The following is a 58,708-nucleotide window of genomic DNA, read 5'->3' on the forward strand; positions in this document are numbered from 1 at the left end:
TGAAAAGTGTGAGTAATGTGCCAAATGCAGACGAAAAGGGAAATATGGTAGAAGAACATAAGAAGTGCTGAACCTATATATATATATAGTCACATCCTCAGCCCTCTGGACTGCCTGTTGGAGCATTCTTCATGCTTTTAGTTATTTTTTTTAACCTTTCTGTTATCTTCTAGAACATACTCTCAATAAAGTATGGGTTATGTACCAAATTACATGAGAAACTATTTTAAGGAGCATGTACCCACTGCTCCTGTCAGTCTTAGTTGGTGTACATACGGTTCTCACTCCATGCTTCCAACCATGAGCAGCTGAGATGCTGCGCGAATGTACAGGTATATAGGACAAGTAAGTTCAGAGATCTGTACTGTACAACGGGGAAACTCTATAGCCAATGTGGAATCTGCTAGAAGCAAGGGGATGGCTTATCCTTCACCACCAAAATCGATGCAGGCAGACCTCTGCAAACAAAAGAGGATTGTTTACACAGGGTTAATAAATTACCCTCTGCTGATAGTTCTGCTCTAGGCTTTTAGTGACCTTGACCTAAAACTCAGCACTAGGGAATAGGGATGTTTCAGTTTAAATTGGTGAATTTGTTTCTTCTTTGACCCTTAGGAGAAATCGGTAAGTCAGTCCAGTGTTGAAATAAGAATGAGGATAAAAACACTAAAATTGTCATAATTTACCATGGAACCAAGCTGTTAGTCCCAGCATTTTATTCCAACTCTCACCCATGGCTCGGCTAGGCTGGAATAAAGTACTTTGAGGGTGAGTGGCATCTGATTTGTTTCCATTAATTTGTGGGACTAGAAAAATCAGAAATGTCACAGCCACGGATTACTCTGGTGACTACATTTTATCTGTTTCAAACATTTGGGCAGATTGTGGTGACGAGCACATCCCAGTTCAGTTCTCACAAACTTAACCAGCTCATGGGATGGAAGAAAAAGTTACTTTACAAAAGTTCAGAACCAATTGATTCATATCATTGCCTACTGGAAAATATGCCTCAATCAGCCAGATTTGCATTTGATCTACTGAAAAACAAAATCCACATCCAGAATGGTTAGAAATGTCAGTGACAACCAGAGTCCATCCTGAAAGGTGGAGACTAATTAGAAGGATGCACGGCATATCCCAGGACAACTGCCCCAGGGACTTCTGGGCAATTCTTCTATCTCCATCTCCCATCTTGAAAGTGACAAATGCTCTCTGAATGCTAGGCAACAGGGTACCACACTGTAAACAGGGACTTCTTGTTCTCCAAACATTCATTAGTACTCCCATCAAAACAGGACTTCCAAAAAGTTGAAAGCACAATTCTTAGATAAATGCCAAGTGAACACGTGGAAAGAGTCAAGTTCTCTCCTTAGTCAATGTAGGAACCAGTAAAATAGTGTTACTGGTTCAAAGACGAATTGAAGTAGACAGGCAATAGGAGGCTGGGCTAGGTTTATTAATAGCTACGATACTGGTGACTGCCCTAACAGACAGCGATTGTGACTCTGGGGATGATCTGTCCCGTACGGGTAAGTACTTCCCAAAAGGACAAATATAAAGGGTATTGTTAGCAGCTTTCTTTTTAAGTGTGGTTTTGTCAGCATCACCATGACCACCACCACCACCACCACCACCACCATCATCATCATCATCATCATCAATGTGAGTGTGTGTGTGTGTGTGTGTGTGTGTGTGTGTGTGTAGATGGAGCACATGCCGGTATGTGCATGTGGAAGTCAGGACAGCCTTCAGGAGACCTTTCTCCCCGAACACCCCACAGAGGTAAGATGTCTCTCTTGTTTCTCCTGGACTCTGCTGCAGTTCAGGATAACTCATCCAGGAACTTCTCTGCCTCCCATCTTGACACTGAGTGCCGTTTTCCAGCTACATCACCAGAGCAGTTTCTTTTTCATAGGAGTCCCTTGGGTCTCCAGTTCAGGTCATTAGGCCAGTGTGGCAGGAGCTTTTAGCCGCCACTGAGCTATCTCTCTGGCCCGCTGTCGCCTTTCTTAAATTCTGACTCCTCCCTTTCCAGAGTCGTGAAACTCTTAAATCACTGGTTAGTAGGGAGCGAATTTATCCCTCAGAAAGATGGGGTACTGTCAGCAGGGAGGGGCCCCTGGAAGCTTGTAGCCCTGCATCTGCATGAGATGACACTTAGGACTGTGTCCTAGTCCATGTGGGCTACCACATACAGAGAATGGGTGGCTCACATTGTAAAAGTTCATTAGTCCTAGTTCTGGGTGGTGATAAGTCTGAGGTCTAGGTGACAGCAAGATCTGAATCATCCTGAGTTCTCTTCTCTTAGTCTATAGGCAGCCACCATCTCCCTGTGTGCTCATATGATCCCTTTTGTACAAATTCTGTGGAGTCTTTCCTTCTAAGTCACAAAGGCCTGGAGGAATCTATTACCTCATGCAGCCCTGATTGCCTCCCAAAGGCCCCATCTCCAAATACCGTCATATCGAGGCTTAAAATTTAACAGAAAGATTTGAGGGAGATAAAAACAGTCCAGTATTTTCTTTTGCCTATTTTCAAGTCTTTAACTCTCCAAAGATTTAAGCCTTGTAAATAAAAAAAAAATTATCTGTTTCTCTCTGAAAGTGGGTAAATTAAGACACTGGAAATAATTCTGAGGGCACAGGAGGAGGGAAGCTCTGAGCACGAAGAATTAAGGGCTACGTGAGCCAGTCACACTAGAGATGATATGTTTCTGAAGGAGAAAACACAGGAGAGTTCGCGCTTCCTGCTCCCTGGCCCACCCCACAGTTGTCTGGCTTTTTCTTTTTAATCAAAGTGATCTAACATCAACATAGTTCCAACAAATGTGAGCGTCCCATCCGCGTGCCTACTGTGTGCTGACCCCTTCCTGAATCCTACTTTGAATGTGCGCACAGTCATCCTGCAATATTCGCATCAAGCAGAGACGTGACATGTCCATGAAAATCTGATGACTTACTCAAGGCCACTTCCAGCAAATGACAATGGGTCCCTTTAAGGCTATATCTGTTGATGCTACGTTTGTGGTGAGGTACCACATATCAATTACTACAGTGCACAGCTCTCTTATCCAGAGAGAAAGCAATATGCTATTCGCATCTGATACTGCTAAGACCAGAAGAACAGGAGGACCTCAGGGAAGATAGCGGGAATTCTGTTTGGGAAGTTTTCAGCTCAGTATGCCAGTAAGACATGCAAGCGGAGATGTTGAGAGAGCAGTAGAGCAGAAGGGGCCCGCACATAGAAATATGTATCATCAGCATAAAGAAGTTATTTAATGTGATAAGCAGATTCTTGCCTCCAGAAGAATGCTTGTCTGCCGGAATAATCATCAGAATAACAGCCAGGCCCAGGACTCAGGGGTATGGTCATGCGAGGTCTTAAAATAATGAAATGCTTCCGTACCACTTGCTTGATAGCAGCTGTTTTGAGTCTCACGGAGCTATCTGCCTCCCTATCCCAGGCCCACCCTCAACAACTACAGATCTGATTGTGGTGATCATTTTACAATATGTGTATATGCCGTACTCCTTAAATAGATACAATTTTTATTCACCGAGTGGACTCCAACCAAGAGACATTTTAAAAGGTAGTTTTTGTTTTAATTTAGTTAAGTGGGCTGCCCTGATTCAAAGAAAGACAGAGACAGAGACAGACAGTGTCCACCACCCAAGGCTGAAGCAAATCGCTATTGAATAGGGTCACTCTAATCCCTAAGAGGCAAATAGGAAACTTGAAAGTGGAAGGAGATGGGCTTAGTGCGACGTTATGAAGACAGCTGCAAAATGGCCCCCTTCTGAAAGCAGATCTTGCCACTTCACTTCACCAGGGCTGAGACAGAGCATCAGATTCCTCCCCGTTGCCTACAATACTCTCCACCCATCTTCCCCTCTTACTCCCTACAGTTCTGTTTCCCACCGCTTCTGATATGTTGCTCTCCTTTCTTTGATTACACTGTCAAGAGTCTTCCTTTGAAGGATCCTGCTCCTGATCTTTGATATCTGTGTGGTCCACACCTTTACCTTTTTCATGGTTCTCCAAATGAGGCCTCCCCTAACACAGACCCTCTCACGCGCACTCAGCTACGTGCTCGTAGATGTTTAAGTATTGGCTTTCCTGGATAAAATGCATTCCAGTTTATGGCATTCATTCATTTCTGCACGATCAAGGTCTTCACTATGGCCAGTCTCAAGCTGCTGTGTGACCGATACGACATCATTTGTGCAGACAGAAAGAGGGGCACACATTTGTCTCCAGAGCACATTGCCAAGGCCTCAGCCGACTGGACACCCAGCACTTCTCGTCACCTTGTAGCACTTACCTGACACCGCATCTTGCTTGTTCATTCATCTGTCATCTAGTGTCCATGGACTAGTGTGCAAACTCTAAGACCTGAATTAGCTTTGTCACTTTTCATCCTGAACCCTTGAAGTGCTGTCATCAATATTTATTTATTAAATGAATAAATATGTGAAATAGTATGATATAATACCTAATTGGAACATTCAAAGTGGCTCAAAGTTGTAAATTATCATGTACAGGGTCAGGTGACAGGCCATCAATGTCTTCCTTCAAGTCATGGGTTTCTAAAAATAGGTAATGCTAAAGGTGTGCATGAGACAATTTTAAGTTTAAAAACCCAGAGCCTCTATTTATATATTTTATACTAAAAGATAATAAGACATACAGCCAAGCTTCTTGATACAGGCTTGTAATACTAATTACTCAGAAGCCTGAGGTAGGAACACCACAAGCCTGCATTATAACGTGAGTTCAAGGCCAACCTTGGCAACTTAGTGAGACCCTGCTTCAGAAAAAAGTAGAAAGAAGAGTTATGCTCAGTGGTAGAGTACTTGCTTAGCAACCTTTAGACATTATATTTAATGGCAAAAACAAATAAGTAACAAGTAATTAGTGAGAAATATACCAACCTGTGTTAGTATTTAGTATGAGAATCAGGTATGCATTTTATTTTAATTACCCTACACATCGACTGTTGGTAGTAAACGTCAAAATTGTCAGAAATGAAACATACTAGTCTTTGTGCTTCAAACTAAAGTTAAAACATTTTTAAAATATTGTAAAATGATTTATTGAAAACTATCACAACAAACTTGCACCAAGGGGTCTATAGGGACAGTATTTTGAAACACATACTAGAAAATGTTTTAATTAAAAAAAAAATCCTTGCCAGGCATGGTGATGCATGCCTTTAATCCCAGTACTCAGAGAGGCAGAGGCAGGTGGATCTCTGTGAGTTCAAGGCCTGGTCTACAAATCGAGTTCCAAGATAGCCAGGACTATTACACAGAGAAACCATGTCTCAAAAAAAAAAAAAAAATCCTATACCTCGAGCAAAGGTCCCAGCCATATGCTATTTCTCAACTTCAGATCTCAATGTGAAGGAGGCTTGTCTGGGTCTTCCTGTTCTGTATCCACCATGGCCAGCAGATTGGTGATCATATGGAGCTCATTAATTACTTGGGAGCTTCGATATGTGTTAAGTGCTATATAAACCACCTGCATCAGAATCTCCTGAGGGTTCTTGTTATCACCTGTTTTTATTCTCAGTCACTTGCAGTCTTCACTCACCATGTTCTGCCATGAGATTAAAAGATGTATGAAGCCAAAGGATGCCATCTTTCACAACTTCATCATCAACTTTTGAATAACACCAGTAAGGTATAAGGCACTAAGTTTGTGCAAAGTTTGCGCAAAATCACAGGTGAAGGGCCTGGGTCTTATCAGTCCAAACAGGCAGACTGGAGAGTATATCCAATGAATTCCATAAGTAGCAGCTTTATCCATGCTTCATGGCATTTTCAGTGGCTGGGTAAGTCTCTCCATGTAAATCATGGGGTAGGAGCAATGAATGAAGGATAGAGCACTGAATTGTAGTTGTGTTGAGCATATGGTTTATTGTTTGTCAATAAAGTTAAATCAGTTAAAAGGGTATTTATTGGGAGAAGATTGAATGTCCACAAAATTGATTTAAGGGTTAGGGGAGCTTTCCTCCACTGCAAAGGCAATACAAGGTTCAGCACTTAATACAGCCATCACCACTATGGTCACTTTCAAAACTGCTTCAAGCCACAAAGCCAATGTGGTCACAATGACCAGAGTGGCATGTGAAATCTAGCCACTGTTAAAAATTCATTTCTTTGGAACCTAATTATCCATCTATACTCTAACGAGAGATGAACCCAATGTCCTTTTGTTTTTCAGATACCATGAAAGTTCATCAGTTTACTAATCTAATCCACATTGCCTTAGCTGCAAGGGAGTCAGTATGTCTCCCTTTATGTCTTCCATACATAGTAGAATGGTAAAATGAACATTGAGAGAGTCAATTCAAGCAACCAATAAAAGCTAAAACTAGACTGATTTAGTTAAAATAATCAACTCCACTTTTGAATAATTTGTCAACATCAAAATCATATTATCATTTTACCTTCTTCTTGACTATTTTCAATTTATAATGCATAGCTCTTTAAATGCAAGTATGATTTTGAAATCTAATGTGAAAAGCTAATTACAAACATATTAATTTACTTCTGTGTGCTTCATAAAAGCAGTTCAAACCAGTATGTTGCATGAACACAAATTTTATCTTACTAGATGAGTTTTAAAATTGCTGTTCCTACTAAATCTTATTTACTTTGACCATAATACAGTAACAAAATAACATTATTAAAAATATCTTCTGCATACTTCTCATGTGCCTTATTCTGTTTCAAAAACTAAAACAAAAAGTAGAATTTGACAGCAATAGAGAAAAGAGACACCAGTAAACAGAAGTGTATGTGAGCTTAAATGTTAGATCTTAAAATAAATCAAAATTTCAAAATTTGATATGAAAGTGCATTTGGGAGCCAGTAAGTGGGTAAAGGTATCCTCTAACTACTGAAACCTATGTAGCATTGTCCTCTGATTGCTACACATGTATGTGTAGAACACATATCTCCTCCAACTAATAATAAATAACAAAAAAAGTTGCATTTGGGAATGAATACCATCCAAAAGGACCAATCATGAGTTTTAGAGAAATACTTTCCCCAACATTAAGAAAATGTTTGTAAACAAATTCAAAATGTTGTCAAATATATTTTGAGTATTGAATCTGTTAATACCTTTGAGCCAAATGAAGCCCAAGTAAACCAGGATTAATGAAAAGAGGGCTGGCCTCAATTGAGATCTTCCTCTGTTTGGCTTACTAATGAATAGCCTTGCAAAAGAAATCCCAGACTCCATAAATAAGAGGGTGTGAGCTAATAGAGCCCTTGAATCCTTTTTAACCAAAAGAGGGGAGAAAATACCACCACAACAAAATAACAGGAACCATTAACTTTCAAAATGAATGGTCTCAATTACACCCAATAAAGACACAGACTAACATATTGGATTAGTGTCGTCAGAGAGGCTTCCTCCGGGAGCTGATGGGAGCAGATGCAGAGACCCATAGACAAACATTAGGTGGAGAGAGAGCCCAAATTGAAGCTCTCCATTAGGTCCCTCCCCTTGGAGCCCCAAGAACTCTATGAAGATGGGGAGGGAGAATAGTAGGACCCAGGCCTCCAGAATCAACTAAGCAGGACTCATGAGGCTCTCAGAGACTGGAGCACCAATCATGGAGCCTGCATGGATCTGCACCAGGTTCTCTGCATTTATGTTAGGATTTTCAGTTTGATGTTCTCTGGGACCCCTAACAGTGGGAGTAGGACTGTCTCACCTAGTCTTGGAACCTGTTCCTCCTGCTGGGTTGCTTCATCCAGCCCTGATACGAGAGTTTGTGCCGAGTCTTATTGTATCTTGGTTATGCCCTGTGTGGTTCACAGCCCTGGGAGGGCTGCTCTTTTCTGAAAGAAAATGGAGGAGGGGTGGATTGAGGGAGAAGGGAGGGAAGGAAGGAACTGGGAGGAGTAAAGGGAGAGGAAACTTGCTTGGGATGTATTATATGAGAGAAGAATAAATTTTAAATGCCTAAAAATAAATAAATAAATAAATAAATAAATAAATGGTTTTTAATATAAAAACCATATTGGATTTGAAAACAGGATCCATCTTTCTGCTGAATTCAAAAAATACAACTCACCATCCAGGACAGACATCATGTTAGGGTACTGAAATCAAACAAATGGAACCAAGAAGCAAGCAGGCTTATACATATTAATATCAGACAAAATAGATTCAAAGCAACTAATCAGAAGATACAGGAAAGGGCACAATGTAGCCATTGAAGGAAAAATCCAAAAGGATATTGCAAGACTAAGCATTTGTGCACTGAACACAGGAGCAGCCAATTTCATAAAAGAAATACTGCTACAGGAGAATCACATATTGATCCTAACATAGTGATGGTGGGAGACTTCTATACACTGCCCTCACCCACAGACTTTATATGGACAAAACCCAAGCAGAGAAATGCTGAAGTGAAATAACATCATAAATCAAAGGGACCTAACAGACATCGAAGAGCATTCCACCCAAACACTAAAGAATATACTTTCTTCTCAGCATCCAGCGGAACTTTCTAAAAAGTTGACTATACTAGAACAGATATGCAAAATTGAAATAACACCCTGCATCCTATCTGACCATGATGGATTAAAGCTAGATATTAGCAACCATAGAAATGACAGGAAGTATACAAACTTCTGAAAACTGAGCCACTCGCTACTTAAATGAAAACTGGATCAAGATAGAAATCAAGAGGCAATTTAAAACTTTTGAGAACTGAATGTAAATGAAAGCACAATGTACCCAAATCTACGGGGCACAGTGAAGGCAGTTCTAAGACATAGTTCCTGAGAGTAAGCGCCTATATCAAAGAACTGAAGAGATCTCATGTTAAGAAGAACTTGATGTACATGTAAAACGAGGCCATATCCCTAGAATTAATAGTTTTATCAGTTCAATGTGTGAACTGAGTTAGCTAATGTTACCTTTAAAACATCAATTTCAAGTGTCTTATCAACAAAGAAAACACTATTTCATTATGAAAACAAACATGTTTCCAAGTTTTGTTGTCTTCTTTACAGTAGTGGTTGTCAATAATATTTGTACAGGAATGACCCTGGATAGGAAGAGAGACAGTCCTATTCCCTGTGTTAAATGCTGGTCTTGCCCTTAGCTCCATATCACATGGTCCAGTTCTCTTTCTAGTGCCGTACAGTTTCAAAGGCGTAGCTTTAAAGGGAGAATATCTCACTTCTGGCATGGGTAGAATAACAAAACCAGGCATAAAGATAACATGTGAGTCCATCTCATTGGCGTTTTCCTTTTCCCATATGATGCCCAGGCAAATAACTCTGCCTTTTATGGAAAAGACCATAGACGAAGCATGAGCCTGTTTGAGCCACCCGGCATGGAAGCAGGGAAGTAGTGGGAAGAGTCCTGGGGGATAATCATGGGCCCCCTTTCCCATCTGAAGCTTCTTCCAGCCATGCAATCTTGAGCTCATCAGCGCTCTTGGGCCCGTTCGCTCTAATGTACAGTGAGGGTGTGAAAGTACATGTCTCAGATGTATCTTCCTATGAGGCCTTCCAAACCAGTCCTGGACTGGATCAAAGTGAGTAAACAAAACGTCATAATTTTAGACTCAACACAATTCGGTCTCTTCACGTGGTAGAGACAGACTAATCGCTACAAGAGAAAAAAATAAAGAATTGTACTCAGGAGTGTGGATGAGGGGGTGTTAAAACTACAGAAACAAGGCAAAGTGGTAACTGACGCAAACTTCCAGCTCTATAATGATGATCAGGCCCAAGAAGGTCCATTGATCTTCATGGTCTCAAGTTAGTGTGGGCTCAGAAAATTCTCTGACACAAGATTCTTACCTTCTTGGAAAGTGACTGCAGATTTTGTTTACAGCTGAATATTTATGTCCTACCACAATCTCTAGAAAATAAAGTTTTATTTATGTTTGATGCATTAACAAGCTGATAGTAATAGCCAGATGTTAGCAGTACTGAATTGCAAAATTGTCCTAAACTCTTGGTTTCTGTTTATTCTGACAGTTCTTCCAAAAATCATATAGAACCAATGGGGCTTTTATTCCTGTATGACCAGGAAACTTCCACACATAGTACATGATGGGGCCATATTTTGACTAGGCAATCTTGTTAAAGCATCTGTACATGTAAACACCACAGTGCACTGCTTTGGTGATCAGAAAGAGCATCCAGCTTGATGCTACCACACGAATTTATGATCATGGCTATACTTGTGAGATGAAAACTTCAGGGTGGAAAACAATTGTCTTCTTTTAGAAATACAAGTTATAAAGAGGTCTGTGGTTAATGTGATTGATCAAACTGGGCTTCCTTTCCCTTGTACCTGATTCCTCCAGATACCTTAACAGAATCAGTTACGTTAGCAAGATATCTCTTACTTTTAATCTTCTACCAATTCTATATTTTAATATATGCCAGGAAGAACTAATCCCATGCTGAGTAACAAGAGCTTCAAATTCAAGTGCCTCTGGTTCTCACACATGAGACAGTTTGTACAACCATGGTCCAGTTACAGTGTGTTTGTGTTTAGGAGGATTTTGTTTTGTGTTCTGTCCTAGGACGTTGGCTTTCCAAGTGTTTACATGTCAGCAGTGGTCAAACAAAATAGTTCAGAGGGTTACATGAAGAGCCAATAGTTTTCAGCAGCTCCTATGCCATGACTGAGAAATGAGTCAATGAAAATGCCACCAAAGAGGCCCAAATGATCCCAGGAAAAACCCCTAAAATAAAATGAGAATCGATCTACAAAGGGAAGATCAAGAGGAATGGACCAAATCATTTGCAGTTGTAAAGGAAGGCACTCAGAGTTGGCTACTCTTTGTTTCTTTTTATTTTTAAACAGGGTATCCCCTAAAAAAAAATCTATCAAACACTCTTTCATCAATATTGTTTCATCTTCACATACGTTGTGTATTTAGCACAGTTTAAAAGGGGAAATCTCATTCTGTAGTTGTGTTTGTTTGATTTTTAAAAACGCAAAGGATTTGAAGCTCAAAGCGAGCTTTCTCTTAGCACTGTTTTGCAATTCACTGCATGTTAATAGAGTCAAAGCTCCCCTTGATAGGGATAACTATCATCCATCATCTTCACAGCGCCTCTTCTTCCTTCCTCAAAGCTACACAGGTAACCCCCAAAGAAAAATGCCCTGAACGCCAAACAGTGGGAACAGACATAGGGACAACTTAATGCTTTCTGTCTGGAGATTGAACAGGACCTGCATGTGACCAGAGAAGCTCATGACGGCTATTAAAAAGGAAAAACCAGCACAACGATCAGCAAGAAAAGATCCTTACCAAGTTGTGATTCTGTGGAAGAAACCTCACCAAGTTCCTCAAATTAAGAAAATAACATATTTCCTCATGTTCAAAATGAAGGTCTTGGTCAATTTCTATTTCAGATTTTTTTTTTCATTTTATATCCCAAGTCATCCAAAGCTAGGTAATTCAGAATACTTGCATTTATTTATTTAATTTAATGTATGTAAGATAGACTAGATGTTTCAAGCTATGCATACAGTACTTAATACTGATTTTAGAGGAACTAATCTGCTATTTTAGCAAGCAAGCTTTATGTCACACATACTATTTTTAAAGAAAGCTAACAGTTTAAATATGTTATTGTAGACTCCTATGAAGCAAATTTTCAGGACTGTCAAGTGGTTATCACACATTCGCCTCAATTGTGTATGCCTTCTACATTCACAGGGCTGTTCTACGAAAAAGAAGTGTTCTAAGAAAAAAAACTTTGAGACAAGGTTCCAAACTATGAGAGAAAAAATTCATGTGAACCATGTTGCACAAATTCTAAATGGTCTTATAATAAAAACCCAGAGCCAGATATTGGGGTAAACACTGAAAGATCAGAGAAAACAAGGCACAGCCACTTCTCACCTCGCCAACTCCTCAGCCGATCCTGTCTTCAGGAATCCTAAGACTGAATGTCTGAGTCCTCAGCCAAAAGGCTCTAGTTCCTGTCTCCTCATGCCTTATATGCCTTTTTCCGCCCCCCACCCCCCAGACATTTCACTTCCTATCACAGCCTTCCTAACGCTGTGATTAATGACATGTGTGCTTCCCAAATACTGGGGTTAAAGGTGTGTGCCACCACTGCCTCGCTCTGTTTCTCTCCTAGACTGGATCAATCTCATGTAGCCCAGTGTGGCCTTGAACTAACAGAGATCCAGACAGATTTCTGCCTCCCAAGGGCTAGGATTAAAGGTGTGTGCCACCACTGCCTGACCTCTATGTTTAACTCTGTGGCTGGCTCTGTCCTCTGATCTTCAGGCAAGCTTTATTAGAGTACAACAAAATATCACCATAGAACCACTTCACTAAGTTAAAACTAAAGTAGAAATGATGATCCATACTCTTATCTACATGTACTTAGAAATACTTGGATAAGAAGTAAGTTGAGTCACCAGTCAACTCTGTGCCCTGGAAAGTCCATCGAACAGAGGGCTTTCAATGAAAGACTACTTGAGAGCCAGGGTAACTCACCCTTCCCACAGCAGTATTAAGAAGATTCTTAAAGGGCCCAGGACTGTGTATCAAAATGTTTTCTTCCAGAAGGACCTCTCCCATCAGAGAAAATAAAATTAAGATTACTCCCACTAGGGAGAAAGGTACTTCACTAGTAGCAACACAATACCAGAATAGAAAAGACAATGGCACTATGCTTGGTGGTTGTCTGGGGGCAGGGAACAGAAAGAAGGACAGACAGAGCACTAACCACAAAGAAGCTGATGACCTAAGTTCCCTTGACATGGATGGGCCCAGTGGAGCCCAGCTCTCCATGTCCTCTGCATCAGCACATTCACTGCAACAATGGACGACACCAGGGAGGTTTACAGAGAGCACTGGAGCCATTTGTCAACAGGGGCAGATAGTACTTGTCTGGGTTTCCTTTATCCAACTTGTAAAAGAAAAAAAAAAGCTGCAAACAGTAGCTGGCAGTTATAGAAAAACCCTGGTAATTTCACACATACTCTTTATGCTCCTTTTTCATATTAGAAGTCACACAAAACAGTGACTTAAAATACAGGGCACATACTAGAAACGCATCGTATCTATCTACTCCCTTTCCTAGGATCCAAGCAGGAAGAGTGGACAGCCAAAAGGCGACTTAGGGTGAATTTCTTGGGACCAAGCATTAGCATGGAAAATTGTGTGCAGCTTTGTTTGGAAATAGTCACTGGAGATAGACGTGTGTGGAAACGAAGAAGGCAGAGTGTGGCAGATAGAGAAACTGGTCTACACTGATGGCCTGAATCTATGCCATGGGAGCTCTCGAGCAGGGGCACCTTTCAGAGTTACTGTGACTTGAGACAAGGACTTTGTATCTCTACCTCCTCTTGTCAGTGGCTCTGGAACATCCACTGGGAAAATGTATGTTAGTGGAGACAGATCTCTATCCCTGAGACTATTCCAGTGAGAGACACAGCCTTGAGCAGCAAACAGCCGACACCCCCTGCAGTTGAGGAATGGCCCTGTCAGCTCTATTCCCTAACAGATGCATTAGCTCCTAGGAGTGGAAGATCTCCTCATTCTCTACAGTCTACCCCTTCCATCACTCAAACTCGTGTATGTCTTATAGGAGAATTAACCCAGCTGGGAATGGCTTTGCCAAGACTCTGATTGATTTTTCCCCCCCTAGGATTGTTAAATGTTACAGAAGCAAATTATAAACTCCATCTGGTGCCATTGACCTTGAAGCCATAACTGAAACTCCCACTGCCTCTCTTCTACCTTACCAGCCCCACCAAGCTGGGTGGCCTGCCTGGTAGAGTAACAGAAATGAACATGATGTCAGGATTGGGTCTGCACAGTGCTCACTCCTGGAATTTTACTTTCTTCTCCAAAGGGACCAACATCGTCTTACTCCCATCTTCTCCTTATGTCCCTCCATTCTCTCGTCCTTTGTAAAGAGTAATGAATATAATTGGAAAGTCCTGAGAGAGCTGGGCATCCACTGATCCCTATTAAACAAGGGGTCCTTTGTGACTTCTGCCTTGGACAAAAATCACTGGAACATTTGTTTTTTAACCTTCTTGCCACCTTAGACCTACGTATAGTCCTGAAGTGGTGAATGTTATTCCTTCCAGTTTGGTGCACAGTTCCCTTATAGTAAGCTTTGATAACATTATAGTAAAAGTCAGCACCCAAGTTCTGCTTTGGATCTGAGAATATCACTGGGATGACTATTTTCCATGGGATGGTTGTTTCAGTCTTGTGGCACACACCTAGCTTGGGACTGCAGGCATCTTCACAAAAGTATTAGTGATGCTGTATGTATGAGGAATGTCAAGTAAGACAAGAGATCAAACTAATAAAGGAATCAACCCTTTGTTTGCTCACCAGGGTAAGAGAAGCAAGATCCTCAACAGAAATGTTGGTTCCCACGGTGTTCCTTTATTGAATTTTTTTAGCAGGGATGAGTTCCAGGTAAGGATCGGGTGACATGCACCGTAGTTGATGGGTCAGGACTGTGGGAAAGGATCCTACAAAGGCTCCTGGCATTGTATAGACCTGGAAACTAGAAGACAGGGGCGGGTGGAGTTGAAGAGTGAGAAGGCACTGATTCAGAAAGAAGAAAAGACTCTAAGGGTCTTCAGTATCTACTCTTTTTCGGATGCTTTCCCCGGAGCTGCTTAGACTAAGAATGCAGATAGGCGTGGCAGAAGCCCAGCAGCCCTTGGGGGCGGGGGGAAGGGGAGCCTGCTCCTTAAATACAGCTTCCTCCCAAGAATGAAAACACTGTGTGTTCCAAGACCAGGGTGAATGAGGAGGCCAGCTTTTGTATTTGCCTGTGGTTGATTCTGAGCTATTGGACACACATAGGATTTTGACCTGGAGTTGGACTCCTTAGAATGTAGACTGTTATCCCAGAACAGTCACATCCCTGCTTCTGCGACAGCCCACCTAACTTCCAGAAGAGAGATGAGGAACAAGTCTCCTCCTGATGCAGGATAAAAATACCTTCCAAAGCTCAGTATCCAGCCAACAGTCAGCGTTTACTGTTCTGATTTCTCACTTTACAACTGAGCAAGGAAGTCAGTTCTATGATCCTGCAAGCCTGGGTTCAATACTAAAGAAGCCTTGCAGAATTCTTGAAAATTTTATGATTTAAAAAAAAAAAAAAAACTTGAGCCGGGCAGTGGTGGCGCACGCCTTTAATCCCAGCACTCGGGAGGCAGAGCCAGGCGGATCTCTGTGAGTTCGAGGCCAGCCTGGACTACCGAGTAAGTTCCAGGAAAGGCGCAAAGCTACACAGAGAAACCCTGTCTCGAAAAACCAAAAAAAAAAAAAAAAAAAAAAAAAACTTGTATCTTACATTTTCCTGCACACTTTTCCTTTTGGATAATCCCTCAACTAGATAGAACCTGCCAGAAAGGGAAGCAAGTTGCTAGTTATCTCCAAAACATTCCAAAAAAATAAAGCTAGCTGTTTCTGGAGGCATAAAGTTGTCCACTTGTCCAAAGAATGGTTGTGCGGTGTGATAAAGGATTAGAAGATCTCCTAAGTAACTAATCAGAATTCTGAAAAGGAGCTTTCCAGAAAACTGGCGTCTTTGCTGCTCATCCTGCGAGATATATTGACACTGAATTCATCCAAGCAGCCTGCAGATGTATCATCCCTTTGAAAAATTCCCACAGGATGCTCTGGAGAAAATAACCCCTCTTTGACTTTAATCAGACCTGAAGGAGATAACCATGAGGCATTGACGTGAAGGGGTGAGGAGATCTGGAAGCTTCTTTGCTAAGAGAAACACCTGCACAAATCGATCAAATGGAAATAGCTTCGTAGTTGTCACAACACACTAGGGACAGCAATGTCATTTGGCTTGTATTGTTTGTTCTTAAGACAGAGTCTCACTATGTCACTTTGGCTAGCCTTGGACTGCTTCTTACGGAGCCACATTCTCATGGCTTACCTTTCCCTAAATTGCTCTTTTGCTTCAAATTACTCCCTTTTATTTTTGATAGCAGCTGCTAGCCACATCTCCCCTGAAGAAAATGTTGCTTGCCACAAGTAAAACTGTCAGGGCGGCAACTGGATGCAAGCATAGACGTATGGATGTGGATATGTAATAGATGTAGAAAATCCCCACAGGCAATGTTACTACCTATGAAGGTATTTCCATCTTAGATGGTGAGATGCCAAGCTATTTCCTATGGAATTATGCCAGTTCCTTAAGGAGTAACTTGTACCTCATTCTGCTGAGGATCCGGGGATGCTTATGACTTAGACAAGTTTTTGTGTTAATTCCTCTGCACTGTGTGGCTGGATGTACCAGTCTGGAAGGCAGAATTACAGAAGTCATAGTTTTTCATAGGGATCTGTTTCTCTCATAGATGAACATTGCATTTCCTTATCCTTCTCTGATCCACGGGGCAAAGATTTCCTGTCCTCTTGCCACAGTGGACTAGATCACAGGTCCCCTCATAAAGTTTTTCTTCTGCTTCCCAGTGGGCAGGAAATACCTACCCCCATTCCCCAGCATCTACATCAGGACTTATGAGGTCCCTGGGAAATCAGTTTCTTGTCAATTTTCCCCTTTGGCTTTGAATTCCTTTAAATTTTTTCAAGCTCAAGTAAGTATTGGAAGTGAACCATATTGCATAACTATTTGTTGTGACGATAATTTCTACAGTTAGTTGATCCTCCAGGCTACTGAAATTACATCTACAATTGATATTCATGTTGTGGAATGGATGTTTGCACCCCTGAAAACACATAGGTTAAAAACTCTAACTCTCAATATGGCTGTATTTGGAGGTAGGGCTGGTTATGGTTTGAAATGTCCTCTGGGGTTCTTGTATTTGAACACTTGGTCCCAACTAATTAAAGTGTTTTAGAAGACTATACGGCATAGGGGCAGACATAGGTCGCTAGGGGCATGCTTTCAACAGCTACATCTACTCCTGGTTCTCACCCGAGGTCTCCTCTCTACATTTTGCTAATATTCACACTCCAGCCAGTAATGGAACTGCTCACATCACCACAGCTTCGCCGCCATGATGGACTATGTCCTATGAAATTAGGAGCCAAAATGAGCTCCTTCTGTAGATGGTTTTTGTCAGAGATTTTTTGTCGCAGTGATGAGGAAAGTAATGTAGGGCCCTAAAGAGGAAATCAAATCTTAATGTATTTATAAGCGTAGGGACCCTGTATGAAGGCTAGTGTCCCTATATGAAGACACACAGATAGCTTCATTTCTTTCTCTGTGCGCATTACCAATAAAAGGCCAGGTCAGAAGAATGAAAACTTAGTCATCCACAAGCCAGGAATTGAATAGGTGGGACACTGAACTTGGACTCCCTAACCTCCAGAATTGTGTAAAAATAAATTCATACTATTTAAGCCATCCAGAATATGGATTTTCATTGTGAAATCCCAAGCATACTAAAACAGTTGGTTTTTCTTTCTTTCTACTTTCTCAAATCTTCTTCAGTGGTTAATTTGTGTTGTCTCTGAAAAGGTTATCCGTTCTGCTTAGTACATGTTTTGGACTTGCTGCCTTTGAGGCACATAAGGACTTGTGCTTTCCTGTGTGTTTTTTGGGTTTTTTTTTTTTTTTTTTTTTTTTTTTTTTGTTGTTGTTGTTGTTTGGTTTTTTGAGACAGGGTTTCTCTGGGTAGTTTTGCGCCTTTCCTGGAACTCACTTTGGAGACCAGGCTGGCCTGGAACTCACAGAGATCCACCTAACTTTGGGGGAGGCCAAGAGTATTTGCCTGGCCAGTGAAAAGAGCTGTCCTATGATTCGTCTCATTTCTCTCCCCAGCTGGGTGATCATAGCAATGTGTAATACTGAGTTTATGTATAATATTAGCGTTTCTATCACTCGGGTTCTTGGGTGGCTATGATTAGCAGAGACACACTGCACAGTAACAACTAACTGTGAAATAATTGTGTGGTTTCTCGAGTTAGCTGTTAATGCAGCATACCTTTGCTGACTCTGACTTGTTGTATCTTCTAAATCATGTACACACAAAATTGGGCCTTGCTCTTCTCTTTCCGCTCTCTTTCCTTCCGTCTGTCTTCTCTCTCTCTCTCTCTCTCTCTCTCTCTCTCTCTCTCTCTCTCTCTCTCCCAATAAAGCTCTAAAAAGGTAAAAAAAAAAATGGGCCTTTTAAAAGTAGAAAACATCTGCTCTAGGATAGAACCATCTGTACTTAGAACATATTAAGTCAAGTTGGTTATGGAAGGAAGGAAAAAACATCAGATTATCATCCTAAACCCAAGTGTTCATCATACTGCCTTGTGTTTGGTTTCAGGTAGTGCTACCCTTAGTGCTCAGGCATTCCTGTCTCCAGAAATGCACTTGCTAAGGGCTCCCACCCTAGGGAAGATAGCTCTAAGAAGATTTTCACCTGGAGGAGATGAGGCAAAATACCATCTTTGTTTCTTGATTGCTGGGTCACTGAATTGCTGAAGAAGGAAATGGGCAAAAGCATTGAGCACACTACATACCACGGGGAGGGTTTTAGACAATCAGGGTACAGATCATCCAGGAGTTTTTTTAAAACAATAAAGACAATTTAAAAGAAAGAAGGCCACATGCCTTTGCAACATTAATCTAGGGAAATGCCAAGACAGTCATGAGAGTGTACTGACTGATTTTTGTCTGTGTAAATTACTTGTCCTATTTATCAATCTTACAATTCAAAAAACTCACTAAGAAGTGGGGTGCAAGACATGCCAATTAGAAGGAGCTTTCTAGAGCAGGAGGATTGGCGTGTTTGATGTGTGTGTCAGAATGAACAATCCAAGGGCCCACTCAAAAATACAGCACAACTTCCCTCTGAGCCCAATATTCATCACTTCACATAAAGTATGAATAAAACATCGGACATTGTTTCTAAAAGAATAACCTGTTATAAAAATGGCATCAATGGAAAGAACGGGGAAGGCAGGAGCAGTCAGGCAGTTAGACTATGAATATCATAGCACAAATTTTTCCATTAAAAGTAAATGCCCCACATAAAATGGTCTATTTCACAGAAACTACCCTGTGTTGCACTGTCTGCGAATCAAATGGAGGCTATTCCATGTGTAAAAATGAACCATAGTGTGTGCCTTGCTAATTGCCATCTTCTCCAATTGACATGGAGTTCAGGTTGAGAAATACAATTTGCAGCTCCCTAATGAAGCAAATCTCCTCACAAATGTTCTCAGGAACGTGCCATTCTTCTTTCTTATTTGAAAAACGCCTGGGAGACAATAGGGCTCCTGCCTCTCCCACATCTACTGACAGGATCTTCTAATAATTTCTTTGTGGGAGTACTCAGTTGCTGAGATAGTCAATTGGACCCTCAAAGGGAAACATTACTTAACTCTGGAATTATCTGAACAAGTCCACTTCCATCCCTCTCTCTTTTCTCCATCTTCATTACTCTGTTGTTCCCAAGACATTGCTCCTTTGACTTCTTTGGGTCTTTCAAGCCAAGAGTGGATTAGTTTCTGATGTATAGTCCATCTCCTATCATCATACTTCAGCTATTTCTTTTCCTTTCCACCTTATATTGCAGAGCCTACCACCTCAAACAGGATTTAGTTAGTATCCCCAATGGCTTTTGTGTTACATTTTTCCTATATGTTGCTCAATAAACGGTAAGGAAATGTGGTTATCCCATGTAATAAGTAGGTCTCTGGCACAATTACATTATTAATAGCTAACGACTGTCTTTCTCATAATGGTATCCTCATATGTCTCCTTCACTTTAGGCTAGTTCATAAACATCACTAGCAAGAGGAACCTCATTCCCAGATAGAAATCAAACATCTATCACTTCAGTGTCAAGGGAATATGTCCATGTCTAAGGAATCCCTCTTGTTTTCTGGAGTTTCATCATGTACTTATGCATGTCACGATCATTGGTAAGGGATTGACTTAGCTTGACCAGGACCATCTTCTCTAATGAGCCACCCTTCCAAAGGGACATCTCTAATATAAAGACAGATGTTAATCATAATTGGGATTCTATTTAAAATGATGAAAGCGATGAGTGTGATGTGACCAGTCATGGCTAGAATTCCAATTCAACCTAACCACTTGCCTTTCCTACAGTCTGAGCATTGGGCTGTGCTTGCAAACCTATACAGCACAGATGCAGGATGCTTGGCAACCACCATTGACATCTTGGACCTCATAATACCTGCAGACACTGCATTTAGTCACGCCTTCTATCCCATGTCATGGAAGGGATATTTTCCACCTCTGTGATGTTTCTACCCTGGACACATATTCCCCCTCACAGTCTGAAGACTGTTTCCCCTCCCACCTCATAGAAAAAATGAAATCAGACAAGAGCTCCATCGATTTTCTAAACTAATTCAATGAGCTTCCTCACTCAGTTTGCCCCTTGCCATTTTCTTCTTCCTTCCTATGACAATGAAAAAACCAACCAACCAACAAACAAAAACAACCACAGCTCTTTATCCTAAGTATAGCCGAGTCATCTTTGTAGATCCCTTCTCCCTTTTCCAGGACTCTTATGACAATATGACCTCGCTACTCCATTTTCAATCTCCCTTTTACTGACCAGTTAATATTAATAATATGTGGTTCTATCATTATAGAACTCATCACTTAAAAACCCACCCATAAAAAATTTAAAAGCCCTCATTGATTTCATATCTCAGCCAACTCCCATGCATGTCCCTGGTCTCTTCTTGGAAGGAAACTTCTCAAAGGAGTGATCTCTACTTTCTGTCTCTTCTTCCTTGCACAACCACACACCCCAAACTGTTGAAATCTGTCATCTATTCCTACCATCCCATTAAAGACCCACTGTGCTCACAATGACATCATCATCACCTAGATCATGATAACTACTAATCAGTTCTTACTGACTCCTGCTGAGGTCTGGATGTTTGTATCCACCATTCCTCCCTGCCATACACAAACACACACACACACACAGAGAGAGAGAGAGAGAGAGAGAGAGAGAGAGAGAGAGAGAGAGAGAGAGAGATCTATATGTTGAAACTTAATCTCCAGTGTGACAGCATTAAGAGATGTGGCCTTTGGGAAAACGATTAGGTTTTGAGGTCCCTGACCTCATAAATCTAGTTAGCTTGGTTGAGTCCTTATAAAAGAGGCCTCTTATAAAAGTGGCTTGTTTGTTCCTTTCCTGTGGGAGGATCAAGAAGATGTCACGATGCAGCCAGGAATGGTGATGGATGCCTATAATCCCAGCACATCGGAGGTGGGAGCAAGAAGGAATGAGGGAAGAGGGAGGCACAGAGGGGGATAATGAAATCATGTACATAGAACAAGGCCTTCTCAAATAATGAATTTGCCCTTGATCTTGGATTTTCTAGCCCCAGAATTGTGATAAATGAATTTCTGATGCTCATAGATTACCTAAATTATTTTTCTCTATCAGTTTAAATTGGCAAAGATATCCATCTAAGAAGAATTAGGTTTACTATTGTTTACTTGTTCTTTTATTTTAACAAAGATTCTATTTCTATTTAAACCACTTCATGTCCTTCCTGAGTTCTTTTATCCTCTGCCTGCCATTTAGTATTAGGGGATTCCAGGCTTGGTGCCTGACCCTCTTACCACCTTACAATCTAGAAACTTTGAGATATCCCCTGCTTTCATGCCTTCAATGACCTTCTAGATGGCAGGTACACTGTGGGGTAAGACCATCTAAGCTCGACCCTAGATTTTGCTGCCAACAACAGGCTGTGGAGCTCAGCCATTCATGAAGCCTACTAAACCTCAACATTCACATTCACAAGTAGGGATGTCTACCACTTAGGACAGCTATGAGGAAAGAGATAATGAATACATCACTCATAAAACAATGTCTGTGTGTATTGAACCCTCACTTCCTTGTTTTTGTTTTTTCCATTAAACTTGTTTAATGTGTCTCAAAATCCTGTTACAGATTTTTGGTCAAGTTGTTTCAATTAAAAAGTACTGGTTTTGAAAACCAGTAGCTTAAAACTGCCACACACATACACATACAAAATGGTCCACAAAACAGTCTCCTTTCCTCCTGAAGATTTTACGATGCACTGTTACCATTAACCAGTCTTTTACTATTAAACTTAGATGACCCTTGAGACAAATGGTTCTAAGACCACTCATCCACTCTTGGGGATGGCAGTTGTTAGGGGCTAGTATATTTATTTAACCTTCTGAGTTTTCTGGGCAGAGCTGGTGACTTTGCCAACTCCAGCAGCCTTCTTGTCCACAGCTTTGATGACACCCCACAGCCACTGTCTGCCTCATGTCATGAGCAGCAAAATGACCCGGTGGAGGAAAGTTAAAGAATTCTCAACACCTAGGCTTGCCTGGGACCATATCAATAACGAGCAGACACACACACACACACACACACACACACACACACACACACACACACCCCCGATTTCAAGGATTTAGAGCCAGCTTCCAGCTTCCTACCAGAATGTGTCCAATATTTTCTTTTAAGCTCAGCAGCCTTGCAAACTCTATGAGCTGTGTGACAGTCCAGCACAATGGCATAACCAGCACTAATTTGACCTAGATGGCTTAGGACAATCACCTGAGCAGTGGAGCCAGCTGCTTCGAGGAGCGGTTTATTTTTGCTGTAAACAGCAATGATGTCATGACTAACATCTTTGACAGACACATTCTTCACATCAAAGGCTACATTATCCCCAGGAAGAGCTTCACTCAAAGCTTCAGAATGCATTTGAACAGTCTTTACTTCTATGGTGACATTGACTGGAGCAAAAATAACCACCATGCCAGGTTTGAGAACACGAGTGTCCACTCCACTCACAGGGTCAGTACCAATACCACCAATTCCATAGACATCCTAGAGGCGCGGTGGCAGGGGCTTTTTAGTTGAATGAGTTCTTGGCAGGATACAACACAGAACTTCTGGCAGTATGGTTCCACCAGCACTGCCATCTTTTTGGGTGACTTCCCATCTCTTGAACCACGGCGTATTAGCCCTTGACTCCAGCATGCCGTCACCTTTTCAATCAGGAATTGGCACAAATGCACCTGTGTCAGGGCTGTAGCCAATGTTCTTAATGTAGGTGCTGACTTCCTTAACAGATCCCTCCTATCTCTCCTGGCTGTCCAGTGGCTTGCTGGAATCCAGTTTGTTGGCACCAATAATTAGCTGGTTCACACCCAGAGTGTAAGCCAGAAGGGCATGCTCACAGGTCTGCCCGTCTTGGAGATACCAGCTTCAAGTTCACCAACATCAGCAGCAACAACCAAAACAGCACCATCAGCCTGAGCTGGGCCTGTAATCATGTTTTCATAAGGTCTCTGTGTCCTAGAGCATCAATGATAGTCACATAGATTTTCTGGTCTCAAATTTCCACAGGGAGATGTCAACAGTTAAACCACACACACTCAGCTTTTAGTTTGTCCAAGACTCAGACATGCTTGAAGAAGCCTTTGCTCATCTTAGTAGCCTCCTTTTTGACTTCTTGATGGCTTCTTTGTTGATTTAACCACATTTGTAGGTAAGATGGCTGGTCATAATGGATTTGAAAGAATCTACGTGCCTAATGATGACAATGTTAATATAAGTCATTTCCTTTTCCATTTTTGGCTTAAAATTAGCAGTGGTTTTCACACATGCATTCTGATGGCAAAACCATGGTGGTGGGAGGGGGCATAGAGCTCATTTTTATTATTAATTTTATTAAACTTACTACTTTTAAACCTGCTTGTCTGGTCTGAATCTTTTCTGAAATGTGGGTCCCTTTATCCAACTGAAAATTAAGTAAATCAACAATACCCTCAAGACCATTCAAAAATCAAGAAATTATAACTCAAAATGACCATTCCCCCTGTCTTTGACAAATATATTCCCATTTTTGTGTTCTCTGTCTGTTGCACAATATTTGTTTAACTATGTAAAGATCTGTTGTATTTGATTAATTGTATAAAGATGTGTTGCTGTTTTACCTTTCCTGCCCAAGGAACCTAATTGGTCTAATAAAAAGCTGAATGGCCAATAGTGAGGGAAGAGGTATAGGTAGGACATCCAGGCAGGAGGAGTAAGTAGGAGGAGAAATTTAGGCTCAGGCAGGAAAGAAAAAGAGACTCCAGGAAAAAGCCAGGGCCAGCCAGACACAGAGGAAGCAGGGAAGACAAAAAGAAAGAAAGAGAGGGGGAGATAAAAACTCATGAGACAAAACAGATGAATAGAAAAAGGTCAAATTAAGTTAAAAGAGTTAGTGGGATAAGCCTAAGCTAAGGCCGAGCATTCATAATTAATAACAAGTCTTTGTGTCTTTATTTGGAACCTGGTTGGCGGCCCAAAGAAGATTCTAACTACATCTGCCTTTAAGAATAGCAACCCCATCCATGTGATTGTACACAATGGAGTCATGGAATGTATCCCTGAATCTTTCTACTTTTGTTTAGCTCCAAATTCTCTGCACACTGCCACTCTCCTATCCTTACTGCCACTACTCTGATGCAGACCACCACCCTTCACTCAGATGACAGCTGCAGAGCCATCTCTAGTCCATCATCCACTTTCCAGCCAAAATGTTCATCTTAGGGTACCACTCTGAGCAGTTCTTACACCCTCCTCCTTCCTTGTTTCTCATGCCTTTCCTATTTTCATCATTTCCTTTCATGTGTACAATGTCCCTCTTGGGTGACACTCTTCCTCTTCAGTACATGTCTTCTGTATACTCTAACTGTAGATCTTCCCCTGGGGTTTTCTCTCACCCCCATGCCCTGGACAGGCACATGTGCAAATTATCTTTCTAATGCTTGAATTACCAGTCTTCCTCACTGAAGAACGCCAGTGAGAGTCAAATCTGTTCCCCATGACAACCTAGGCTGGTCAACGAAGAGCACTTGTCAGTGAGAAAGTGGCTGACTTTTGTTGATTCTCTTTCTCTTTTCCATCCCCTTATACACATCATAGTCAGTTCTATCATGTGTTTTCATATACTTCTTAGAAGTATTGCTTTCATTGGTGATAAGAGAGAACAACTGAGAGTAACTAGAGAAAGATACATATTGGATGTTTCATATGCAGAATTTAGATTCAACTACAAATGTACACACACACACACACACACACACACACACACACACACACGGCACGAAAGAAAAAAAAAGAAACATGAGGGAGGGATGGAACCAACAGGAGGGAGGAGGGATGCAATGGGGAGTAATTAATGGGGGTAAATATGTACAAAGTACAATGATGTATCCACATCCAAATGCTATAGTGAAACACATCAGTTTGCTCACTGCTTAAAATTAATTTTAAATTAATGATACAAGTTTTAGAAAGCATCATGTAGCTGACCTGAGCTTTGTCATGAGACCTTGTCTTAAAAAAATAAATAAAACAACATGAAAGAACTTTCTTAGTTAGAGAAGGCAACTGGAGATACAGAAGTTGTCCTAACATCAACTTCTACAACACATTAGTCCCCACCCAGCTTGGCACTAGACTCACCAGAGCAGCCTTTTGCAAATACACTTTTCCTGGTGTGTTCATAACTTACTCAAATCCAAACCTCCAGGAAGTTAGATTCTAAGTGGATCCCAGGTGACTCTGATAATCAACTGGTGCTGAGAACCCCTGCTGTCTATAATCCCGAGAAGGCCTGGATGTAGAATTACTAATCAGACTTACTCATCCCAAGCATTACACTAATGAATTACTGTGACCTCCCTCCCAGGGAATCGAAAACAACATGATGCCTGAGTCTAATTAAAACACTGTCTCCAAAAGCCTCATAGGATCTGAACAGAGTGAAGAGGCTTTAGGGCAGATTGATAGGAGACATTTTACTGCAAAACATCTACCTGAGCAACTTTGGTGCCCTCGTGTCTAGACTAGCCTACCACAACATGTGGGATGCATTAACTGATGGAAAGAACATCTCTTATACATGGAAGGCACATGTGGTAACTTTCCATCACTGTGAACAAATATCTAAGACAAATAAAGAAGGAGGAAAGGTCTGGCTCATGGTTAGAGAGGTATTAGTCTAAATGGCTTGTCCAAAGTTCTAGCTCATGGTTTGAAAGGTATTAGTCTAAATGGCTTGTCCATGTGACTTGGGTTCTGTGACAGGACGAGACATCAAGACCACATAAGAGGGGATGCTGCTCACTTCCTAGCAATCAGAAAGCAGAGAGAGAGAGAGAGAGAGAGAGAGAGAGAGAGAGAGAGAGAGAGAGATGAAGAAGAGACTTTTGTTCCAACATTCTCCTCAAAGGCAAGCCCCTAACCTAATTTCCAATAGGTCCCACTTTTTAAAGGTCCCACTAGTATATTACAAGATAAAAAGGTTGAAAGAAATATACAGAAGCCATGCAGTGTAGTAGAAATGATACCAGAGCTGAGACTCAAAGGTGAATTTTTTTAGTAATAGGATTTTAGGAAATAAGAAGGGCAAAGGTCAAGACTCCAAGAAAGTGTGTTTAGCAACAGGGAACTTCCAGATCAACCTAGACTGTAGAAGTCGTGGAAGTGGGATAGAGTGGAGAAGGTGACAGAGATGAGAGTGGACAGTGAGATGAGAAATCAGAGTGGGCTATGAGTGCTGAATTAAGAACTTAACTATGCAAATCCAAGAGGACCCATTAAAGTACGGCGGCATTGTTTAGATGTTATTTGTTTCGTGAATGAGGGGCTAGCCTAATATGATACCCTTTCACTCAATCAAATATGCACAGTACTTTTATTGGTACTGCATAAATTGTAGTAAATAAGACAAAGAACCTGTATTCAAAGCCTATCAGGCAACTCTTATTTGGAAGGAGAGGAAAATTAGAATTATGTAACTGAGAAGACAGCCATGGAAATGAGATATAAGATTTGTGGCTTACAAATTCTCAGTGAAGTTTACAACGAACCCACCCAAGCCAATGAGTGTTTCTTTGAGAGAGCTAGTGAAATTGACCGTTAGAAGACGAAACTAACGACCTGTTGGTGAGGACTTTTACTCTAAGTGGTGACAGACGTAGTAAGAAAGTCCTAAGATGAGTCAACTTTCTGACTGAGCCAGCTAGCTTTTGTCAGCCTGAGACAAAAGTACAGTTACCTAGAAGGAGGGAACTTCCGCTGAAGAATTGTCTTCATCAGAGCAGCCTGTGGAGCATTTTCTTGGTTATTGGTTGATGCGGGAGGGCCCAACCCAATATGGGTGATGCCACTCTGACTAGGTCCTGGGTTCTATAAGAAAGCAAGCGAAGGCAGCCATGATGAAGAAGTCCGTGAGCAGCTTTGCTCTGTGGCCTCTCATTTGGCTCCTGCTTCCAGGTTCCTGTCTTGAGTGTCTGCCTTGACTTCCCTTCATGATCGGCTATGAGTCTAAGATGAAATAAACCCTTTCCTGCTCCACGTTGGATTTTGTTAGTGTTTTATCACAACTCAAAAACCAAACTAGGATAGAAATTGAAACCAGAGAGTGGGATATTGCTATGATGGACCTTACCGTGTTGGTTTGGTTTTTTTTTTTTTGGGGGGGGGGGGGATGTTGTGGGAGGATTTTAGAGCTTTGGGCTAGGGGAGGTTGTTGAGTGCTCATGAGCTTTTATGGGTGTTTCAATGATAGTAATGTTGAAAGAGGTACAGACTATGCAAACATGGCGTGTGAAGTTTCCGGGGGAAGCAATGACTCCATTATGCCTATTTGTGTCACGTTTTGAATTGAGAATTTGTGGTCTCTGGTGAGCTGGGCTGAAGACTCCACTTTGATTAATAATAGACCAGTACCTCTCAGGTAAAACATTTGCTTTACTGGGACAATTGATGATGGTTAGCTGGGGCTGAGAAATCACCTGTGATTAAGAACAGCATCACTGAGGTGAAATCTTCTAGAAGTATTTCCTCAGGGTCAGTGCACAGAAGCCACAGTCCAGAGCATGCCAAGGCTGCATCTCAGGGTGGCAGCTGAACTTGGTCATGTCTAAGAGTCTCCCACCTGGTGAAGATTTAATGGGGTTGCAGAGAGCACCTGAGACTTGGCACTGTGAGAGGCCATTGATGAAGGTGCAGCCTTAGTTGCAGTAGAGATCCCAGCATATTGGAGAAGCCAGGACCATGAGACAACCACCAAAGACGTTGGTAGGTGTGGAACAGAGCCCTCCTAAGTAACAAGGTTGTGTGTGCTGTAGGCAGGGAAGTGGAGCTGCCTAAACCCTTTGGAGCACAGAAGATTGTGAGTCCCAGCTGGCAGACATTGAGATATAAAATTTTGGAGCTAAACTGCTAGATTTACTATTAATATGATTGTTTTTATATGCTGGTTCTTCCCTTTGAATAATAAGGCAGTATTAACGTAACTTAATTTTTATTTTACAGGAATCCACAGTTAAGATACTTTGGCATTTTAAAGAGACTTTGAACCTTTGAAGTGTTCAATTTTTTAAAGACTGCAAGACTTAAAGTTTTATATTGTGATGTTACATGAGATCTTGGGGACAAATGAGAAAAGAAAGGCTATGATTTGAGAGTAAAGTGTTTGTGTCAAGCTGATAAGTGGTCAGTTGTGTAGGATAGTTTTTGTCAAGTTGACACAGCTTGAGTCACCTAGGAAGAAGGAATCTCAGCTGAGGGATTGCATCCATCAGACTGGCTGGTGGACAAGTCTGTGGGGCATTTTCTGATTGGTGATTAATCTGAGAGAACCAAACTCACTGAGAGTGATGTCACCCTAGGCAGATGATCCTGAATTGCATAAGGAAGCAAGCCATAAAAAATGAACCAGCGAGCAGCCTTCCTCCATGGTATCGCCTTCAGTTGCTGCCTTCAGATTGCTCTTGAGTTGCTGCCCTGACTGCCCTCAATGATGGATTGTAACGTGGAAGTAGAACCCAAACAAACCCTTTCTTGCCCCAAGTTGGTTTGGGGTCAATATTTTATCACAGCAGGACAGAACACTGACCAAAGACAGAAGTGAACACATGGGCTTTGTCTTTGGAAGTCTTGGGACATTTCCCTGTTTCAGTCAAACACAAAGCTGCCCTTATGGATCTTTACAAGACACCTGTGAATAAAACTGCTATGACAGCCTTGTATTTCCCACTAACTGGATGAATTTTTTTGCAATTAACAATGACAGACTATTTATCCTTATTATAGCCTCTAATTTTTAGGTTGTAAAACATATCACACAAACAATTATTCTATGAAATGAAGGTCATTTTTAAAGGTTAGGTCTAAGTAAAGATGTTGATCACTTCAAACCAAATCATCTCAACAAATTGGATCCTAACTATGTCATAAATATCTCTTAATTGCAATAGATGGAGAATAGTCAATTTGAATAACTTGACTTGAGCATACTTCTTCATTCCCAGTTATAAAACATGTGAGCCATAATGCAAAGGCAGGTGTGTAAAAAAACTTTTATGTGGCTATTTTAAGTATGTGAACAATTCTCCTCTCCAACTCAAAATCCATCCTTTAATAAACCCATGTTGGGCAAGTAATGGTTACAGAGTTGAAGGCTAGATTCTCATTCAGCAATCTCTCCAGTGAGCTATGAAGCTAGTAGCTCTCTGGGTAGACCTCATTCCATCTCAATACATCTGCCAAGAGTCACCCTGTACCAACATCTTCATTAAAAAACTCAATTTGACATTGGGGAAATAGTGTAGCTACTCTCCTAAAGAAAATATGCATGACTCGATATTATTCCAAATACTCATCTAATTTAATTTTCGTCATTGTTATTATTACCATTATTTCAAGTGATCTGGTTAGGAAAGGAGTATAATGCTTGAAAAGAGGTTAATCCAATGTGCTGTAACCACTTTCTGCAAAAGGAGTATAATTTACTGAGATGGCTTTGCAAGAGAAATTCCCTAATACTTTAGGACAACGTTAACAAGTCCTGAAAAGAATTTTTTTAGATAGATGGAGCTACTGTAGGCTGAACAATCCTATTAGGTGAGCACTATTATTATTGCCAGGAAAACTGAAGCCAAAAAAAAGGGGGGCATATTTCTTAAGGTCACAACTTGCTTAATTTTTTTAACTTTTTTTTTTCTCGAGACACGGTTTCTCTGTGTAGTTTTGGTGCCTGTCCGAGATCTCACTCTGTAGACCAGGCTGACATCGAACTCACAGAGATCTACCTGGCTCTGCCTCACCCGCTGGCCGGCTTAACTATTTTCTTTTATTATTTTACTTATTACTTGTGGGGGGTGTGGAAGTGTATACAGGAGGAGGTCAGAGGGCTATGAGATCACCTGGAGCTGGAGCTACAGGCACTTGTGATCTGTCTGATGTAAGTGCTAGGAATCAAATTTGTGTCCTGTGCAAGAGGAGCGTGTGATCTTAACCACTGAGCCATGTCTCCAGTGCCCACAGTTTGCTTATTTTATTCGAACTGTGACACTTGAAACAAGTCATGTTGTTCAGCTCATCCTTCTGGGTATCAGCTATAAAAACTCTGATGGGACACTGGGAATATACCTCAGTTGGCACAGCAATAATGTAACATTCACACTGCCCTGAGTTTATTCATGCCTATACTCTCAGCATGTGGAAGGTAGAGGCAGTGAGATCCAAAATTCTAGACTATTGAGTGTATTTGAAGTCAGCCTGGGCTACATTACCTATGACCTGGCCAAGAAAGGAAGGACGAAAAAGAGAGAGATAGAAAGAGAGAAAGCAAGAGAAAGAGGGGGAGGGAGGAAGGGAGGGATAGGGAGAGAGATGGCAATCTTATCTGACTACAAAACCAAGAAAATTTTGTAGAATCTTCTGAAAGAAGTTCATCGTCATCCTTTCCTTCCTCATTCAAGGAAGCACAGGTGACTCAGAGATGTGAGGGACAAAGAACATGTTGGAAAACAGGAGGGAGCTGAGAACTAGTGTTTTCTTTCCTTATCAGGAGCTTGCTGCCATCAAAGGGGCTTTGGGACAGTTACCCATCTAGCCCGTCCACTATGCAATATACAGCTCTCCTTGGGCAAGCTGGTCAATGGTACAGTGCTATAGGACTACCTCTAGTTAGCTAAGGGAGGCTTCCCTACATTGTCAGGGATTAGAAAAAAACAACAGAATAAATGTGAATATTAATGAGTTCGGCACAACTTCCAAGAAGAGGAAGAACATTTTCCCGAAAGAATTAATGGAAGAAGAAAAAACTCATTTTAAAACATCATCAACAGCCAGTGATGGGCTTTGGTAGATCCATAAGCTCCTGAGACATGACATGCTCCAAAGACAGGCATGGGAGGTGGCCAAACAAGCAGAAGAAGAAGGATGCAGTTGTGCAAGAATGAAGCTTGACACAAGGAAAAAGGAGATAAATAGAAAAGAAATTGGTCCTGGGGGCTGCTACAAGAAAGCATTACCCAGCCTCTCTTATGGTGATATTTTATTTGTATTAAAATGTTATTTGTATGTTAATAAATAAAGTTGCCTGGGGGTCAGAGCTATTAGCAAGCCACAGGAAAGCAGGGCAGTGGTAGCATACGCTTGTAATCCCAGCACTTGGTAGGCAGAGCTGGGTAAGTCTCTGTGTGTTCAGGGATACAGCCATTATTGGATATACATGCCTTTAATCTCAATACCAATCATGGAAAACCTGGAGGCCTATACAGACGAGGCGGTCATGTGGTTGGGTTTACAACCAATGAGAAGGCAGAACAGGAACTCTATATAAAGACTTTAACACAGGGGTAGCTCTGGTTCGGAGAGGTAGGACCACCGCAGGAGGAAGGGTAAGGTTTTAGCTCTTAGCTCTGACCTCTTGGCTTTCTTCTTTGCATTGGTTCTGTGTTTCTTATTTAATAAGAAGGTTGGAGCCGGGCGGTGGTGGCGCACGCCTTTAATCCCAGCACTCGGGAGGCAGAGCCAGGTGGATCTCTGTGAGTTCGAGGCCAGCCTGGGCTACCAAGTGAGTTCCAGGAAAAGGCGCAAAGCTACACGGAGAAACCCTGTCTCGAAAAACCAAAAAAAAAAAAAAGAAGGTTGGTTACATCTACACTCTCTTTTTTCTAGTCTATACCACACATCAGGAGACTTTTATCTGGGCTAGAACATGAAAAACCAAGAAAATCGGTGAGGGTAAAGCATTGTAAAGAACTTAGGCAAATCATCTGCCACTGTAAGGAGAGACAAAGGAGGGAAATAAGCCGATAAAGATGAGTAAAATGGGGTGCCCAGTGGAGTTCCTTAGCTCATGACATGTCTTCTGAGGAAGGAAGACACACTGTGCCATCAGCTTAGTGGCATGGTGACACTGTGTGTATGTCATTGCTTGGTAGTACAGTGACAATGTGTTTAAGTCATTGACCCATCACATGGGTCAAACTGCTTGACAACTTCACTTAGTTTCTTCAAGATTCAATGCAGAACTTATTTTCCTGCCTTCCCTAATGTTCCCCTCCAAGGTCAAGGGCAGACACCAAAGTCTTTGTTTTGGTTGGTTGGTTGGTTTTATCCTCCTTATAGAGTTTTTTGGTTTGTTTGGTTTTTTTCCATTTTGTTTTGTGTTAGGACACAGTGAGCCTCAACTGGCCACTGGAAGTTCCCAGTGTGAACATCATAGTTCAACCTCAAAAACTCTTTTTGAATCATGAAGGCAACTTTATACAGCTCAAATTGTAAAAGAATGCCAATGAAGAGCCCCATTATCCTCGCTACTAGGTTAAGATCACGGAAGGGGCTGGGGAACCTGGGAGAACTGGTTTATATTAGCAAAGAAGGAGGATATAATAGTTTAGAATATCTACTCCTATCACTTTAGTCCAGAAGCATGGCAGTATCCCATGGCATAATTGAAAAAAATAAAAAATAAAAGAGTTACTGCTAAATTATTCATCTGAAATCTGCAATGAAACAAGAAATTCATCTTCTTTAAAAACTGTGAATATTTAAAAATCTATAAGGAAAATCTGATGTGATCATGAAATAACAAAGAGCCTTAAACAGTGTTCAGAACCACCACTGGATTTTTAAGTAGCTACGGCATTAACTCTTTGCGACAGGGGGTCTGCAAAGCAAGCAATCTTGTGAGGCTAATTGCTAAAATGCTCCTAATTTGTTTCCCAGGGTTTGAAAATGCTCTTAATTGCTGCTCTGTGTTTGATCAAGACAGAGAAGAAAGCCAGGCATGTCAAATTCACTTGGTGTTTTCAATGTCCAGCAAAAGGCATCCAAGCTAGAGTTTTGAAAGTGTAACCCCAAATGAAAAACTGAAGGGTGGACTGAGACTTTAGTTGACCACTGAATGTGAAGGGGCACAGTAAAGACCCTGCCAACATGACCACTCCATGGTATGATGAGTGTCAGAAGGTTTTTCTTATAGATGTGAGAGAGAGCAGAGAGGAAAGGAAACCGGCTGAACATGCCAGCAGGCTGAACATGCCAGGGCCAGGGAGAGTGGGATAGTTGAGAGAGGGAGAGAGCAAGAGATAAGGAATAGAGCACATCAAGAACGAGAGGCCAGCAAGAAATAGAGAGTAAGAGAATGAGAGCGAGAAAGTGTGAGTAAGAGAGAGAATAGTGAGAATAGCCGGCTTATAAAAAAAGGATGAGTCACTGGGGACAGGGGAGAGCCAGAAGACTGGCATGGGGGCTGTAAACTGGATAACAAGTATGGATGACTGAGGGAGCCTGGAGGCCAGCACGCACTTTGGTACGCAGCCCAGGTGTCTGTCAAGGGAGGGTCATATGTTCCTCTGCCAGAGGTAAGGGAAATGACTCCTTTGGGCAGGTGAGAACAAGTTTCACAAGTTCCTAAGGAATTCTGCCTTTTATCTAACTGTCAGAAATCTTCCTGTAGTTCAGGTGGAACTCAGTTCTGGCTATTTGGACTGCCTTTTGGAGTTTGGAGAATTGGGGCTTCCTTTGGATCTGACATCAGTGACTGTGACTTACCTCTGCTTACAGGTCAGGCTTCTCAGTCTGGGCTGCAGACACTGTCTCCGTCTCATTTTAGTTTTGTGGGAATGTAGGCCTATTCCATTAAAGGGGAGAAACTGGGTCTACATTCTTCCCATTTTGCAAATAATACAATTTATTCTCCAATCTAAGATGAACACACACACACACACACACAGATACAGATTTTTCCCAAATACCAAATTCTTCAGACATAATCAGGTTTGCAGTTTCATTGAGTTAAGCCTGAATTTGTGGAAGCAAATGTGTCTCTATGTCCAATGGCAGTGGAATTTGAAAGAAAACAGAAGGTGTATTTGTATCTATGGTCAATTAATTCTCCTTAAAATATACACATGCAATGAAACAAAATCAACAACAAACAAGTATCTAGTAAACACAACTTCATTAAAGGATTCTTTGACTAATAATGAAGAAATCAAGAAAGAACTTTTTAATTTTCCCGGAATTCAATGAAAAAACAACAAAATCTCTAGGACACATTGAAAGAAATCATAGAGGGAAATTTACAGCTCTCAATGTCTACATCTTTAAAAAAAAATCAGAAAGAGCAAAAGTAAATGACTTAATGCAGAGCAGAAATTTATGAAGTAGAAACAATACAAAGAATCACTGAATCTAAGAGTTGGTTCTTTGAGAAGATAAACAAGATTGGTTGACCTTTGGCCCAACTAAACAAAGGAGGATCCACATTAATAGAATCAAAAACCATTCATTACATCATAATAGACACCAAAGAAATTAAGATATTACAATGGAATACTTTAAAAACCTGTAGTTCATTAACTTGGAAAAATAAGATGGATTTTTTAAGATGTTGCCAAACCACCAAAATTAACCAAAAAGAGATCAACAACCTAAACAGATTCATAACAAATGAGGAGAGTGAAATAGTAATGAAAAGCCTTACAAATGAAAAAGTCCAGAGCCAGAGGGATTCATAAGCAGGATTTTACCAGACTTTTAAAAATCTACAGCCAGGCTTTCTTAAACTGTTTAACATAAAAGAAGTGGAAAGGGTATTCCCAAACTCCTTCTATGAAGCCAGTATCATTTTGATAGAAAAATACAAAAAGAAATGTACAGGACAAGTTCTCTGATGAACACAGTCTCAAAGATGCTCAACAAAATACTTACAAACAGAATACAGACATACATCAAGAAGATTATCCACCCTGACCGAGTTCGCTTTATCCCAGAGATTCAGGGATGGTTCAACATATGCAAATCAATAATGTAATAAACCACATAAATGGACATGAAGACAAAAATCACATGATGATCTTAATAGACACAGAAAAGGCAAGCCTTTGACAAAACCCAACCATAATAAAAGTCCTAGAGAATGTAGGAATTGAGGAATTCACCTACCATAATAAAAGCTGTATACGAAAAACCCACAGCCAACGTTATTCCAAGTGGAGAAAAACTTAAAGCAATCCCACTGAAATCAAGAATAAGGCTGTCTACCATCCCCATGCCTTTTCAACAATGTGCACAAAACACTAGCTGGGGCAATAAAGTAAGTTATTAAAAGCATACAAATAGGAAAAGAAAAAGTCAAATTATCCCTATTTGATGACATGATATTATATATTAGAGATGCCAAAAATTCTACCAGGAAACTCCTACAAATGATTAACAAATTCAGTGTGTGGCAGGACACAGAATCAACTTGAACAAACCAATAGTTTTTCTGTACAATAGCAACAAACATACAAAGAAAGAGCTCATGGACATGCTTCCATTTACAATAGCCTCAAAGAAAATAGAGTAACTAGGGATAACCTAGCTAAGCAAGTGAAGAACCTCTACAATGAAAACTTTAAACCTCCAAAGAAAAAGATAGACACTAGAAAATGGAAAGATATTCGTGCTCACAGATTAGTAGAATTAATATTGTGAAAAAGACCACTTTATGCAAATCTATTTATAGATTCAATGCAATCTCGATCAAAACCCCTATCTCATTCTTCACAGATATAGGAAAAAAAATTCTAAATTCCATACAGAAGCACAAAAGACCGCCAACAGCCAAAATGCTTCTCAGCATAATACTGGAGAGATTACCACTTCAGATCTTAAGATATATTACAGAACCATAGTAATAAAAAACAATTCGGGACTGACACAAAAACAGACATATAGACCAATGGAACAAAACTGAAAATCTAAGCATGAGCACATGTAACCACAGCCATTTACTATTCGATATACATACATAGTTTAAATGGCCAGCAATGCTTCCCCCAGAGTCACAGACTATGTAAAAAATACACCAACACCAGGCATGAGAAGCCCTCCTTTGAGATGTTGGTCAGGGTTGTCCAAGAGACTCCCAAAACACTGTCCATTGCTGTTGCCTTTGGTTTTACCCCCACCCACCTAGAGGTTTTGGGAAAGTTCCTATTGCTGTAGACACCAAACACTCCAGACACAGGATCCAGAGAATCCAAGATGGATCTGGCCTGAAAGCCCCTCTCTAAGGACCAGCTTTTGTGGTACCAGAGGCACATTAATAAAACTGACCTGAAAGTATTATTTATTGCAAAACAAACAAATTAATCCCAATCAATTGAGATCATTACGCATTACATTTAGTTAACAGAAATGGAAGCTTGGACAATCCCCCAGCTTGACATGTAAAATATCATGCTGCTTTAATTTCTAATTAATCTAAAATTGTCATTTCAAAAGACCAACCAACCATTTAGTTATGTTAGAGTAGGACTCTTCAGGTTTAATTGTCAAGAGGCAGCAGTTAGAATTTCCTAATGAATGAAAGCAAATGTCCATGAAGAGCTCCAGGTGACTGACATTAGGAGATTGGCATTTGACTGACATCCATAGCTTCCTGCCTCTGAATGTTAATAAAAGGAAACTCTCAACTGATTTCAGAAACTCAAAGTACAAACAGCAACCTGCTGGCCAGATTTCTAATTAAGTCGAACAGCCTATTTTGACCACGACATGATTTACCTGCTTGTCCCCAGAGGCCATTGATAATATTGCAAGTGTTTTAATCATTTTGGGTAGCTATAACAAAGCGGTATGTGCTGGATGGCTTTGAGACAAATGAAATTTATTCCCCACAGCGGTGGAGACTGAACTCCTAGACCAGGGTGCCAACATCACTAGTGAGGACACTCTTCAGGTTTGCAGGCTGCTGACATCTTATATCTTCATATGGTAGAGAGAGAGAAAGAGCTCTCTTGGGATCCTTTCATAAGGATACTAATCCCATCCTTATGAACAACAAAAGCTCAGTTTCATAGTTTCTTAATTTAATCACGTCCCAAACACCTCCACCGCCAAATGCTATTACACAGGGATTGCATTTCAACTACAGATTCTGGGGGGACACAAATCTTATTGAATCATAAGTTACATAAGATATGAACAATTGTGTATAAATAGTAGTAATAATTATACCATTAGAAACCCAAAGTTGTGCCTTTTAGAAGACATCGTACTATTCTACATGTGTGTCTCATTCAACACTTTACTACATCTCTTTTGGAAACTACTTCTGTTGTTCTCTGCCTCCAAATGGGAATTCTAGTTGTCAAGGGCTAAGAAAGTGCCAATATTTCATAGCTAAAAATGGGTGGCAGAGCCTGTGAGATGGATCAGCAGGTAAAAGCATCTGCTGCCAAGCCTGAGGACCTGTGTTGAATCCCTGGGAACTTCAGAAGGAGAGAACAGATTCCCACAAGATGACTTCTGACTGTTACACACACACACACACACACACACACACACACACACACACACACACACACACACTAAAAATGTTTCTAAAATGTAGAAATATAATTCAATTCTCAGTGTAGGATCTCATTTTCAGTATAGAAAGGAGATGATAATAACAGTAGTGTTGGTTATTATAGACTGTGTGCATACATTTTCCAAGGCTCTGTTTTCTCTATCTTGGTATCCCTGTGGTTTTAATCCACACTACCGTATCTCCTACTTTACAAATAAGGATACTTTGGGCCAAAAATGTAAAATAAGGTGAAACTCAAACCCAAACATCTGGCTTCTCCACCAGTCATCCCAGCAACTGTCCAGTACAGTCATCCCAACAACCGTCCTGTACACCAGTCATCCCAGCAAATGTCCTGTACACCAACATTTCACCAGAAAAGCCCAAGAGCTGTTCAGACAATTGGAGGCTCAAAGCTACTTTCTTTTCTTTTTTTTTTTTTTACAGACCAAGCCTTGACCTTTATTATTTAAAAAGCTGCATATTTATTTTGCTTTCTGACACTGTGCTTGTGCCTTCAACACCTTCACAACAATTTTCTGCTCCTCAATAAGGAAAGCCCGCTTGATCCTGTCACGGACACATTTGGCACACATGGACCCACCATAGGCCCTACTGACATGCTTCTTGGTCTTAGACAACCTCATAAGGACTTTCGGTCTCACAGCATGAACCCCTCGTAGCCTGCCTGGGCACACACCACATGCAGATTTAGGTGCTTTTCCAACCTTCTTGGTATAAAGGTAAACAATCCTGTTGCCAGGGGTTCGAGACAGCCTAGTTTTGTTAGAGGCTGTGTTGTAGGAAAGCCTACGACAGCATGTCAAACACTGGACCATTCTGAGTGCCTCTAAGCACCATCCCCTGCCAAAGCTACTTTCATAAGCACATTAAGATATGATCTTCCCTTTATACTTGTTCCTTGTTGAGTGCTACATTTTCCATATATCATACGATGTGATGTATTACCACAATTTAAATGTAGAATAAACTATGAGAATCCTCCTGAAGTCATAAATTAAGCAAGTCATTAAATACACATCTCCCCAAAATGAAAATTAATGCCACTCTTCGGGAAAATGTGGCTATTCTCTGAGACTTCTTTTTATCTCATACATACGACGGTTTGCCTGCACATGTGTACGGGCATGGTGTGCCGGCGGTGCTGGTGGAGATCAGAGAGGACCTCAGATGCCCTGGAAGTGGACTTACAGGCAGCTGTGAGCCACCATGTTGGGTCTGGGAACTGGATTCTGATCCTTTACAAGAGCAGCAAGCACTCTGAACTATTGGGCCATCTCTCCGGCCCTCAGTTCGTCTATATTTCATTTGAAAGTGCAATGGTGACAAATCATGGCCTTCTTGTCGTTCTTTGGAAGAAACAAAATGACAAATGAGCATTAAATGTTTTTATTTTACTATTTAATGTGGCAAATTATGGTAGGTACAGACTGAAAGACCCTAGCCCTTCAGGCTTACACAACCCAAGCCTCAGGAAGAGAGAAACTTCAAGCACCAGGAAATGAGAAACTAAAAATCTAGTTCCAAGGGCCACCTGACTCAGCCACTACTCAATCACCCCTGTAACAATATAACAATGTAAAAAGATTTCTGTTAAGAGATGTGCTCAACTGTGACTGGGATAGTTGCAAGTGTTCCAGGAAGGACCACTGTGACCTTTGTGTAAACTCCACTCCCGCCCTGATACCCCCCTTGAGGTTTCAGGAAAAATGTGCACACTGATGTAACTGTACCCCCTCTGTGATCACTCTGTGACCAGACCATGATCTTGTGAAACGAAATTGTATGAGAACTGTAATCTTATGGCTTTTGTGGGTTTTTCCTTTAAAAGCCCTTATGGGGCTGCAGAAAGAGGCGACTCTTGCTCTTAGGAGCAGAGTTTGCCCTTCTGTACAGAAGCCAATAAATTCCTCGTGCTGTTGCATCAACTGGACTGGAGTCTGGGTTCTTGGGGCGCCCACTTGAGACCCTAAACTTTGGGGTCCAACATTGGAGGTCCCACCGAGATTTTTGGGGTGCCCCCGGGCCCCCACTCTGCCAGTTGGAGGTAAAAAACGATCTCGATCTATGTTTTATGTTATTGTGTCCTTGTCCTTTGTCTGGTTGATTTGGCATCTGTATTCTGTGCCTGTGCATGAGGTGCATGCAGGACCTGTGTCTGGGTCCTGTGAGGGGAGCAGATGTGCTCAGACGTCCCCGGGTCCCCCCTCTGGAGGTTTCCTCCAGAGGTGTCTCTCCTTCCAGGGGAGTGAGGCTGCAGGCTGTCCATGGCCACTCCCATCTGAATCTGTACTTTCGGTTTGTGGCTGAATCAACCACGCGCAGACGTCTGTCCTTGTCCTCTTTATGTTTTTTTTTTTTTTTTTTTTTTTGGAGTCTGTCTTTTGCCTCTCTCTCTCTCTCTCTCTCTCTCTCTCTCTCTCTCTCTCTCTCTCTCTCTCTCTCTCTCTCTCTCTCTCTCGCCATATGGGGCAACAACTAACTACCCCCCTACGTTTGACTTTAGATAACTAGAGAGATGTGCTCGCTCTGGCTCATAACACCTCTCTGGAAGTCAAGAAAAAGAAATGGATCACCTTCTGTTCCTCGGAACGGCTGGCCTTTGAGGTCGGCTGGCCAGGGGACGGGACTTTTAACGTTGATTGATGTCATTTCGCAGGTGCCTGGGTGAAGCCGTTCCTCACTGCTTCGCCTGCCCCAGCTCGCTCAGAAAGCTGTGGAGTAGAGGCTTGGCTGCATGGGAACTAGGCATTGCTGTGTGCTAGGGCGGGCTGTGAGCATGGCCGGCAGGTTCTGGCTGGCCTCCCATATGGACAAGGGGCAGAACTTCCCGGGAGCTAGCTGAAGCCTTGAGGAGCTCAGAGTGTGGGGGCTGGTGGAAAACTAACTGCCCTTCCAGGATCACAGCTGAAAAATGGCCTACAGGTCTGTGGGCCCAGCCAGGGCATGAAGTCACTTTCAGTCTGCCCCTCTTGTGTACTTAATAGCAATCTTTTGTCCCCATGGTGCATGCCTTCCTGTCCTCTTCATCTCCCATGCTGTTGGGAGGGGCTCCCAAGACCTGCCCAGGAGCTAAAACCTGATCAGGATCTGGCTCCAAGAATGGAATGTCACTCCCAATATGAGGCTATGATGCAAAAGGTCAGTAAACTGTTTTCTTATACCTGCAAATACTGAATTTAAAAGTTAATTCTGGTTGGTTTTCATCTTAAAAATGGCTAATGATTCTGCAAACTGCCTATGTATGTATATGGACAGGTATGTGACTTAAAAATGTAAGCAAGCTTTAACTGTATGTATGTATGCATGTATGTAACTTGGATCCAACTGTTTGTATGTGTGCAAGTAATTATTGTTTTAAAAATATATATACATAACGCCTAAGTACTTATGTCTTTACCAAATGTTCAACAACAAGTTTCTAAAAAATTTAAATAGATAACAACATATGTTTAAGATATTTGATAAATATTAAAGCTGCACATCAATGCTTTTATACATAGGAATATACCTTGCTCTGGCAGCTAAACTTTGTAATTTAAGATTTACCCATGTAAAATGATAATGATTTTAAAGACATAAAAAGATCATAGGAAACAGCTGAGGTTTGCAAACAGATGGCAGGAAAGAGTCTGGTGGCAATGGTGGACCTTAGCAGTTTTAAAAATTGCCAGTGTCAGGTGATGATCACCGAAAGCACCAGCCATAATAAAATAGAGCAGACAGGCTATGCATATGCTGCCAAAGATAGGGTCAAAGAAATCATCCAAGCCTCTAAGTAAAAGAACCAAAAAGATTATAAATGAGTCCCAGATATTAAACTTTGGGATTGTTTGTACTCTGGAGCTTGGTTTCAGATTATGAGGATGCCATGTTTTCTCCCCCTTAAAATAAAAAAAAAAGTACTTTATTGTTATTACAAAAGACATTTGAGAAATCTTAATCCTTTAAGAACAGTTTTTATAGTTAAAAACCAATGACTTAAAAATGTTTCTCCTTACCCAAGGTACATTCAGGCTCGTGAATGTTGTCTAGCCTCCTTGTATTTGCTAAGTTTGTTAAACTTAAGTTATCTGGATAGGCTGATACATATATATGTCTCACATTGATATTTTGTTTTGATTTCTTTACTGAACCTGTATTTGATGCTAGAAGAACTTCAACTTAAAAGCATTGTTTTTAATAGTCAGTCTTGAGTAATCAAGTTTCTTTTTAATTGTAGTCAGGGTAAATAAGTACTGATGTAATATTACTTGAGACCCCAAACTTTGGGGTCCAACACAAACTACAAGTAAAAAGCTCTTCAGCATCCTCAGTAAGCTGTACAAACGCCACACATTTGAAAAGAATTGCTGTGGTCATCAAGATGGCTTAGCAGGTAATGCTACTTACTGCCAAGCCTGATGACCCAAGTTCAGTCATGGAGATCCATGTGGTGGAAGGAGAGAACCAACCTCTGCAGATTGTCCTCTGACCTCGACATGTGTGCTGTGGCCTATAAGCATTTGCACATCAGTATACACACACACACACACACACACACACACACACACACACACACACACACACTAAACAAATAAACATAATGAAAAGTATTAAACATATTATCTACTGCGCTGGTGTTACCTAGTTCTATGATAAGATCTTGTTATGTGGGTCTGTATGAGGGTATACAGGTGTGGACTGAATAAGACAGTCCATACAAAAAGCTTAACATGACATGTTCGTATGCAAAACATAACTCACGTGACAGTGTTCTGAAAAGTATAAAATGGAAAAATAATTCCCTATCTCATTTCTCATGGCCAAATAAGCCTGACCTGGATTAAAGTATTAATACAAACAGTAACAACTAAGAGCATTAGAATATGCAGGAGACATTTTATTTTAGTTGTGGGATGAAGAGATACTTTTTCAGCTTGATGATAAGGAAAACTAAAAGTACTGAAACCATGTTTAAAAATAACTATTTAAGGATAAATTTATCAAAATAAATCACTAAAAGGAAAAAACTGAAAAATATTTAAAAACTAAATAAAAGGAAGACGCATATGAATTGGAAGATAATATTGTTCAGATGGTACTCATCCTTTTGTTTTTTTATTTAGTTATTTACTTTTTTTTTTTTGGCTTTTTAAGACAGGATTCTCTGTGTAGCTTTGTGCCTTTCCTGGAACTCACTCTGTAGCCCAGGCTGGCCTCAAACTCACAGAGATCTGCCTGGCTCTGCCTCCTGAGTGTTGGGATTAAAGGCGTACGCCACTACCACCCGGCAATTATTTACTTTTTTATTTTTGGTGTGTGTGTGTGTGTTCACATGTGTGCAGATGTCTGTGGAGAACAAAAAGGGATCAAAGTCCTTGGAACTGGAGTTACATGTGGCTGTGAGTCATCTGATATGGATGCTGGGAACCAAACTCCCTTCCTCCTGAAGAACAGGAAGTGATCCTAACCCTAAAACCATCTCTCCCACCTGGTATTATTATTCCTTCAAATTAGCAAAGGATTCCGTGTAATTTCTGATATGACTCCAAATGCCTTTTTACAGACATTAACAACCTAACTCTAAAGTGCATATGGAAATTTGAGGGAGACACGAAGGCTAAAATAATCTTGAAAAAGAACAAAACATCAGAGGATTCACACTTACTTGACTTTAAAACTTACTACAAACTACCATGACCAAGACAGTGCAGAGCCGGTGTGAGAACAGACACAGACGTGGATTAGGTGGGCACCACAACCGTGTAGAGCTGGTGTGAGAACAGACACAGACATGGATTAAGTGGGCACCACAACAGTGCATAGCCGGTGTGGGAACAGACACAGACGTGGATTAGGTGGGCACCACGACAGTGCAGAGCCAGTGTGGGAACAGACACAGACGTAGATTAGGTGGGCACCACAAGGGAAGCAGCATAAGTGCTAGGAGTTTAGGGCAAGATGGGCACACAGCAAAACCTCCTTCCCTGAACCCAAATATCAAAGATTAATGGAATACAGATTCTAAAAATGAATTTATGCTCATTTAATTTTGACAAGCATGCCAATACAGTTCAGCAAGAAAATAAATGCCTTTATAAGAAATTAGGCTGGGACAACTGGATCTCTACTTATAAAATAATGAATTTGTACTCATACAGCATATTGGAAGGTTAACTTGAAATGGTTCAGAGACCTAAATGTTACAGCAAAACCTGCTGAATTGTTAGGAGAAAAGAGCAGTGAATCTTTGCAAACTTCAGTTACACGTGTTTTTTGTACAGATGACACCAAAGGCGTATCTGAAAAAAAGAGAATGAGGATAAATCTGATTTCAATTATCATTCGCTTCAAAGACTACCAAGAAGAAAGTAAAAATGACAACCAAAAAAGTACAAGGAAAAATTTGAATTGTATATCTTTTAAAAGTCTACTATTCAGAATGTAAAAAGAACAATGAAAAGACAAACTGTATACTTTAATGGGCAAAGACTTGAAAATAGATTTCTCCAAAGATACACAGATGCTCAAAATGCTCATAAAAAAAATATTCAGTATCATTAGTCATTAGGAAAATGCAAATTGAAACCACAGTGAATACCATTGCTCATCCACTAGAATAGCTAGTTCTTTTAAAGACAGATAATGTGTTGGAAGAATGCACAGAAATTAGAAACTTCACCAATGCTGGATGTCACTTTTCGATTGCTGTGAAGGGACACCATGATGAAAGCAACTAATAAAAGAAAAGGTTTGCTAGGGCTTATGGCTCCAGAGGGTGAGCCCATGATCATTATGGGATGGAGCATGGCAGCAGGGATGGTGATAGAGCAGTAGCTTTTATCCCAAGCATGAAGCAGAGGGGGTCAGGAGTGAGGGTAGATGTGGTGAGATATTGTGTCCCCCAATATATTGTGTACCCTAATAAAGCTTATCTGAGGATCCAAGGAAAAAGCCAGCTACTATATTAAACATAGGAGTCAGGCAATGGTAGCACACGCCTTTAATCCTAGCATTGGGAAGGCAAAGATTCATCTGGATCTTTGTGAGTTCAAGGCCACACTGGGAACAGAGCCAGGCATGGTAGCACACGCCTTGAATTCCAACACTAGTTAACCATAAAGGTCTGAAGGTCTGTACAAACAGACAAGAAGTGACAGAGCTGGGCAGAAAGAGAAAGTGATGTAGCTGGGCGGAAAGAGGAAGTGAGATGGCAGGGACAGAAAGGCATATAGGTGTGGGGTATACAGGAAATAGCTCTCTTTGGAAGCTGAGGAGTTGGTGAGGTGAAGTTGGCTGTGGTTTGTCCTATTCTCTGATCTCTTGGCTTTCACCCCAATATCTGGCTCTGGGTTTTTATTAATAAGACCGTTTAGCAATTTGTCCTACAGGTAGAAAGAGGGTGAAGAGAGAGATAGAGTCAGAGAGACAGACAAAGACAGAGAGAGTGCTAAGTGACAATTGTCTGTGCTTTTAAAAGCTCAAAGCTTACCCTCAGTGAAACACTTCCTCTAAAACCCCACCTCCTAATTGTTCCCAAACAGTTCAACCAACTGGGTACTAAACATTCAAATATCTGATTGCAGGGGAGCCATTCTCATTCCGACCACCACACTGGTGGAGTTTAAACTGGTTCTACCATTTTGGGAAATAGGCTGGCCATTCTCAATGTTAATTCTACCCATTAAATGTAGTGTTGCCATGTGGCCCAGTCATTCCTCTCCAAGATGTATACCTAAAGAAAAGTAAAACATATACCCAAACAAAAACCTATACAAGATGCTTCCAGCAGCATTATTCACAATAGATACGACGTACAAACAACTCACATGTCCATCAATTGCTAAGTGCATGAACAACTATGTTACATTTATACACTTGAATGTCATTTGACAATCTAGAGGAATTATTTGCAACATAAATAACCGTGCAAGCATGATTAATGAAGTAAGACAGAGAGATGTACTAGCTCACACACATAATCTCATCACTGGAGAAAAGGACAATGATAAATTCAAGGCTGGTTTGGGCTATAGAGTAAGACTCCAGCTCAAAAAAGCCAAGAGACAAAAATAACAGCAGACAAAAGATCAAATGTTTATGATTTCATCTATATGAAGTGTCTAAAAAACAAAAATTTATGAAGGTAGAGAATAGACCAATGATTCCCAGGGCCTTGGGGGGAGAAGAAATGGGGAATGGGTGTTGGGATGTACTTTTCTTTTAGAGTGATGAAAGTCTTATGAAGTTAAATGGTGGCAATGGTTGTCCAACTCCATGTTTACACTAAAAATCCACTGAAATGGTATGCAAATTATATCTCAATAAAGCTACAATAAAATATATTGAAGTTTATAAATGGAGAACCATGATTTCATAAAAGCAAAATCCAACATTTGAAAAGTAAGGCATAGTTTTACAAATGGAGGAACAAACTGTGCAATTAGGTACTAATGTCTTTAATATATATAAAAACTGACAAGACAATGGGCAAAACATGAGTATAAAGTTCATAACTGAAGATAAGTCAGTAATAAACACATAAAGTGAAAAGTAAAGTGCCCTTTTTTGCTTATTAAATAGGCTAAGATTAAAAAAAAATAGTATACTGTAAACTGGGATGGAGAAACAAAGCCCTCTTACACAATACCATTGGGAATTACACTAGTGGAGTTGCCTTTGTTTGCAAGCCTATTTAACGGTATGTGGAATGATCCTTGAGTTTTACATGCTGACTTTGTAATTCTAGTTCTTTGAGTTTATACTGAGACAGTAGGGCATATTAACAAAGGTAAAAGCATAAGATGGTCTCTCAAAGTACTTTTTAATTTTATGTATATGAGTGTTTTTCCTGCATGTATGTCTGTGCACTCTGTGTGTGTGTGTGTGTGTGTGTGTGTGTGTGTGTGTGTGTGTGTGTGTGTGTGTGTGTTTTGCATTTAGAGGCCAGCTCATGGCACTGGGTCCTCTGGAATTGTAGTTACAGATGGTTGTGAGCTGCCTTGTGTGTGCTGGAAATGGAACCTGTATCCTCTGGAAGAGCAAGCGGCCAGTTCTTTTAACTGTTAAGCTATCTCTTGGGTCCCTCAAGAAACATTTGTGATTGAAAAGTATGAGAGGCCGGGTGGTGGTGGCGCACGCCTTTAATCCCAGCACTCGGGAGGCAGAGCCAGGCGGATCTCTGTGAGTTCAAGGCCAGCCTGGGCTACCAAGTGAGTCCCAGGAAAGGCGCAAAGCTACACAGAGAAACCCTGTCTCGAAAAACCAAAAAAAAAAAAAAAAAAGAAAAAGAAAAATATGAGAGGGAACACACATATTAAATAATTGGCGGCTGGTGAAATGAGTCTTTTTACTCATAAACTGGAATTCTTAGCCTCCTTAGTTAGGATAAAGATATACCCATTACTGTGAGTAATAGAGGGATAAGCTGAAACACAGAGACAAGTTCTAGTATTAGAAAAAATGGGTGGATATTGAATTATGATCAGAAGTTGATACCTATTTTACATGCTTTTATTAAAATTAAATGCATATTTTAAACATATCAATACAAATGATGTAATATAGTCTTGTAACTTGTATCATATGTGTGCTCTGATAATTATATCACTGCTTGTATTTTGTCACATCTGTATTTGTATGTATGTGAAGGGCATTCTTAAAAGATCTACATAAGCCGGGCGGTGGTGGCGCACGCCTTTAATCCCAGAACTCGGGAGGCAGAGCCAGGCGGATCTCTGTGAGTTCGAGGCCAGCCTGGACTACCAAGTGAGTTCCAGGAAAGGCGCAAAGCTACACAGAGAAACCCTGTCTCGAAAAACCAAAAAAAAAAAAAAAAAAAAAAAAGATCTACATAAAAAAAACATTAACAGTAGTTATGAAATGCTAAGGCATTTCCCTATATCCTTACTTCATTTACTGTTTTTATACAAATATAGATAAACTGTATCTTTTTGTTCAGAAGTGCAAAATGGTAAGCCAGAAAAGCAGTCAGATTGGATAAAGTTCTGGTTTTGCCCAGTGACTTTGGGTAAGTCCCTTAAATACCCCAAGGCTCAGTTTCCCTGACACCTATCCTGAAGCTGGATTAGGGACACAAGTATGTCCTCAGCACAATTCCTGTGCTCACCAAGCTCCAAGTAGATATCATTTTCTTCTTTTGCTTTGTTTTGTAACTTTCTGAGGCATGGTCTCACTATGTGGTTCAGAGTGACCTCAAAATCATCAGCCTTCAAAATTCTGGGGTCTCAGTTGTGTGCCACCACCTAACCTGGCATTTCTCTTTCTTGATCACTGTTATAAATATTAGTAGAATTACAGTGGATTCTTTATTAATTATATATGCAGAAGTTTAAATATGCAAACATATGTGGGTCATGCCAGATGAGAGGGGATTCCATAGGGCCAAAGACGTAGAGGCCAGAAGAAATTGTTCCCAAGCCACCACATTCTCTTGTCACTGAAAGACTTCATGACAAATGATCATTGTGTGTCTCAATAAGAGTAATAAAACATAATCTTCTGCCGGGCGGCGGTGGCGCATACCTTTAATCCCAGCACTTGGGAGGCAGAGGCAGGTGGATCTCCGTGAGTTCAAGACCTGCCTGGGCTACAGAGTGAGTTCCAGGAAAAGCTACACAGAGAAAACATGTCTCGAAAAAAAAAAGACAAAAACAAAAACAAAAAACCATAATCTTCTTGTACTCTATAACTGTACTACCAGGACACAGACATGAATAACAATAGAAAAACGTTATTGTCAAGTGGAAACTGTTCCAGAAACATGAAGAGAATCTCAGTCTCCACCTGTGTGCATTTACCATGTAAATACCAGAAACAATGATAAAATGATATGCTATTACATACTCTATATATATGACATGGATTATATTATAAGATCAATGTTATATAAAATATGTACTATAATAAAACAAGATGATTACTATAAAATGTATATCTGGCTTCCAAGTAAAAGCCTGACTTAAAATGTATTTCTAATACAAGATGATGCCATATTATAAATTATATTATTTTATGTGTTACATAGTGACACATTTTACTTTGTTATCATATTAACTATATCTGTATTATATATGATCTGGCAGGTCTACAAAATTTACAGGGACTTGGCTTTCATGGAGTTAGGAAACAGACTACATCTCAGGAAGTGACCGGCAATGCTTCTGAAATATTCAGCCAGTGTTTCCAGAGCCTTCTCCAGTTTCCCTCCAAGGGTGTCAGAAATTACAGGTGTGCACTGCCTCTGATTTCCTCCATAAGGAACTACATTGGCTTCATCTCTCTAATATGGGAGCATATCAGAAAGACGGACGCCAGAGATTTGCTAACGAGCCTTGGATAAAAGGGCAAGCTACAGTCGTGGGCAGGGCAGACCCACTTTTTGGAAGTCCTACTCCATTATTCATGAGTGAGGTTCATAGCTTTTGGGTGAAAGTTCCTGGAGTTTTCCTTCATTAAGTTCCTGGAGTTTTCCTTCATTAATGCACTTCTGTTGTACACAGAAGTGCATTAACTCTTTTCAGTTTAGAGAAGAACTGAGTGGTACTTGTTGGGTCAGCATTGGTTACCACACTGGAAAAGCGAAGCTGGAGTTTTACAGACACCAAATTCATAATTAAAACACTGTAACCTCTGCTTTGATGGAGTTCAATGTAGACCAATGAGATGCTAATCCAAACTGTAGAAAATATTCCAAGACCTCAAAGGGTGTTTTCAGCAACCCTTTGGGATCCTTTATGTGGTAGTTGTAATTGTCCCCCACAATCTCATAGGGAATGGTACTGTTGTTAGAGTGGGTATGGCCTTGTTGGAGGAAGTATGTCACTGTGGAGGCAGGTTTAGAGGCATCCTATGCTCAGGATACTGCCCAGTGTCTCAGTCAACCACCAGCTCCCTGCAAGTCAAGATGTAGCCAGCACAGCATCTGCCTGCATGCCACCATGCTCCCTGATGATGATAGACTGAACTTTTGAAACTATAAGCAAGCCACCCCAATTAAATGTTTGCCTTATAAGAGTTGTTGTGGTCATGGTGTTTCTGCACAGCAGTAGAAACCAAAACTAAGACATCTTATCTTTGAGGTAGGTAGTAGGCTGTTGGTAAAGTCTAAGTCACTTCCATTAGAAAGGGTATCTTGGGAGAAATTGACACACTCAGGAATCTGAGACAGGGGGATTATCAGTTCAAGGTCAATCTAGGCTACAGGATGAATTCCAGGCCAGTTTCAGCTATATTGAGAGATACAAACGGATTCAGGGAGTTAATTAAAATGCTGGCTAGAATCCCAGGGTGGCTCAGGAACCTTGTAACATTTTTTAAGTTCCATAGTTGTTTCCAGTGGTTGAGATTGAATCCAGAACCTCAGACACAAAGATAAGTGCTCCAGTACTAACCTGTAAATACAGTCTTCTTTTTAATTTTTATTTTGAGATAGAATCTCGCCAAAATGACCAGAGATGCTTCAAACTTCCTCTGTAATAGGGACAGGCCTTAAACTTCTTATCTTTCTGCCTCAGCCTCCTAGATAGCTGGGATTACAGGCCTGCCTATCCAATCCTGGCAATCCTTGCATTTAAAAACTGATGGAAAGCCTATTTGAAAACACTGCCTGAAGAAGAAATAAAAATGAGTGTTCATTTTGGCAGCACACACACTAAAAAAATGGCAATAAACCAATTCTGGACCAACAAACCTACAACCATCAAAGAGCGTTTCAGCCCCAAATCAAAACCTTTGGGCTCAGTTTCCGCAATCTTGTCACACAGTGCTGAAACAGCCATATTAAAATGGGAAGCATTTAAGTAATCCATCAGATACTTTCGTCTTCACACCATTAGTTTGACATATTTTCAGTCCCCTGTGCCACCTAATTGAGCAGTGGTTTGAGTTATAAAGTTACCCACTTCCATCTCAATACCAAATGACAAATTAAATCAAGGGACAGAAGTAAGCTGGCATTTCAGACTCTATAATGATATTTTGAAGGTTAACATTATTCATGACTACACTAATTAAGCTAATTGCCTTTGCAGAAATGTCGATTTGAATGCACTATAGACAGTGACACCGTATCCTCACACAGCTAATACAGTAGATGGACTTTAATCAGAAGTCCCATGACCCTTTCAAATTCAACCTTCAAGTTCAGGCATTCTCTCTGGGCAGAGGCATTCACAACATTAGAGGGTCAACCTTGCCCTCCAAGTGGTTTCTAACTGACAGCATAGACTACCGAAAATAATCCCAGGAAAGGAACTGAAGACCCAGCTAGCTGGTCCCCCAAAGTGCCCTTATTTCCCAGCAGGATGGGAATCACCCCAGCCTCACTCAAAGGAACTCTGCAGTCTGCATTTCCATGAGCTACACAAGGAGATTCGACCTTGAGAATGCTGTCAAGATGGCCTTAAATTTTGTTTCTAATTGTGTTGGCCAAAGAGGTAAAGCTCATACTGTCTCATGCCTTGGTTTGATGGTCTACTTCCTAAAATAATGAGATTTCTATGTTCCTTTACCCTGAAAAGAGTAGTAAGATAACATCAGTGAACACATACTTCAAAACAAAGTCCAAAAGAGGCTGGAGACATGGATCAGTTAAGAATACTAGCTGCTCTTCTGGGACCGAAATTCAAGTTCCAGCACCCACATGGCAGCTTACAGCCATCTGTAATTCCAGTCGCAAGGGATCCGATGTCCTCTTTTGGCTTCCACGGGCCACTGTCTTGGTGAGCAGACACACTTGCAGGCAAAACATCCACACACATAAAATTAAAATAATAATAATAATAATAATAATAATAATAATAATAATTCTGAGACCTCAAGAGAGCAGCAGAGCCTAGGTTTAGCATCAGAAAATCTGGGTCTGAAAACAAATAGGTCTACCACTTACTGAATGCGATCTCAATTTTCATACCTACAGAACATAGATAATATGTATAATAATATATTAAAAGAGATACCTGGGCTGGAGCGTGCCCTGCACACGCCCAGTGTGTGTCTCTGTGGCTGCACTGTGCTCCCAGCCCAGCTCTACACCTAAGTACGGCGGGTGCCTTTGGCTGCCCAGCGTTACTTGTCACTGGCCAGCAGACACTTAGCCCACAGCCTTGCCAGGGTACTGCCAGGCCTCATTGCCGTGAGGTGCTGGGAAAACCCGCCCTCCCCCTCTGCAGCAGGCTGCTCGGTGTGGTGCCTGCAGATGAATGCTGTTGTTACTACTGACCCTCCTCTTCAGCAGGGTCGTCTTCCTGTTCTCACACCAGCCGGTGCCTTCTTCTCCAGCTTGTTTCCTCTGCCTGAGCACCCCCTTGACTTCCCTGTGCTTCTCCAGGCTCTTTCTGAAACGGAGTTATAAACACTCAGAGCTGCATGAAAAAAAAAAAAAAAAAAAAAGATACCATATGCAGAGTACTTGTCTTATATTCCCACACTGGTGATACTCAAAAGCAGACGTTACAAAGGAAAGCAGGAGCTATCAATTCACTGCATTTGTGCTAAGTGAGAGTAAGAGACACAATGGGGCTAGAGAGATGGCTTAGTGGTTAAGAGCACTGACTGCTCTTCCAGAGGTCCTGAGTTCAATTCCCAGCAACCACATGGTGGCTCACAGCCATCTGTAATGAGATCTGGTGCCGTCTTCTGGCCTGCAAGGACACATGTAGGCAGAACACTGTATACATAATAAATAATCTAAAAAAAAAAATTAAATGTTGAGAGAGAGAGACAATGATGTTGTAACAGCCACTAATACTATGACGATACTTGTTACTGCAGTGTGACCTTGTTTTTCCTGACAGATACAGGTATCAGTCGATGGTATAAATTTTGTTTATGAATCAGGGAATGACTGAGTACAGCTTTCCTGTGAACTTTGGTCACAGTGAATGCCACACTCTCAGCAATTAGCCATCTGCAAGAATACCAAGCAAAGAGAGCCTCCAGCTATAAATACCACTTGCAGAGGCAAACAGGAAGAGGTCCTGGCAGGAACACACCTCTTGCCAGATGTTAAGTTTCACGTTTACCCAGATGTCCTGTTGTTTGTGTTTTCCAACCATAATTCGTTACTAGGGATCATGGGGATGAGATCTCGAGAGGCCCTAAAAGAAAGCCTTCCTCAGCCTATTTCAAAGCAATGTTGTCTAGAGCAGTGTGCAGTCTGCTGACTGTGTACAGGAGCCTGCTGCTTCCCTGGGACCCCAGCCTCTCTGGAGAGCAGTCTGTTCATCTCAGATCCATCAGTGCTGCCGTTTTATATAAGAGGCAGGTCCCGCTCACCCACGCTTGCTTCCCACACCAGTGATTTCCCACAGCTCCTCCCTGCAGCTTGGGAAGCATGATTGAGTCTTGTCAGATCTGACACAGATGAGGAGTTCTCATGGAAATATGATGCTGTAATATGTGCCAGGAGAGATAAGTAATGAGAAACACACACACACACACACACACACACACACACACACACACACACACACACACATACACACAAGCAAAAGTGTGGTTAAAAAAAAAACAAAGCTCATTAAGTATGGTGGGCCAGCACCAATTACACAGGCAGAGTAGAAGGCAGAAAGAACACAGAATGGAGAGCAAAAGAAAGGGGGATTTTAACCTCAGCACCATTAATGTTGCCTGGCTTCTGACCTTTGGGTTTGACTTAGACTTTGCAGAGCTGGTTTTCCTAGGTTTCCCGATTTCAGATGACAGAGTGCATGGTCTTCCTAATAACATGAGCCAATTCCTCATGGCAAACCTCTTGACTGACTAAGGCATACCCGGCTTACAGTATTGTTATTCTGGTTTTATCCATCAGGGGAATCAGTAGCTAATGAGGTATACGAAAACAAAAAAATGTTCCACCCAGTGCTTGAAATGATAATGCCCCTTTAAAACTTCTGTAATGGTCAGTTCTTCTGCTCAGCTACCAACCACATACAAGAAGCTGGGTGCCAGAAAATTCTGTGTGATTAACGGCTGGTGCAATCAAAGGCCAGTGTGCCTGTTAAGAACATTCATTTCGGAAAAAAAACCAAAAAGAAAAAAAAAAAGAATATTCATGAGAACAAGGCCTGCTGAATCAACTAAGCAAGGTGTAGACGCGCTCACAAGACGGCGTCAGCATGCATAGAACCTACACAGGCCTGCACCAGGTCCTCTGTATATATATCATAGCTCTCAGCTTAGTGTTTTATGGGACTTTCTGAGTGTGAGAATGAGTGGGTCTCTGACTCTTGTGCCTGCTCTTAGGACTCCTTTCCTTCTGTTGCGTTGACTTGTCCAACTTCGATAGGAAAGTTTTTGCTTCATCTCATTGTGTTTTATTTTGTCATGTTTGGCTGTCATCGCTTAGAAACCTGTTCTTTTCTAAGGAGAGACAGAAAGGGAGTGGATCCAGAGGGGAGGGGAGGTGGGGAAGAGCTGGGAGGAGGGAAGGGAGGGGAAACTGTAATCAGGGTGTATCGCATAAGAAAAGAGTCTGTTTTCAGTAAAAGGAAATATATATATATATATATATATATAAAAGAGTACTTCTGCATAACAGTACAGCAGCCTTGCTGAAGCTGTGGCTTGAGACAGCAGTGTTCGACAGAATTGGGGAAAAAACAAGGGTCCCTCATCCATAGGCTAATGCGAGTATGTCCATTTTCTTATACCGCGTTCCAGGAATATTTCCTTAGATATTCCCTTCAAAAATGATTTGTACAGCTAAAACTAACTTAGGTTTCAATTGCTTAGTGAGACACAATTATACTACATGGCCCATTTTTGCCCTCAAACTTACTACCCTTTTGCCTCAGCCTACTGAACTCTGGGATTGTAGTGGTCGGGACCAAAGGGCCAGACATCTTACCCTCCAGTGGAAGCTTTTCTTAGCTCCTCAATATTTCCTAACTCAAAAAATAAGATGTACCCTAACCCCTAACATAGTATTGAAGGGTTTTCAGAATCTTCCATAAAATACTTCGCTGGCTGAACTTCGCTACCCACACCCATACCCCCAGGTCACAGCAACCTGGTACCTGAAGCCAGAACATGCTTTGCCCTCCATGACTTAATCCATGCTGCTCTCATACAGTTTTCTTCCTAATTGTTGGTGGCCAAAATGATACCCACGCATGTGGCTCCCTAGCACTGCTGTGACAAGAGAGAGAGTGTGTGAATGTCACTCAATAAATTCCAGGGCTTTGCTGGGAACTTTGGCATTCATTCCTTGGCTTTAAAGTACACCTACAATCCCTGTCCTGCTGTTCACAAAAAGTGCTTTCTGCCAATGTCCCTAAAGTTTCCCTTTTTATAGGGCATCACTTACATTAAATTAGGAGCCCACCATACCCCAGTTTAACTTTATCTTAACCTATTACATCATCAAGTATCTCACTCCCGACGATGTTTACATCCTAAGACGCAGAGGTTAGGACTTTATTGTGAGTTGAAGAGTTGGGGGACATAATTGATCCCATAATACTACACTTCTATCCTCACATCTGAGAACACTGCTTCATTCACAATCATCCCCACATAACATAAGTTCCCCACTGTGCGTTTGCATTGAATGTCGTGTCTTTTGAATACCACATAACTTATAAAACATGTTTCTTACTTACTCACCACATGTTTTTTTTCCCTGAAAGTAGAACTGTGTTTTGTTTGTTGTTTGATTTTTCTTTCTTTCTGAACTTTGTGCTTTCTCCATGAACATGCTCTTGCACATGGATGGTGTCTCATCAGTGTTTGTGGGATAGAATTTCCATCCTTTCCTTTAGTTTCTTTACATGTCATCACTTTGTCATCATTTTCCTGACAAGAAAGTACAACTAGCAACACCCAAAGCATGCCTGTACCTGGTGCCATGCATCCCCATGGAGCTGTGTTACTGGTGTGCACGATGCACACTTTGCTTGAACTAACACCTTCCTGGCTCTTTGGAAGCATAAACACACAGACATTAGTCACAAAGACATTCATGTTAGGAAGCCGGGTTGGTGTCATACAGAAAGTTACACATACATAAATGCTGTATCAGCACAGTGGTACTAGATTCACTGTGGTACTAGATTCACTGTGAGAATTTGAAATGGTCGTTATTTAAAGTGTTAAACTGTTACTCATGACAAGAGGCTCTTCAGGTCCCCAGGACCCTGTTATTATAGTTAGAGTTTCTATTGCTGTGATAAAATGCCATGACCCAAGAGCAAGGGAGGAAAGAGTTTATTTGCCTTATATTTTATATCACAGCCCATCATCATCATCATCATCATCATCATCATCATCATCATCATCAAAGGCAGCTGGGGCAGGAACTCAAGGAATGACCTGGGAACAGGAACTACAGCAGAAAACATGGAGTAGTGCTTAATGCTACTTACAGGCTTGTTCCTCATGGCTCAGCCTGCTTTCATAAAGCATTCAAGACCACTAGACCAGGGGTAGCATGGCCCCAGAGTAAGTTAGGTCTTCTCACATCAATCACTAATTAAGAAAATGCCCTCACAGGCTTACCCATGGGCCAATCTGGTTGTTATATTTTCTTAATTGAGAAACAACACTAACGTTTTAAACTAGCCAGCACACAACTGCTGTGCAGCAGAATTGGGGCTACATTAAGATATCAGAATCAACTGGTAAGTTTAGCTTTAGAGATATGAAATATAGAAGATTCCAGACATGACTAATTTAATAAAATTTTAATATTCCTGAAAAACTCAGTGTTTAATTATAATATATGCATAAGTATTGATGCAGGTGTGCTCATAAATATATTACAACAAATGACAAAATACCTTGAACACAGCATTTAGATATCTGTGCCTAAAACTTGTATTCAAAGTCAGTAGTTAAAGCCAGGAAAGAGTGAGTTATTTTGTGATGTATTGCTGTGGTGGTTTGAATAGGAATGGCCCCCAGATGCTCATGTATTTAAATGCTTGGTCATTAGCGAGTGGTACTACTTGACAGAATTAGGAGGTGTGGCCTACTGGGAGTAGATATGGCCTTGTTGGAGGAAGTGCGTCACTGGGGGTGGGCTTTGGAGTTACAAATGCTCAAGCTAGGCCCAGTGTCTCTCTCTGCCTGCTGCCTGAGCGCGGATCCTGATGTAGAACTCTAAGGCTACTTCTCCAGCACCATGTCTGCCTGTATGCCGCCATGCTTCCTGCCATGATGACAATGAATTAAATGTCTGAACTATAAGCAAGCTCCAATTAAATGCTTTCCTTTATAAGAGTTGCCATGGTTATAGTGTCTCTTCATAGCAATAGAACATTGACTAAGATAATTGCCTTTTTCTATTATTTCTTGCAAATCAGTCGGTGTTTATCTTACCTAATGTTTCTTCTGTTTCACTCTGTCTCCCCTCAATCCATTCCTCTAAAGATTTCCAAGAGCCAACGTGGAGAGTTTGGTACCTTCTTCCTACCACTGCGGCTGTCCCTGGGAAGACTCTCTTACTCCACGGTAAAATTGTCGCAGGGGATGCAAAAGGATGCTGATGCTCCAGTCCGCGGTGTTTTCCTGACTTGGTTGTGGAAAAGGTCCACGGGCAAGCATTGCTTTGACATTTCTGAAGGTCTCTAACAGTCAGCTGGTTTGAGAGCCACTGAACCCATTTTCAGCTTTCTCAAAACCGTTTTCTGAAGGTGGGCTCCGCAGATCTCCCGAATCAGAACTACCAGAGAGGATTCCTAAAAATACAGGCCTCCAGTTTTACCCCAAACCAAGTCAGACTGTGAACTTGAGAACCTTCTAAAACAGGAGTTGGCAGATTTATTTTTCTGAGTATTGCTTTTGATCATTCAGGAGCAAGACCCATGAAGAGGTAATGTGCCGTTGCATGCCTCTGTTCACTTACTTAACAGCTAACTGCAGCTCTTTTCTCCTTTCCTACCATCTGCTCGGGTGGGAAACAAAAATCTCTGTATACAGTGGTGGTTTCTTCCCATTAATGATGGCTATCTAATATAATTTGTCCAGTAATTCACAGCGGCAAGCAAAAAGCAGAACCACAAGGCTTTAGCTTCTTTGTAGAAAGGACTTCCACCAGCCCCTGGCTCCTGCCCTTTTCTCTCCCAGCTTTGATCCTGTATGCTGCCATCTCGTGACCATGAGGGGCAAGCATGATAACAAAAGGCCAGCTCACTAAAGCTGATGCAAAGCGATGGGAAGAGCCCAGATCTCTGAAGTCATTAAGAATCTCACAGAGGCTTTTAGTATTCCCAGCCGATAAAATGTCTCCCCTCCCATAACGCATTCCTCGGAGGAACCACCCTACAGAGCTAATACATCAACACTTGGACCCTCATCTTCTATCTGGAATCTTTGATTCTACTTCCTCCATTCCTATATCATCCTAAATGTCCTAAAACGAAGGATCTCACCAGGTCATCCTGACACACCGAGGTCCCTTGAGTCCTTGCCACTCCACAGTGCTCTGTTCTTTCTCCAGAGAACATGCACCCTCTCTGTCTTCTCCAAGACAGGGAGGGAAGCAGGGAACAGGCAATGAGAAAATCATGAGCCCCTTCAAACTATTCTTAAGCCTTCACACAAGGAAACCCAATAACTAAAACCATAGCCCCGGACGTTCTAAGAAAGACAGGAAAGAGGAGTCATGGAGCTCAGCCTCCATCCATCACCACAGCTCTGGGCTTCTATTCTTAACCCAGTCTGTCCTTCTGAGCAGCCCCTGGAGCCTACAGGTTGCAAATGCCATACTCTGCTCCAGAAGTACAAATTCAATAGATGTGGACAGGGCTCAAATGCATGTTTTAAAAGTTTTAGAGATGTCTGTCTGGTGAGCACCCACAGTTCATAACCCTAGATCAGAAAAAAAAAAAAATTAGAAACAACTCTCTATAGTCCAGTCAAGCAAATGGCTAAGTCATTCCCCAGTCCTCTCTCCAGTGAGTTTTGAGTTTTCCTAATTAATTTTAAAAGAATTTGCAACTAAATAAAAACTGTGAGTTCCTTCCTTAGTTTTCCTAGGATATTTCCATTTAACAGAAGTGGTTTCTACCTCCCGCCAATGCTTCCTTGGCATAAGGCAGG

At 41.2% G+C, this 58,708-nt stretch overlaps 1 protein-coding gene and 1 pseudogene across 1 annotated transcript; both read right to left on the bottom strand.

Annotated features, from left to right (window-relative positions):
* Positions 1-22,150: 22,150 nt before the first annotated feature.
* On the bottom strand, positions 22,151-23,574 carry LOC128117343 (elongation factor 1-alpha 1-like; annotated as a pseudogene).
* A 14,517-nt stretch (positions 23,575-38,091) lies between these two features.
* On the bottom strand, positions 38,092-38,501 carry LOC128117344 (60S ribosomal protein L34-like). The gene has a single exon (XM_052749258.1). The coding sequence runs from the start codon at positions 38,479-38,481 to the stop codon at positions 38,128-38,130; it is 354 nt and encodes a 117-aa protein (XP_052605218.1). The 5' UTR covers positions 38,482-38,501; the 3' UTR covers positions 38,092-38,127.
* Between the last annotated feature and the right edge of the window lie 20,207 nt (positions 38,502-58,708).

This window comes from Peromyscus californicus, unplaced genomic scaffold (genome assembly GCF_007827085.1).
Source record: "Peromyscus californicus insignis strain IS unplaced genomic scaffold, ASM782708v3 Scaffold_21__1_contigs__length_65335640, whole genome shotgun sequence".
Taxonomy (NCBI): Eukaryota; Metazoa; Chordata; class Mammalia; order Rodentia; family Cricetidae; genus Peromyscus; species Peromyscus californicus.

What these genes read in the sequence shown, in the direction of transcription:
- LOC128117344 (XM_052749258.1), bottom strand. Translation starts at nt 38,481, where the DNA reads ATGGTCCAGTGTTTGACATGCTGTCGTAGGCTTTCCTACAACACAGCC.